This window comes from Polistes fuscatus, unplaced genomic scaffold (genome assembly GCF_010416935.1).
Source record: "Polistes fuscatus isolate 324 unplaced genomic scaffold, CU_Pfus_HIC Scaffold12, whole genome shotgun sequence".
Classification (NCBI taxonomy): Eukaryota; Metazoa; Arthropoda; class Insecta; order Hymenoptera; family Vespidae; genus Polistes; species Polistes fuscatus.
Genome location: NW_025113020.1, coordinates 693,063 through 765,151, shown reverse-complemented (window position 1 = coordinate 765,151; position 72,089 = coordinate 693,063). Strand labels below are relative to the sequence as shown.

At 31.4% G+C, this 72,089-nt stretch overlaps 2 protein-coding genes, 1 long non-coding RNA gene, 3 other non-coding genes and 1 pseudogene across 6 annotated transcripts; 2 read left to right on the top strand and 5 right to left on the bottom strand.

The window, feature by feature from the left end:
* Positions 1 to 7,710: 7,710 nt before the first annotated feature.
* On the bottom strand, positions 7,711 to 16,437 carry LOC122513545 (annotated as a pseudogene).
* A 1,473-nt stretch (positions 16,438 to 17,910) lies between these two features.
* Positions 17,911 to 17,984, top strand: Trnai-aau. The gene has a single exon. It is a non-coding gene; the product is annotated as a tRNA-Ile (tRNA).
* Positions 17,985 to 37,122: 19,138 nt separating this feature from the next.
* Positions 37,123 to 38,722, bottom strand: LOC122526736. Its single transcript, XR_006306186.1, has 2 exons — positions 37,409 to 38,722; positions 37,123 to 37,279 (listed from the first exon to the last, which is right to left on the bottom strand). It is a non-coding gene; the product is annotated as an uncharacterized LOC122526736 (long non-coding RNA).
* Positions 38,723 to 38,977: 255 nt separating this feature from the next.
* LOC122526713 (solute carrier family 2, facilitated glucose transporter member 8-like) lies at positions 38,978 to 42,846 on the bottom strand. The gene is made up of 3 exons (XM_043650268.1): positions 42,547 to 42,846; positions 42,204 to 42,466; positions 38,978 to 39,190 (listed from the first exon to the last, which is right to left on the bottom strand). The coding sequence occupies exons 1-3, from the start codon at positions 42,623 to 42,625 to the stop codon at positions 39,152 to 39,154; spliced, it is 381 nt and encodes a 126-aa protein (XP_043506203.1). The 5' UTR covers positions 42,626 to 42,846; the 3' UTR covers positions 38,978 to 39,151.
* An 8,599-nt stretch (positions 42,847 to 51,445) lies between these two features.
* LOC122513544 lies at positions 51,446 to 52,104 on the bottom strand. Its single transcript, XM_043629950.1, has 2 exons — positions 51,927 to 52,104; positions 51,446 to 51,876 (listed from the first exon to the last, which is right to left on the bottom strand). The coding sequence occupies exons 1-2, from the start codon at positions 52,102 to 52,104 to the stop codon at positions 51,446 to 51,448; spliced, it is 609 nt and encodes a 202-aa protein (XP_043485885.1).
* An 11,082-nt stretch (positions 52,105 to 63,186) lies between these two features.
* Positions 63,187 to 63,407, bottom strand: LOC122513636. The gene has a single exon (XR_006302813.1). It is a non-coding gene; the product is annotated as a small nucleolar RNA U3 (small nucleolar RNA).
* A 3,097-nt stretch (positions 63,408 to 66,504) lies between these two features.
* Positions 66,505 to 66,724, top strand: LOC122513638. Its single transcript, XR_006302815.1, has one exon. It is a non-coding gene; the product is annotated as a small nucleolar RNA U3 (small nucleolar RNA).
* The last annotated feature ends 5,365 nt before the right edge of the window (positions 66,725 to 72,089 follow it).

Below are 72,089 nucleotides of genomic sequence, written 5' to 3'. Positions count from 1 at the left end.
ATAGATAAATCTTCAATATACTAACAAATAACAATCGTATATTTTCATATACCTGTTAAAAAATAAAATGTTTACTGTAATACAAGTAATCAATTTTCCTTTATTATTTACGCAAGATGTTAAAAAATTTATTATTCGTAATTTTTCACTAATAAATAATTTTCTCTTTCCTGTATATATTTAAAAATTAATAAATATAAAGAAAAAATTTAGAAAAAGATAGAAAAAAATTATTAAAAAAACTTCCCCCATGAACGATCGAACACTAACTAGCGGCACAAGAAGAGAGAATGCTACTACTTACGCTAACGCGCCACTAGTTGTACGGCCGAATATAAAATAATATAAATATGTATAAAAACAAAATAAAAATTTTAAAAGTATTTTTTTCAAAATTAGCAGGGCATTCGACGATAATATTTTACCACGATAACACCCTAAAAGTATACTACTAATATACCAAAGCTCGTTAAAATCCGATGGTATCCCAGTGTAAGGTCCCCTTGTAAGAGATAGAAGAAGAAAACAGATAATAAGAGATAATTAAAGAATTTGAGACCCATGACGTGGTAAGATGGATAAGAGGGAGAAGAAGAAAGTGGCGAGACCATGTAGATAGGATGGATGACGGTAGGCTGCCAAAGGTGGCAGAAAATGAAAAAATAAGGACAACGAGATCACCTGGAAGACCTCGAAAAAGGTGGCATAAAAGCTGGACATCATCGTCACAGGAAAAACAAACGCCTAAAAAGAGAACTATGTAGCTAATATAAAACAGGACGAATTCCCCTAATAATAATAATAATAAGAAGTGCTGCATCGTTATAAAAATAATAGATACGCATAACCTAATGTAAACATCCTAGAGATTACGTATATATATCGTTTTTAAGAAATATAACTATTTGAAAAAGGATCAATTCTCCTTCCCATAGACGCAGACTCATAGAAATTCGTCGAACTGAAGTAGTCTAGACTTTACCCCCATAAGGTATACTCTTTGTTAATTCTGTAAACCGGTGAGCCTTGTAGGCATCAATGTAACTAATAAGAAACTACGTTTTGGAAAATGGACGGGGATTATTCATAATTTTTTATAATCTAGTATTTCTGTTTTAGTTATTAAGTCGGTATTAGTCGTTAGTCTGTATTAAGTATTACTAATAAGTCCGTATTTAATTTCGATAATAAGTCTGATTTCCGTTTTCGTTAATAAATCTGTATTCTATTTTAATTAATAAGACTGATTCGGACTTCGTATTAATTTCGTATAAATTTTTAGAAATTCTACTTTATTCATCAACATAATCTCCTTCAAAGTGATACATTCATTTTAACGCTCTTCTTACTTTTCGATACCCTTGCAAGCTGACTTTTAAAATTTTGGTCGCTTTGGACGAACTTTACCGGTTGCTGGATCTTTTTGATTCAGGCGTGTAGTGGTGGATCTATGTTTCATCGATTGTCACATACCAACACAAGAAATACTTTTTATTTCGCTGTAACAACTCCAAACAGTGCTATGAATCGTCGACGCGTTAGATTGTTTCTGGTCCGGTGTGAGGTGTGAACTTCGAAGGCAATTTGCGGTTGCCCAAATTTTCATGTAAAATTGTAAAGACACTACCTTCTGACATCATCAAGGTGTCAACTATTTCACGCAACTTCATTTTACGGTCTTTTAAAACTATTTTATGGACATTTTCTATATTTTCCGGACCAACTGCCGATTTTTGGCAACCAGAGCGTTCAGCATCATCGGTGCTTGTCCATAATGCTTATTTAGACACTGTTTTGCTTCAAAAGGATTTTTTCCCATCAAAAAACAGTGTTCAATCAACACACGAAATTCCTTTCTGTCCATTGTCTTGAAAATTAAAGAACGAGGGTCACTAAAACGACTTAACCTATAAACTAACGGTTAGAATGCCATGAAATTTTGACACGTACTTTTTAAAGGTTAGTGCTAACCGGAAATCACGTTGGTCTGTCAACAATGTTGCCATATATGTGTCAAACCTGGGATTTATTGAGTGACGTGTTAAGATTGATGGGTAATATAAGAGAATAAATTTGAAGATAAACGAATTTAGGTAGTTTCGATTATTTCTTATAGTAACTACCGGATTTAAGCATCGCTTGTCTAATCTTCAATCACTGAATTGTATTTCCATTATAATTTATTTTACTACTATATTAACTTTCGCTTGTTCTTTTATTTCATTCTAATGATCATGAGGAAAACAGCAAGTAGTAAAAGGTAAGGCACAACACTTCAACCTTGCTCTGCACGCCTTTGCATGCCCTAGCAATTTCCCTAACATCGCATTCATTAAAGCAATTCGACCCAAAGTACAAATTCTTCCCCACGGGTTAAACAATCAAAACAAAAATATTACATCGATGTTTAATAATTAATCGATTAAATTTGGATTATTATTTAATGATTTTAATAGTGTCAATAGTTTGTTCTATCTTTGCAGATAGAATTAAAATAAAATATGTGAAGAGAGATAAAAGAGAAAATATAAAATATTTTGTATTTACAAAACAGAGAAAATTATAATCAATATGTGTTATTTTGTAACAATACCTTGCACAATATCGATTTGCATCATTTGTGCAACGATCACGATCAGAGATAGAAATGTTAAAAGAAAAATTTTACCTGCTATCAGAGTACCATCAAGAAATTATCCACCTGGACATAAATCTGATAAATGGTAGATGTCGACTAGTAATAAAATTATATATATACAATGTATTTTTCTTCGAAATTAATAATATATATATATATATATATATATATTGTTACGTTCGGAAACGCAAAACGTTAAACTTTATTAATTAACGTCTGTTTTGGACACTCTGCGTACACCGAGTATAGCCGGGACCAGGCAGGCTCCTCTTTCTCAAAGTTTCAATAATGGTAAAATTAGAGAATAAAGTTTGAGTATAGGTAAATTACAAGAGGAATGAGGAATAAATCAAAGGATTTATTAGGGGTGAATGCCAATTCCTGTTCACCAGTGCTCTAGTTCTAAAGATATTTTATGTTAGAAACAGTTACTTACAAAGAATGCGTCCTTAAACTTAGTTAGTAGCTTATTTTTACAGATTGTCTTACGAGTATCGTGTTTCTGGAGATTCTTCTTTTGTTTCTCAGTCAATCGAGTATTGCCAAAACTGATTGGTATTCGCAACCATTGAGCAGCACGCTAGCACACAAACACACACACACACATACATACTTCAAAATACAAACTTACAATTATTCGGATAACAATTATTAGTAATTAATAGTGGAATGATTAATAATAAAAATGATGAATGAAATATAATAGAAGAAATACTTCTGACTAAAGAATCAAACAAAAAAAATGAACTGACTGATTTTTGACTGAACCTCTGAACTCTGAACTAGATTTAAAAAATTATAGATTTATATATGAGACGTAGGGCCGAAAAAAGGCTCCTTACATAGGCCGAATATTTACCTTGTAAGGGTTCGCTTTTCACCCATTCCCGCGGGCGAACTCCGTCATCTTAAACAAAATCCGCGAGCATCAAAAATGGCGGATAGCTACACGTGCATTATCCGCCCAACAGCAGCTCGTAATCCAGCTTTTTTCTTTCGCAGGAAATTCATTTCTTGGCAACGGTTAATTTGTAAATTATATACTTTGATATAATATTAAATATAAAAATTATATTGTTGCAAGAGAAAAAAATGTAAAAAACCAATTTTTAAAATACAATAATCATTGCATTGAAATAATAAACATTTTTTTTTGTTAAAGATATTACTACCTAATATCGAATAACAATTAACGTACGTGCTTTCAACGTTCAGTATTAAATTTGTTATTCGTTTAGAGAAAATAGTAGTGTTTAGTCCGAGAATGTTTTCTCTTTTCTTTTTTTTTTACTTATTACGTTCAATATTTCTTTTGGCAAAGGCTTATGTAAAGTATCCCGATATAATTTTATTACCGAAACTAACAAAACAAATTACGAAAATTTTCTAGGCTCGTGCTGTATCGTGGTCGTCTTTGGTGCAATTCTCTTATTGATTCATCGTTTAACAGTTCTATGTTTAGTTTTTCTAATGTTTTCCTTTTTGATTTAATTTTGATGTTAAGCGTGTTTTTCCTTATTTTCGCAAGAACCAGGTTTTGGTTTGTTCCCGTATTTGCAGATCGTATTGGCACTTTGACGTCCAGTATTTTTGTGGGGTGCATATTCCTATTGGCTATTATGTAGTCTATTGTTGATTTTTATCCTCTAGTGTTTTCGAGGGTGAATTTATGCTATGGTTTATGTGGATAAAATGTGTTGTTGATCCGTAGCTCATTCCTGGCGCAGAAATTAATCAGCGTGTCCCCGTTGTCGTTCAAGTTGTCTTCGTTGAAACGAATTTTGTTACATTATTTATTGATCTTACCTTGCGGCCAATTTTGTTTAATTCATTTTTTATTTTAATTATGTTGGACTTGGGATAAAGTCCTCGAATAACGATTTTATAGCTCTTCTCGTTTTTTTCTTGATACGTGTGGTATCCCGCGTTTTTAGTTTTTAGTGCATTTATTATCTTTCTGAACGTATCTGGTGTGGTAGTTTGTACTTTCACTTGGTTGTCTTTAAGTTGTTTTATTACATAGTTATTTTGTCCAGTTATTTCATCCAGTAACTCGAGCAGAGGGTCGATAATTTCCCCGTCGATGTATATTGGTGGTGGTTTTACTGCTTTTTTTCCTTCCAATTTTTCTGTAGTATTTTATGGTTCTGTTGACTTGTCGAGTAGATCATATGAGCTGCTAACGGGTATGTCTTGAAGCTATTTGGTTAGTAATTGTGCGGAAGAGTTATTATTGTTGTTTTTTGGTTCACCCATCCTCCGGTTTTTTAAACCCTGTAATTTGGTCGATTTAGCGGGAATCCAGTTTTGCGAATCTTCCGAGTCTGTATCCATTTCACTTTCCATACACGAGTTTCTATTATCTATTTTGATTATTCTCTTTTCTGTACGAGCAAGGTTAGAGTATTGTTTTTTCCATCGACGGTTTTCCTATTTCGGTATTAGCTCTTGTTCGAATAATATAACTGCTGCCGTTATTAACTATTTTAAGAGATGGGGTGTTGTTAATTTCCATGGTCAAAGCCTTTTTGCCATAGGCTTGAACACGCGGTTATTCGTGTGGTTGCAGTATTACATCGCTAGGAGACTGGTCACTTTACCCTTGTGTCTGCGATGTAAAACAAACGTACGTTACACTGTATCTCAACGTAATTATTATTTAAATACTTATATTCTCAGGAGCGGTAAATAAATACGTCCGTATTTACTAACGATTGAACGAAGAATGTGAAGACTTTTAAATCTTATTTCAGGACCCCACAAATATCCGATAATTGGAAATATGTATCATTTCAAGTTGACGTTGGTGTAAGGAATATTATAATATTTTTATTTAGAAATTATACTGAAAACTGTGATTTTTCCCAGTCCATATAAAGTTTTCACTTAATATTAATTCTTTTTCCAATAATACAGAACATTTACTTAAGAAATTTTGGAGAATAAGTAATAAATATTATCCAATTCACAAGGTCGGGAGCTTCTTTATTTCTTCGATAACTTTATTTGATCCAGATAATATTCAGGTAAATTATTATAAAATAAAAATAATTATAAATTATTTTTTATTTAATTTGACTTGAATTCTACAAAAATTAAAAAAAAATATTATTAATTTATAAACCTATCGCCATCTTTGTTAGACCCCGTTTCGCAAGTTGTGCTTTGCAGTGACCATTAGAACATCTTACTGGATCATCCAAAAAAACAAAAAAAACTAGTTTGTGTACTTTTGTACGCACGTAAGAAATTATAATTCTTTAGCGTAACAAAAGATTTATTTTCGCAACCTATATGCCTTACAACGTTCACGTTTGTTTGTGATGGAAACTTCCTTTTAGATACATTTTTACAGTGATAGTAATAGGCATTAAGTTTTTCTGAATTAGTTTTAGAAATCTCAAAACTGAAACAAAAATTTAAATGTATACTGATATTGGTCAAAAAGCTGTAAGAGATTATAGTTTAATAAGAATTATTGTAGAAAATAATTTATAAATAACTAAGATGTATTCATTTTCGAATTTTTCTGATAAATATTAATGTACATGACTTCTTCCTAGTGTGAATAAAAAGAAGACGGTGTCTTCAATACTCTTTCATAATTTCAGTATCGTCGGCTTCTTCTAACCGTTGTTGAAAATAATGCCCTGTCTCTTCCAGTAAAATGATTGATCATCTATGCGGAGAGAATAAGTTTTTTAATGCTTTGAATAAATATTTTTCAAGATAATTATAATATTGTTTCTTAAAGAAGCAAGATTATTATTTTTACCTTTTAACAGATTCATATCTTGCTTATTCCTTGTAACTGTGCTCGACTTTTGTGTGTTCGTACAGTTCAATTTTTAATATTTTCAAATAAATATTAATTGAGTCTTGAAATGCAATCGCCGGATAAGTGTCAGTTAAAGTTTTTGCTATTTCAACTTACAACCAACCATTATAATATTTCAGTAAGTACTTAAAAATACCTTCTAGTATATGCACAATTCAATATTCTCTCTGAACTCTCTTAATGTGTTCCCTCGTCGCTCGTTTTTCGAAAATTGTTCTTTGATCATCTAGACTTACTATCTGATGCATTCTTTACTATTTTTTCCAGAACGCAAACTCAGGCAAAGCAATATGCACAAACATAAAATAATCTTTAACAATATCGCATCAAAATGTTAAACGTTTTTGATGACGTTCTCCAGGGTTGTAGGAGCACTAGTATTTCATGTTCTGCTTATTAACATATCCATTAATATGGAAATCTGCTTCGTCAGTAAACCATAAATGTTACCAAGGGTTTATGGTGAACGAAAACGTTTCAACATCGTTCTCGCTGAGGTTTCTCGTAAGGATTAGTCATTTTCGTTGAGATATTACACGATTAGCATTTTGTATGAGTGAAACTGTAGTCTTTTTTTATAATTACGTACACTGTTTGTTCTTTTATTACCGTAAAGGCTGCAATTTTCCTTATAGATTTACGTCGATTGCACATATTTTCACGTTGTACTTGATCCATGCATTCTGGTGTCGCTACTGATGTTAGTGGTCCTGGATACGTCTGGTTAACCATTGTCCCTATTTGTTTGAACCTTTGAACCCATGAACAGATAAGTTGCGTGCTCGGCCCATCACTTATTCGTCGAATATTAAAATGAGTTTAAAAAGTGCCATGCGCACGAACCAACGATTTACCGCAATTGAGATATTGCTCAAGCGCAAATGTGTGATGCGTTCCCGACCAGTGACTCATTGCGTATGGTAAATTCGCAAAGCACACGCATCGAACTGTACCTCTCTTACTTACTTCAACCCATTAGTTTACGCGCAATGACAATTTGTTAAAATTGAAAGTTATTTCATATGTGATCTTTAAATATTAGGTTATCAACTATAAGTGAGTGCGGTTATTTTAATAATAATCTATAGACAAAATCCGTATTTATTTCGTTTCCAACCAAATAGATATATATATTTATAAAATATTAAATTGTTGTATTTTGAACATTAAAATATATTACCCACTTATACAGTGTAAATTAAAATTTCATTTTATTCTCTATCAATATCTACCGATTACGAATAAATTATCTAAAACTGTATTTGCATTTATATTATTTTTTTAAGGACAATATATATAAATATACCTATGCAATAGGTATAAACTTTACTCGAAGAGGTTTAGACGAGGTCAGAGTGGCATCTGCCACAAATGTAACGTCGTCTAGTTCATCCACCGGTTCCAACTTAAAATTGTACAATATAAATGCTACAAACAGTTTAAGCTCAAGCATTGCGAATCTTTGACCTGCAAAATGAGGAAAAGACGAATATAAAAAAGCAATTTTAGGGTAATTTTAGATATTCATTTCTGCATGAAACATTTACCAATACAGTTTCTCGGTCCCGCACTAAATGGTATGTAGGAGTAGGGATGTCGCCCTGTAATATTTTCCGGTAAAAATCTGTCGGGATCGAAAACATTTGGATTTGGCCAATATTCTGGATTTCTGTGCACGCCGTAAATATTTACAATACACATAGTTTTAGATGGAATTAAATAATGTTCTACAAAATTAATACGATTACATAATGAATAAAATAAAGAATCAATAGGATACACGAACGAAATTAACGTAAAGACATAATGCATTTATTTTCATACTCAGCTGCATATCCTTAGAAATATACCGAGATATTAAATGGACGCTTGGATACAAACGAAGCGATTCCTTTAAACATCTCTCTAAATACGAAAGTTCTTGGAACGACGATATCGTCAAATTATTATCTTCTCCCATAATCGATTTAACCTCGTCTCTTATATTTTCCTAAAAATAAATACATCATTTATTATTATCGTATGAACTGTTTAAATCGCAAAACCTAAAAACATTGTAAATTTTAATAATTTTTGCTAGAATTCGAGTACTGACGAAACTTTTTATTTAAAGTTAATATCACTATTAATTAGTATTAGAAACAAGTTACTAAAATTAGTGTTACAATTAATTGATTATTCTTTGTAAATGTATTAAATGTAAAATATTGTTTCTTTTGCTAATAATTTCTACTTATAATTGTTGTTGGAAACATTACCTGGATGTCTTTGTGCTTAGCAAAAAGACTCAAGCAAAGTTCAGTGCACTTGCAGTAGTGTCGTGACCCTAGAAAATGTTACTGCGTAGAATGTTTCTCCTCTTTTGTTTCTAAATGAATACATTTACAAATACATACTTCAAACATGAAAGTATCAACTTCTTCACGAATTCCTTCCTCATCTATTTGATTATCTTTCCAAAACGCGGCTATAAGCAGATCTAGCAAAGAAAGTCTTTTTTTGTTTTGCCTATCTGTAACATAAAAATTTTATTGACCTTGCTTCTTTAATTTAATTTTATTCTTATTTAAAAAATGCGAATACTTTCATGTCCTTCTCCTTCTCTTTATTAAAAGTGTCATCTTCCTCAATATTCTCATAGATTTGCAAATATTTTCCATTAGTTTGTTTATGAAAACGTTTCCTTTCCGCAATTATCTAAAAAAAGTAACATTTTCCTAATCTAAATATTTTCGAAAAACATACTTATAAATGATTATTATGAAAGACGTACATTTCTCGAAAAATTGTGCAAGGTTTTCAACGTTTCTTTTTGTACTCTACCGAGTGGTGTAAATGCAAATATTTTATCGTTGAAGTACCAAGGTCTTACGAGTCTAGTGAACAATAAATCACATTCTTTATTGGATCGACTTCGTTTCTTAACAAAACATTATTCAATTACCTATATGCAACAATTTTGCCATAAACATGGACCGCATTACGATATTCAGATTCCAGCTTGCTTTTTCCTGTCAATTTTGTACCGAAAGCTGTTTCTACAAAAGAGATATGGCAATTAAAAAATCATTACTAATATTATTAATTATGTATACAAAAAATTGTTTTTTTCACTAACGGCATATTGCGTTGAGAGTGTACTGGCTGATAAATGTTTGTAAATCTTTGACAACAGGGTCTCCATCTCCCTCCTTTTTAAGAGATTCGACAAGATTTCGTGATTCCTCATTTAAATTATTAAAGTAATAATTAATCATATTGAAGTGAAATGCAGGTGTTAACATTTTCCGTCGTAAGTGCCATTTTTTACCTGTCAAATAGGATATATTTAAAATATTATTTAATCTATTCAAATATTTTAGGGCAAATTGCGTCTTATTCTCTTTTTATTATAAGGATCTTTCCTTTTTTAATCGTTATTAAGTACAAACGTGTCTACATACCGCTCTCGAGTATATACAAGTATTCAAATAGTATATACGTTGAGGTATAGTTTAACGTAACTTAAGTTTACGTCGCATATACAAGGGTTAAATGACCAGTGTCTTTGTGAGGAGAAAAAGTGCACTCTCTTGGCTAATCGCGTGTGCAAGTTTATGGCTTAACTCATTGAACATTGAAATAAACTATATTTAACCTATTAAAATCGTTAATAACGCCCATAGTTTCATTATTCGAACAATAGCTGATACCGAAACAAATCAACCGACTATGGAACTAAAACAATCATCTAACCTTGTATTAGGTTGGTTTATACGAAATGTCGGATTTTAAAGTAAATATATAAAACTAGATGTCTTTTTAAAATCTATTTATTTAATTAAAATAAATTCTATTTATTTCTCAATACACTTTTTCCAAAGAGATTTTAATGCATAGATGCCTGTCATATTTGATAAAATTAAAGTCTATTAGCGAAAAGATCCGGTGAATAAGTTGGGTGCTGCACAATTTCATATATAAATTCATTTGTAAAAATCGGGTTAGGAATGATAGGCATACGTTCAACCGATCCAACTTATTTCATTCGGTTAGTTCGTTCGATGCTCACTTATCAATTTTATTAAACTTGCCAATTTCAGAAAGATTTCGCAATATTGTTGTATGGTCGATTTTTTTCTGGAAGCATGTTTTTTCGAAGATACAGTAAGATTCTTTTCCACGAATGCTTTCAGAGTATCATTTTTCATGGACATTACGGGACTTTTTCGCGGTTTTTTTTTAGGGAAAATTCAGCAGACTGAAATTTTTTCAACCAACGTTTGTTAACAGTCTTTTTCCCAAATGTCTGATTTATATTGCGTGCAGCCTTTGTAGTATTATTACCAAGTTTATGCTCATAAAAAAATTGCACGAATATATCGGTTGAATTCAAATCCTTACGAAATTTAAAAAAAATTATAAGATTTAACATTTCTTAGAAAATCTACTTTGTTGAAATGTGACTCTAACAATGGACAATACGATTATAAACGAAGTAGTACAAAAACAAAAGAATAATGCAAACCAAGAGACAAACGTTCGCTTGTAAAGAAAATCCGACATTTCATATGAACCAACCTAATATATACACAAAAGAGGCTAATCAAACTCGATAATAGAAACTCGTCTATAGAAGGCGATATGCAAACGGATTCGGAAACTTCGCAAAATTGGAAACCCGCTAAGTCTTCAAAAATTTTAAAGTCAAAAAAGCGTAAGATTAATGGACCGAAAAACAACAACAATAACTATTACGTATCATTTGCAACACAATGGTTTCAAGACATTCCCCTAAGTAATATTTCCGATCTACTCGACTATTCAACAGAACCTTAAAACACAAAAGACAATTTAGAAAAAGAAAAAGCATTCAAACCACCACTAATATACATCTACGCGAAAATCAAGGACTCTCTGCTCGAGTTATTGGATAAAACCAATTTTTGTGGGTAGACTCGTTCTAGTATATCCGGGCGGTTCGTGTTTTGAGTGCTACAGTTGCAATACGAAGGTTAAAAGGTACCTCGAGACGTATTTGCGTTATTTCTTTCTCTATCTAATCTATCTTCATACTACTATTTATTTATATTATTTCCTTCTGCAATAAAGCAATAATTTGTCCCGGCTTTTCTTTCAATTCCATGAGAGTTTTTATGACGAGACAAATTGTTTCATTAACGAGTAAATTGGAGTACATTGATTTACGTAACCTTCCCTATCTCACTTATTCCTACGATAAAACTACTGTATATTTTGCCGACTCATGGCTTTGATAATTAGTGATTTCTTTCTTTTACTTTTTTTAAACATTACTGGACAAGATAATTATATAATAAAATACCTGAATGATATCCAAGTCAAAGTAAAAACTATCATTTCAGAAACGCTCAGAAAGATAATTATAACCAATGCACTAAACATTTAAGACGGAAGATACATGTATCAACAAAAAAACGAAAAGAGTTACAAAATTGTTGTTCGAGAATGTCATCTAAAATCAAACGCAATTAAAATAATAAATGAATTAGACAAACTCGGTCACAAGGTAAGATCAATAAATAATATAACAAAATACGAGACTAAACAGCCGCTATTACTATTTTCTATCGAATTGACTACTATGAAAAATAAAATGGATATGTATCTAATTAATACACCTCTGTCATAATGCACAAGGTGCCAAATTTATGGATACATAAAAAATTACTGAAATCTACATCCAGCCTGTGTCAAATTCGCACAGAAATGTCTTACAATACTTTGTCCCCAAAAGGGCAGAAATAAAATCTTCAGTTGCTTAAGTTGTAATGGTAGCCACTCAGAAAAATATATAAGATGTCTCAGGACAGGCTTAAAAGAATCAGCCCTAAAGACCCAATAAAATATTAAATCTGCGGAAAATAAATGACAACAGCGACACTCGCTCATTGGAGATGCCTTCCAAGTGCTGTATTTCTTACTTGTCTAACAATTTACCAGATGTCTACGGACAAATAGTAAAGAAGTAAGGAGATAAATAAAAACAAAAATAAAAAAAATTGTAAAAATTGTAATTAAGAAATATCTCCAGTTTACTGATTATTACGACATTTGGCTTGCACTGTTAAAAGATAAATAACTGATCCGGAAAAGCTGCTCCTACCAATCAAGCTTACTTCGAGGATAGAGTACTGGTGAAACTTTCTCGATATATGTGTTATAATTATTAAAATCGTAAACTCTAATTGTAATAGAAACGGATTGAAATGTCGAAAAAAGGAAAAAGTGCTACGAACTCTCTTTGTAAGACACAAACAAATATAGACATATTACTAACGTGCCATTTTTCATGTTATTATTTAGTATATTTTATTTTAAATATATAATAAAAAGATTATTTTTATTCGTTTAAATTACTTACCGCTGCTAGTTAATAATCCATAGGAAAGCCAGGGCTTAAGATATTTGTAAAAGGCTGCTTTCTTAATATGTTCATTGCTCTTTAATAGTTCCTACGATGAAAATTCATATTTTTTAACTTATATGAATTGATAATTTTCGATTTACATTTAATTCTTTGAAGCAAGACATTTTACTCTTATAAATATCCAAGTTTTTTTTATCATTATCTGAGAATTTTTATTCCATAAAATGAATTAGCGAAAATTAACAATAAACTTTAGTTATGTAGCAGTAGAAAGATACATAGGTAATCCTGCTATGCTATTTTAAAGTAATGTTAAATTTTCGTGCTGGTTTGAAGAATATTTGACTATGTATTTTTTATAATGAATGAAATTTATAATAAAATTTACCTTAATGTCCTCGGGATCAAGTAGAACTACTGCAGGAAAAAAAAAAGATCCAAAGCTTATAAATTGGATAATACTCATTACTTAATCTCCAGAATTTCTCAAGTAAATGTTCTATTATTTTAAATAAGTTATTAGTAAGTGACAACTTTATCAACTGAGAAAAATCACAGTTTACTGTATAATTCCTAAGTCAAAATATTTTAATATTCCTCACCATTTTCAATTTGTAAGTGATACATGTTCCCAATTATCGGATATTCGTGAGGTCCTGGAATGAGACTTAAATGTCTTCCTACTCTTCTATATCTTATAGCACAATGTAATCCAAATAGAAATAAAATTGTACCTAAAAAGATTGCGAGCATCATTCTATCTGGAACATAGAAAAAGTTAAAAATTAAACTATGAATTTTGCAAAAGCTATTTTACGTATTAATCATTATTTTCAAGCTTTATATTTTTCTAAAGATTTATGTGCTTGTTAATGATTAATCCCTTTACAAATTAAATAGTTTTATTATTCGTTTCTTTTCTATTAGTTTTTGGCACACAGATACATACAAACGATTTATAATAGTAAAATGTCAAGAGAATATGTTTAACAATATCTACAAGATTTGTTTTTCCTGTGTTTTGTATAAAATATAATTTCTAGCGCATTTATGAGAAATTTGCTAAATCATTAGACTACTAGAACGTTAAATGAAGAATTCCCGAAAAAGAAACGATAATATTTGACAAAATATTAGCAACATGTAGTTATAAACTATTTAATTAGTCCAATAAACATTATGAGATATTGTCTTTTTTTCTAGATACCAAAGCTATCTTATAAAATCAACAATTATTTTAGAGGTACCAACTTAATATTAGCGTTTTAAAATGTTAATAAATTAGTGCAACATGCAAAAAAATTGAAAATTCCGGTACGTGTAAAACAATAAACTGAAGTAGTATATAAAATACAATACAGTTGTAAAACAAAACAGTGTTAAGGATCTATGATATAACAGTACACGAACGATTTTGAAATAAGTAATTCGATATATCTCTCTTATATTTAGTGTGGACTGATATCTATATTTTGATTTTTTTTTATTCTTTCTTATATATATATTAACAAGGAAAATTAAAAAGGTATAAGAAAAATTAATAATGATAATAATAATAATAATTATTATTATTATTATTATTTTTTTTTTTAAGTTATTTTTTTTCTTTGAAGTTATTTTTTTGAAGTTATTTTTGAGTTTATTGAGGTTATATTCGTTTTGGTACGCCAAAAAGTATAACTTCTTACGTACGTACATAAGTACACACACTAGTTTTTTTTAAAAGTTTTTCTCTGGTATCTTTCTCTTTGTGAATACGATCAGAATTATCCGTTGCGATAAATTCTTTTAAATGTTCCGGCAAATGACGGAACAATGTATGTATCAATTCTTCTTTCGTATCTGCAGATTGTTATTTCTTCTTTCTGTCTCCTTTTCAAACGAATTCGTTCAATTTTGGCATTTATATGTTTTTTCAATGTTAGTTTGGAATTTAGATATAGTCCCAAATACTCTCTCTTGAACGTCGTTACTTGCGGAATTTCTGTATTACATAGTTGTAGTTTCAGTATATTTGGTTTTTCCTCAATGCAAATGTGATATGTTTACACTTAGTAGAGTTTACTTTGATTTTCCTATTACGTAACCTTTCTTCGAAGGAGTTCATTTGGTTTTGTAACGACTCAATTGCTTGTTGCGGGTCTTTGTTTATGATATGCATTGCTGTGGCGTCTACAAATGTTTGCAGAAAAATATATTTTCCCGTTTTTTTTTCCATTTTTTTTAAGTTGAGTACTCAGAAAAAACTTATCCATAATTATGAAGTGTAACGTCCAACCAAGACTCGATAATATTAGTATAATTTTTATCTGGCATACTATTTCAATCAATAGATTTCTCACTATTGTGAAATTAAATAAATATTTGAAATAGGAATTAAAATTTTAGTAAATAAAATATTGTAAAGCCAGAGACGACGTTCACCGATTTCAAATCCCGTAAACGTGTACGAAAGTAAAAGATGTAGTTTAATTTCGTTGAAAGTTGTACCTCATATATAAAGCGTTTCGAGATGCTGATTACGAGTTTAATATTATTTTGTTAAAAAACAGAATTGCGGACAAAAATTTAAAGATAAATCAATAATTATGATGATTTTTTAATTTCTTTTTCATTTTTTATGTTTTAATAAAATTTTTTTCTTTAAAATTATCTCTTTATATTACATTCGCTTGTAATTTTTTTTATTTACAATTACACAAAATGGTGAAAAAAGTATAAAGCATTACGGTTGTGCAATATCGTAAAAAGCCCTACATAACATCTGAAAATACAACTAAAATCACCTAATTTTTTAATATAGGTTTTTTTTAGAGGTTCAATGAACATTTAACAATAACGGAGAGTGCGAATTGCGGCAGTATACGTAACTATAAGCTCGTTTGAAAACATTTTTCTCATATTGCATCAGTTAGTGTCTATTATCTTTTTTTATGTAAATTTCTAAGTAATAAATATAATTAAGTCTATATTTATATGTTTAAATCGGACAAATATTAACTACACTATGCGCGTTTTAATAGACCGTAATTTTCGGGGCGCAGCAAATCGTAAATGCGTTTATACTGTAAAATTACTAGCGTGCATAGTCATTTACTTATTAAAAACCGATGATAAAGACATTAAGAGGTCCACCATAGATATTTCCATGGTTAAAACTCTAAAGAAAAACTTGATTTTTTGACTTTTCCACGTTTTCAGGATTTGAGACCAATATGCATCGCCTAAATAGTTTTACATAAAAAAGAAACACATGCACGAACTAATGACGATTATTAATAGGATAATACAAAGACGAATTAAAGAAACAAAAAGAAAAACGAAGATATTGAAAATTGAGGGAGATATCTTTTACTCACTTCATGTTAAAATAAACATATTACGAGAAAGAGGAAAACGTACGAAAAAATCAATAAATTTGATACTTACGAGCACTCGTTTTATTGCACAATGGCAATAAAAATTGCAATAATAATAATATTATTGTTGCACAATGAAGTATACGTCGATGCGTCCTGTAATTTGTGTTAATCACTGGATCACTTTGAGTAAGAGAAATAGAAAAATGAAACAATTAAGATGAAGTAACTTAGAAGAATGTTATTCTAAAAATAATAATTTGTTGAGCTCAACGCCTAACAAACTGAACGCAAACATATAATTAACTTTATTGATGTGAATAACCAAACCGGTTCTTCTTCTTTATTCGCATATTTATTAAGTTTCTTGTGAATGAGACATGAGATATAAGGTCGGATAAGCACGTTTTTATTTTATAACTCCATACATGTTTACAATTTGTCCGTAGACATTTGATAAATTGTTATATAAGTGAAAAAGATAAACGAAGAAACGAATAAATTATAGTGTTAACTCTATAACTTTATATTCTTATTAGTTTTGTTATTAATTCTGTTGCTTAGTGAAAATAATATTAAATTTTATATCGACTTGATAAAAATATAAATAAATTTACCTTTATTGAGATTCGAAAAAAAGATAAACAGATTTCAAAGTATCATTGATATGCATTTGAACACGTAGAGTTAGATTGCCCAAGTTGTACCCTATAAAAAATTAAGCGTATGAAATATGTAATTTTAAATATAGACAGGAAATATTTGTATTATTCGTTACTAATCTTATTACCGATTTTATTTATTTTAATGAAGTTCTAAATATCGACACGCTCTTACATAAAATTGATAAATATTGATAAATAAATGTGGCACAATAAGAGGAATCAGTTTGATAAATCGTACACTATCTAGTAATACCTAAGAATAAAATATAACTAACCAAAGGTATTTATATAAAGGAATTTATATAAATATTTATTAATATTCATTGAGTAGTTTTTACAATTACCATGAAAATATTTCTAACAAGGAGAGGCTAGAGGGCTAGAGGCTCAGATATTTTTTCAAACTTTGAACACTTGTGGTACTCCATTAGAATTGTCACTGGGAAATCTGTCAGGAGACGTTCCTCGATATCATATTGCTCAAATACCCAAAATAAAATATACAATTTACTAATATATGTCTACGTTATCTTTGGTAGTGCCTTGTTCGTAGCCTCTAGATAACGAGAATTTCGACAACAAGGCCCTAAAGCCCTGGAACCAATAATCCCTTCTCAAGAGAGCCTCGGTTTTTCCGACAAAAAAATGCCTGTTCTCGTGCACTCGGCATATGAGTTGTGATTGTAAGGTTTTCGGCACGACAAGTCGTATATCGTCGTCTACAATCTTGTATAGAAGTCCGTTTCTTGTTAAATATCCGTCGATCGTCTTCTCCGCTAAATCAAAAATTCGTCGCACCTTCTCGTCATCAAAGATAAATTAATAAATTTTCGTTACATGTATAATTCAAATTCGTTATCTTGCTTCGATATGCAAGTTTATCATGATTTTTTAAATCTTTAGCTATTATTGTACATAAAATTATATAAAACTTAATGATGGAAAAATCATAGGTTAAAATAGTTGAGATTTTGACGCTTTTACTTATGCATTTATCAAATAAATATATATTAGCAGAAAACAGCGCTGTGGCTCAGTTGGTTAAAGCGCCTGTCTAATAAACAGGAGATCGAGGGTTCGAATCCCTCCGGGGCCTACTGTGTAAACCAAATCGGGTTGACAAATATATATATCAGCAGAAAATTATCTTCATATTTGTATATGTTAGTAAAATCTCGGATTTTTCAATATTATCATTTCATCTACGGAAGTTGTTCATTTAACATTCAACGGACGTAACAAAGGTGAGGAATATTATAATATTTTTTTATTTAGAAATTATACTGAAAACTGTGATTTTTCCCAGTCCATATAAAGTTTTTACTTAATATTAACTCTTTTTCCAATAATACAGAACATTTACTTAAAAAATTCTGGAGAATAAGTAATAAATATTATCCAATTTACAAAGTCTGAAGTTTCTTTATTTCTTCGATAGCTTTATTTGATCCGGATAATATTCAGGTAAATTATTATAAAATAAAAATAATAATCAATTGTTTTTTATTTAATTTTAATTTTTAAGGAACAGAAAAGCTAAAAATGTATTCCATTCCATTCATCACAAAAATGCTTCTTCTTCTTCTTCTTTCTTTAGTTTAGGCAAATTGCCTGTTCCTTAACGACGTTTTTCTGCCTATTGCACTGCTAAATTGTCGCACCATCGTTTTCGTGGGCGCCCCGTGCTTCTGCGGCCTGCCGGTGACTTATCCCGTGCAATTCTGACAATTCTTCTGTTGTCCATTCTATTTATGTGTTCGTTCCATTCTTTTTTCCTTTTTAGTATCCACTCGTTGATATTTTCCACTTTGCATGTTCTTCTTATATCTTCGCTTCTCTCTCGATCCAGCAGTGTTTTTCCAACTATTCTGCGAAGCACTCTCATATCGGTTGTCTCTAGTAACTGTTTCGTTTTCGCCGTGTCTGGTCGAGTTTCTGCGGTATGTGACATAATAAGTCTTACCATTGCCTTGTAAATTCTTGCTTTGGTCTCTATGTCAATGTTTTTGTTTCACCATATTGTGTCATTCAAACAACCCGCTATTCTGGATGCCTTCATTGTCTGTTCTCTTACCTCTGCTTCAACATCACCATATCCTGAGATTTCTATTCCTAGATACTTAAATCTCATTTCCTGCTGAATAACCTTCCCTTCAATTTCCAGTTTGCACCTTAACGGTGTCTTTGATGTTGTCATGCATTTAGTTTTCTGGGCCGATATTTTCATGTTGAATGATTTGGCTATGCAGTTAAATCGGTGTAGTAAACGTTGTAGATCATCCTCATTTTCGGCCACTAATACAGCGTCATCAGCATAGCATAGGATGGTTATTTCTTCACTGCCCATTTTATATCCTTTTAGCAGTCTTACGTTTCTTATTATTTCGTCCATAATGATGTTAAAAAGCAGGGGACTTAGGGAATCCCCTTGTCGGATACCACGATCTGCATCAATCGGTTCAGTCAAGACGCCATTTATCTTTGCTTGGATTTTTTATTGTTTCTATAGATGTCCTCTATGGTCTTGATAAGATTGTTCGGAATTTGCCGGTTATAAAGGAGGTGTATAACATCCTTTAGCTGCACTCGGTCGAATGCCTTTTCCAAATCAATGAAACACATATATGCTGGCCTGTTGTATTCAATTGATTTTTCTGTTATTTGTCTTATGATGAAAACCGCGTCTGTGCACGATCTGCCTGATCTGAATCCTTGCTGTTCGTCTTCTAGATTTGTTAAGCTGTTAATTTTATTCGTTATAATCTTTGTTGTTAGTTTTAATGAAGTGTTTAAAAGGTTTATTCCCCTGTAGTTTGTAGGCAGCTGTTTGTCTCCTTTTTTAAACATAACTATAGTTGTGCTAGTACGCCATTCGTCCGATATTTTGTGTTGGTATAATATTTTTTGGATTAGGAATGTTAGTTGTTGTGTGAGACGTTGGCCACCATATTTTATTAACTCGTTTTGGATGCCATCTTGCCCTGAGCTCTTCCTATTCTTTAATCTTTGGATAGCTGTTTCTACATCACTGGGCTCAATTTGTATGTCGCTTCTGGTTATTATTTCTGGCGTATTTAGTTCCGTTTGAGGTTCTTCTGATTTATAGAGCTCTGTTAGATAGTTAATCCAATTTTCTTTTGTGATCTGGTTTGTTTCTATCATTTCATTGACCTCCTTTCTTTAGTTTCTAATAAATCGCCAGATTTGTTTTTGGAGTCCATAGAAGTCACTCTCCATTCTTTTCGAAAAAATCTCCCAATAATTTTGCTTTGTTTGCCTTACTAATGTCCCTGTTTGATTCCGGATTCGTCTATACATTTCGTATGACTCAGGCGTTCTTAATGTCCTATAGTTAAGGTATGCCATTTTCTTCTTTTTGCATATTTCCTTAATCTCTGGGCGGAACCAAGGAGTCTTGATCATTCTAGCCCGGTTTTTTACAGTTCGTGTTCCCAGGGCTTCATATGCAGCTTCTAAAATGTTGGTTTTTAGTTTCTTCCAGGCTATGTTTATGTTATCTTCTTCTTTTATTGGGTCTTTTTCGATTTTTTCTTTCAACCTGTTCTCGTATAATTGTTTGGTTGGTAAGTTCCATAGTGACTCGATGTTTATTTTCAATTCTTGAGTTGCTCGTGCAAGATTTCTTTGGGGTTTAAACTTCATTCTTATTTTTGCTAATAGCAGGCTATGATCGCTTCCTACATTCGCGGAGTTTAATGTCCTAATATCTAATATTTGGTTTGGTTGGACGTATCTGTTAGTAACAATGTAATCAATTGTAGACCTGAAGCCTCTGGTGTTGCTGTATGTAAATTTATATTGTTCCTTATGATTGTAAAATGTATTATTAATCCTTAGCTCGTTAAATGTGCATAGCTGTGTCATTAGTTCTCCATTGTCATTTAACACGTTTTCGTTGAACCTTTGTTTTATTCCAGGTATTATTTCATTTCCGATGCGAGCGTTGAAATCTCCAAGGATTATCATTTGTTGGTTACTTGGTAATGATCCGACTAAATTTTGTAGTTGGTCGTAGAAGGCTTCTCTTTCTTCTTTCGGTTTATTATCCTCGGGTGCATAGATTGATACTATATTTAATTTTTGGCTTTCCGCTTCCATTTTTATAAGCAAGATACGCGAAGATATGTAGTTGCATTCTCTTATGTTATTCTGATATTTTTTCGATATTGCGATGGCTACCCCTTCTTTTGCCCTGGTTTGTTTTTCGACTCCACTATAGATCACCAGGTAGTCGTCGTATTGTATTTGCCCTTTGCCTTTCTTTTTTGTTTCTTGTAAGGCGCAAATATCGATGTTGTTGTCCTTTATTTCCTTCAGGGTTTCCTGGTCTTTATTATTAAATGATTTTATGTTCCAGGTAGCCAAGCGCAATATATGTTTTTTTTTCCATCTCTTAGTCCTTTTACTTGCATGGGTCGTCATCGTTAAATCCGTCCTGTTCCGAGGCAAAAATTTATCACTTTGAGCAAATTTCCTTTTTTACGTTGGGTAGGGAGCTAGCCTGACCCAACAACCTTCCTCCTTTTCCCGGGCTTAGGACCGGCAACATGATCGCTGATTACAAAAAATGCATATGCTAATATTTTTTAAACTAGCACGAAAATTTAAAATTACTTTATACAAAGCATGGCTTGTCAATCTATGTATCTTATACAACTTTAGTTTAAAAAGACTATTTAAAATTTTTTTTCTTTCATTTTATGTAATACAAATTCTCAGATAATAAAAAAACAAATTTCGATTGATTTATAAGCATAAAATTTCGTGCTTTAAAGAATTAAAACGTAAATCGAAAAATCAATTTATATGATTTAAAAAATATGAATTTTCATCGTAGGAACTACTGAAGAGCAAGGAACATATTGAAAAAAGAGTTATTTACTAACCTCTTAGGCCCTGGCTTTCTTATGGATTACTAACTAGCGGCGGTAAGTAATTTTAATTACTAAACAAAATTTTATAAACAATATATCTAAAATTAAGGTTTCTAATTGATGCAGTAAAATCACGCGCAGTATAAATACATATGTGTTCTTTTGAGTCTTACAAAGAGGTATACGTTTTTTTCTTCATTTTTCTACATTCCCATCTGTTTTTCTTATAATTAGAGTTTTTGATTTTTACTGTGACAATTATTTCGAGAAAGTTCGATCTGTATCTTATCCTCGAAGTAAGCTTGCTTGACATAGGATCAACTTTCCCGGATCGGTTATTTATCTTCTAACAGTGTCAGCAAAATTTTATAACAATAAAAAAAAAAAAAAAAAATAAATAAGCACATAAACATCAAGGATGCATTTTATCCTATATATCAGTGGTGGCGAATCTGTAATTTGCGCACATCTTTGAACTGACCTACGCGCCGATAATGATCAGACATTGAAAATTGAAAATATTATATGAAATCTATGAGAATATTTAGCAAATAATTTCAATTCAATGAAGAAACTTGCTCTTTTAACGGCAACTAAGTGATTGTGGATTTTGTCGATAGATGGTTTTTGTACTTTCTTTTGTTGCGTTTACGTGTTCAAAGACCCTAACCTATATTTTTTTCTTATTGTTTGGACTTCTACCCCTTTAATTTAGTAATAAAATTATATCAATTAATTCTTTAGTTTTGTGTTTAACTCAATTTAAAAATGGAAAAACAAAACGGTTACTTCAGACATATTTTATTGTATTATTGAAATAATAAAAATATAATTATACGCTTTTTTCATTATTCAGCGCCTGGCGTTAGGCAATACGTTCGTACACTCATGTTATAAGTGACAATCTACTAAAAATCGAAGCGTTTTAGAAAAAATTACCGAGCACCATTGGTAATGATACATTCGATACATTATTACAAAGTTGATGAACATTCATGAATATCTATATTTGTTCTATTTGTAAAACATACAGTCTTGTTGCAGTCAGCTTAAGAGAGGAGATGCTGTCAGAGGCGTGAAAAAAGGAGAATTCTGAATGATTTTTTGTTATAATAATTAAGTTTATTTTATAAAACTAATTACACAGCGTTTTTATATATTATTTTTTAATTTGACTTCTACAAAATAAAAAAAAAGAATAATTATTATTTATAAAAATATCGCTATCTTTGTCAGACCTGGTTTCGCAAGTAGTGCTATTAGAACATCTTACTAGATCATCAAAAAAAATATAAATAATTAGTTTAATAATAAACCTAGTCCTCTATTAAAGCTTTTATATTTTTTTAGAAAATTAACAAAATAGCAGCTTTTGGCATTTTTTTCGATTTTCGACAAAAAATCATGAGTTTTTTGTTAAAAAAAATTGTAAAAAAATTCAAATTATTCACATAAACAAAAATCCTTCGATGAAGAATAAGTTTTTAGTGCTATTAATAAGTAGTAGAAATTTCAATTAAATACATCGAGTGGTTATTGAATTATAGTGGTCAGCTACTTGAAAAACATAGTTTCGAGAAAAAAGCATTTAAAGTTTTTTTATTTGGATACGGTATTATATTTTCGTAAAATTTTGAGCTCGATGGATGAAGCCAAACATCCGAACATCACAATTATTTTGCCGAAAAGTTGAGCATTCAATTTTTTAGAGCCAATTGATTAAACAATTTTTCAAAAATTACAGTTTTTTAGGATGAATTAATTTCTTTTTTAAATTTAGGCAATTTTTTTTAAAGTGCGCTTACACCTTGAATTTGTGTTTGCGCATGCGCATAACATATAACCTCTTCATGACGTTTTTTTTTTAATTAATAACTAAATAAATAATAAAACAATAAAGTTAAAAGTTATGTATTTTAAATAAACATTTTGTTAGCAATTTAGCGCACTTATTCATTTTTTTCTGCTGTGGCAAACTACGTTGCTTTACTGAGAAATAAAAAAGTTTTTTTGAATTTTTAATTATCAATAACTAATTAAATAATTCATTAAAAGACATAACAAATATGGATTTCGAATTAGCAAATAGCGAGCAATAAAATGTTTATCTTCTTTTTTCTTAGTTCTAGCGGTTCTGTGTCAACTTTTTACGCTCCAGTCTTCGCCATTAATCTTGCGTGTCGTCGCTGTTAGACACAATTTAGTATAACATTGTTTATCTGCTTTACTGTCCCGTTTGCACGCGACGTGGCTTAAACAACCTTTACGTGTTAGATTCCACAATCCTAAAAGAATTATTCAAACTTCGAGTACTGATGAAACTTTTCATTTAAAGTTAATATCACTATAAATTAGTATTAGAAACAAGTTACTAAAATTAGTGTAACAATTTAATGATTATTCTTTATAAATGTATTGTAAACGTCTCATGCAGGTTCGTGCACTTTGGCGCCTGCACCGGTGTGCGTGCGGATGTTTATTTAGGATATCGGCGTTCTTAAGATTAAGTGTAGGGAACCGAGGCTGTATGCGTCACCCATGGAGGGGGGCCGATGTTCCGTTGTTCGATGGAAAAGTATAAAAGGGCAGTCGGACAATACGGGTGGTAGAAGGAAGTAGTAGGAAGTTAGTTAATCTTATGTTCTTATGTACTGAGTAGTGGGAGGTAGCAGTTAGTCAATCTTATGTTCTTATGTTCTTATGAGTTAGTTAGTCTTATGTTATTATGTGTTTGGGAGTTTACAAATTTCAGGAGTGGGATGTTTACAAATTTCAGAAGTGGGATTCAAACTCGCTAAATTAGAAATTCGCGATTCACGCGTGTGTTATGAAAAGTGGGATAAGATTCACGTTCAGTTTCGAGTTAAGACTTAAGGTCAAGTTTAAGATCCTCTAAGTTTTATGGACGTTCGGTAATTTTACGATTTATTGTGTTACGCGTCGTGTGTGAATTAGAGGTCTGTTAGTGAATTCGGGATCAAAGGATACTGGACGAAAACATTAAGATGAGTACACTGAAAGTGAACCAGCTTAAGGACATGCTCAGTGCAAAGAATTTAAGTACGACCGGAAATAAGACCGAGTTGGTTAAGCGGTTATTAGAGGCAGGAACGCCTGCTGCAGATTTATGTTTAACATCGGGAGGCACTTGTGAAGAATCGGACGAGCAGACCGAAGTCATGTCGGTACGAGGTTTGAATTACGTACCACCCCCTAACCCCGCATCTACGGAAATGGAATTGTTACGGCGGGCACGGGATTTGGCTGAGCGAGAAGCTGATCTCTTACGTAGGGAGTTGGAATTTTTAAGAAGGACGCCTCAGTCAGTGATAAGTGAAACGGAAAGATCCAGGGTGAAGAAGTGGCAAGATATTAAGGAGTTAATCGGTGAATTCGACGGCAGTGATATCGAATTCGACCGATGGGAGAAGCAGGTCAAAGGACTGCTTGCCAGTTACGATCTGGATGCACCTAGTTCTAAGGCCCTAGTTTGTAGCCGACTAAGAGGAAAGGCCTTAAAATGGTATCACTCGCGAGTGGATTGCGTTGATTTGAGTAGCAACGACCTTTTGCGCGAGCTTAGGAAGATGTTTGGGCAGCAAGTTGATCCCCTAATTTTACGGCGCAAACTCGAGGCGAGAGTGTGGAAGCCTACCGAGAGTTTTACGGATTATGTGCATGACAAGGTGACATTAGCTAATCGCATCCCGATTGGTGAAAAAGAAATAATTAGCTACGTGATCGACGGTATCCCAAGCCAGGAGTTACGCACTCAGGCCAAGGTGCAATGTTATGCATCGTTGGAATCTATGATAACAGCATTCGCAAGTGTGTCGGCACCGAGGGAGACGCTTCATCGGCGGCCGACGGGAGAAGGAAAAAGAAAACCGATCGACCATAAGAGGCCGTCGGGGAAAAATTATGCCAGATGCTTCAACTGTGGAGAGACAGGACATTTTGCGGGGAACTGCCCCCGTCCGAAGAGGGAGAGAGGCAGCTGCTACAAGTGCGGTAAACATGGACATCTTAGACCAGAATGCCCGGAGAAGGGTGGCAAAGTCCACGGCGTCACCAGGAGCTTGACCATCGATGACGACTACATCAGGAAGATAACTTACGATGTCGATTCAGGCAATACACACTACATCTTAGTTTTAGACACCTTATTGGATTCCGGCAGTCCCGTGAGTTTCATAAAGGAAGGGTTAGTGATGGGACCGATCGACCCTGCGCCGGAACTCGGAAGTGAATATTATGGTATTAATCATAGTCGTCTGCAAGTACACGGCTCGATACAAGTTAGTTTAAAATTAGATGACGGCGAAAGGGTTGACACTCGTCTGTTGGTAGTACCGGATACTACAATGGTGAACTCCGTTATTTTAGGTCGCGACGCATTAAAAAAATGTGGATTAGTTTTTAGCAGAAAAGATAAGCGCTCCGAAGGGGAGGTAGTGATAGATCAGGTTATGAATATAGAAATAGATGATTCCACCGATAATCAAATTACCGAATTAGATATTAATCCCAAAATCGCGGTGGAAAAACAAAATGAATTAAAGGAAATCTTAAAGGTAAATTACTTAGATGCACCTCGTCCGGAAAAGCCTAGAATAAGCATGGAGCCGAAATTAACATTACAAGAGCATAAGCCATTTCATTTATCTCTCTGTCGCTTATCGTTTGTTGAGAAAAACCAAGTTCGAGAAATAATAGGAGATTTACTAGAAAGGGGGATAATTCGACCGAGCGAATCGGATTACGCGTCCCCTATTGTGTTAGTCAAAAAGAAAAACGGTAAGAATAGGATGTGCGTCGATTACCGCGTGTTAAATAAAGTCACAATAAGCGAACGCGATTTAAAAGCAATTAGGAATAAGGCCGAAGATAGAATGGCTGAGAAGCAAAATTATAACAAGAGGTATTATGATAAACGCCATCATAAGATACGGTCAGAATTTAATGTTGGTGATTATGTGGTGGTAAGGAATTTTGATAGCACTGTAGGGATTGGAAAGAAACTGATACCAAAATTTAGGGGTCCGTACGAAGTTATAAAGAAATTACGAAACGATAGATATGTAGTTGCCGATATAAGAGGCTTCCAAATATCTCAAAGACCGTATCAGGGAACATGGGAATATTGTAACATGCGTCCCTGGCGAGGAACAGAACAGGCCAAAGAATAAATATTATTTTAGTTATTGATTAGATCGAAAAGAAAAAAAAAAAAAAAAGGAAAAAGAAATATTGTATCCGAGTGATTTTATTTCTTATGTATGCGTTTATTTAATCTTCAGACCCTTTTATATCAGCATTTTTAGGACGTTTTATACTAGCCTTGCGCTTGTGGTTATTTTGTAATTGTATTTCTTATGTATGGATTATCTTATATTTTTATTCTTTCAGATTATTACTTTTATTTATGTGTTAATTTTTGATTGTATTCTTATGTTTGTATTCATGTACTTTTTATGTATGTATTAACCTTATGTTCATTTTACGTTGCGCCTTTATGTATGTGTGATGGTCTAGTGACCGAGGGCGGTCACCGTCAGGACTGGCCGATTGTAAACGTCTCATGCAGGTTCGTGCACTTTGGCGCCTGCACCGGTGTGCGTGCGGATGTTTATTTAGGATATCGGCGTTCTTAAGATTAAGTGTAGGGAACCGAGGCTGTATGCGTCACCCTTGGAGGGGGGCCGATGTTCCGTTGTTCGATGGAAAAGTATAAAAGGGCAGTCGGACAATACGGGTGGTAGAAGGAAGTAGTAGGAAGTTAGTTAATCTTATGTTCTTATGTACTGAGTAGTGGGAGGTAGCAGTTAGTCAATCTTATGTTCTTATGTTCTTATGAGTTAGTTAGTCTTATGTTATTATGTGTTTGGGAGTTTACAAATTTCAGGAGTGGGATGTTTACAGTATTAAATGTAAAATATTTTTTCTTTTGCTAATAATTTCTACTGATAATTGTTGCTGGAAAAATTACCTGGATATCTTTGTGCTTAGCAGAAAGACTTAAAGCAAAGTTCAGTGCACTTGCAGAAGTGTCGTGACCCTAGAAAATCTTACTGCGTAGAATGTTTCTCCTCTTTTGTTTTCTAAATGAATACATTTACAAATACATACTTCAAACATGAAAGTATTAATTTCCCCACGAATTCCTTCCTCAACAATTTGATTGTCTTTCGAAGACGCGGCTATAAGCAAATCTATCAAAGAAAGTCTTTTTTTTTCTGCATATCTGTAACATAAAAACTCTCTTGATCTTGTTTCTTTAATTTAATTTTATCCTTATTTAAAAAATACGAATAATTTCATCGTCCTTTTCCTTGCCCTTATTAAAAATGTCATCTTCCTCAATATTCTCATAGATTGGCAAACATTTCCCATTAGTTTGTTTATGAAAACGTTTCCTTTTAGCAATTATCTGGAATAAATGTAACACTTTCCTAATTTAGATATTTTTTATAAATGTAGAACTAATTAATTATTATGAAAAACGTACTTTTTTCGAAAAACCGTGCAATGTTTTTAAAATCTCTTTTTGCAGTCTACCTTATGATGTCAGTGCAAATATACTATCGTTGAAGTACCAAGGTCTTATAACTCTTATGAACACTCTATACTCTAACACAAATTATACCTAATGTACCTGTGGAAAATACTAATCTTTTTAATACATGCATACAAGCTTTAAACAAGGAGAATATTCCTTTAATATCAACATATAACGGCTTCAAATATCCAGATGTACCTCAGAATCTACCACCTTTAGATTTAGTTTCTGAAAGATTAATTTCACCTCGTATTTCTTTTATGCAGATCAGACGTCAGAGACATGTAAATGGTCAATACGGCATTTATGGTCAAGTAATTAACGTGCCTGTTTCAGTTAATACAATGGTCAAATCTCTTCCAAGAAAATTGATGACAATTATTGTTTAAATGTACATATTAAACGTAAGAAAATTCACCGATCTAGTTAATTACATGGCATTGTTAACAAGCGTATAATTAAAGCTTGGCTACAATTTTTAATACCGTCTCCGTTATATACAATCTACGATATTAAAATTGATGATTAATTTTTTATGATAATCAAATTCACGACAAAGTTGAGCAAAATGATGTCAGAAATACATTCCTGTAGAAAAGAGTCTTACGGCGCACTAACAGACATGAATGAGGGATAAAGAACAATATTTACGTATTGCACCGAATTAGTATTCCAATACATTGCCCTCCTGGCAAAATGCTTATTGGAAAGAGATGTCGAGTTGTTTCTTGATAAATTTAGGAATTGAAAAATTTATATTAATATAAAAATATTATTGCAATACTATATATCAAATTCATTTATGTATAAAATAAATAAAATTATAAAAAATTTAACATAAGTGGAGAATAAATGTTAAATTAAAATTTGAAAGAAAAAAGAAATATTAAAAGTACCGTTGCTATTATATTTGTAATTTTTAAGTTATATATTTGTATATAATTCTAAGTAGAAAAGTTTTAAGTAGCAAGAGAAAAAAATGTAAAAACGAACAATTTTAAATACAATAATCATTGTATGGAGAAAATAAACAATTATTTTCTTTAATGCGTTAACTACCTAATATACCGAAAAATAATTAACGTACGTTCTTGCATTAGCTATTTAGCACTCGAAGCGATAAGACGTTTTTACGAGACGCAATAATAAGTGTTTACTTGAAGCAATAATAAGTTAGAAGAACAAATAAATATACCCGTATTGTTAATCTGTCTATACTTTGGCAGTTAGTGGTAGTGTGAGATAAACAAACTTGCCGTAACAGCAAGTTTGAATCCATACTGTAACAGAATATAATTTTTAAAGCTAAACTTAATCAAAAATGATAAAAATTATGCCATTAACAATCAATGGAAATCTCGGAAATTAGAAACAACGTCAGAGTATATGGATTTTGATGAATTTAGCACTAGAGATGACGCTACGAAGAAATGGAAATTCAATCCATCAAATAGTTACCTATCTCTATCTGACCTGGAAGAAACCACAGGAGAACTGGCTAATCAAAATACCAGTGAGCAACCAATTTAGCAAACTACAAGAAGTAGAAGAACTTCCAGGGAAGGATACAACGGATAGAAAAACTACAACCGAAACCCCCACTAATACATATAAAAGCTCAGGTCATTGTACTGCTAATTGAACTATTGAAAGAAATAGATCAAAATGAGTACACGTTAAAGCAATTGAAGGGCAATCATATCAAAGTGCAAGTCAATTACATCTGATACCTACAGAAAGGTCACTAAGACTCTAAAAGAGAAGAATACAAACTTCTATACCTACCAGCCAAAAAAAGACAGATGTTATAAGGTAGTATTAAGAGGAATGCATCCCAGGACAGATACTAGCATCATAATCGATGAACTAAAAAAATGAACCACCAAGTAAAACAAATAAACAATATGACTAAACGTGATACAAAGCAACTTCTGCCGCTATTCTTTATCAACCTAGAACCGAATTACAACAACAAAGATATCTACTAAATTGAAAGGCTGTACAACACGATAGCTTCTTTTTAACCTCTCAAAACAAAAAGAGATATTCCTCAGTGTTTACGTTGTAAAAGTTATGGACATACCAAGAATTCCTGTAATAAAACTCTAGTATTTGTTAGATGCGCAGGTAAGCATTGGACTTCGAACTGGCCACATGCAGGCAAAATTAGTAACGTAAAATGCTTTAATCATCTAGGAGATCACCCTGCAAGCTACAAAGGTTATATAATTAGGAAACAGATACAGCAATAAATTTACCCTTAGCAGAGACACAAAACAGCTATAGAAAACTGTAATTCATAGAATGTTACTACCTCTGAAAACTATAATAACAATTCCTTCAAAGGTCAACAACTAAATCTTAAAACTAGCAATAGAACATATGCAGAAGTAATTCGACCACGTGAGAGACTATTAACAAATGAAAATAATGAAACAGAGTCAGAAATATCTTAAATTAAAAATTTGTTGATAAATACAGCTACAAACTATACAAACATAACTAATAAGCAACATGCTTTTACAATAAACGCATTTCCTATCACAAAAATCACAACAATTAAACAAAATACTAGAACTTTTATGCTAAATATAAACAAATAAAATTGATACACTTAAAATTGCAATTATGAACGCAAACGGGCTTTATCAAAGAACACAAGAGCTGAAAATCTTCTTACATACTAATAAAATAGACGCTATACTCACAGCAGAAACACACCTATCCACAAAAAATTACTTTAAAATACCATTTTACAATGTGTACAATACTATACGCCGTTTTTTTTTGTTTTTTTTTAAAGATTTTATTTGTTTCAGAATATACAGTTGCTTGGGTACAAATAAAGGTACAAATAAATCTACTAACAAAAACCATAAAATTAACTTAGGAAAATATACAATAGCATGGCTAACATTATAGTGGGCGACCTCGCTATTGCACATGAACGTATGTTCAGAAGATTATGCGAGGAATAGCAGTGTTTAGAAGTAGAATGCAAATCCGCCGAGTATAAATTACAATATAGTGTTAATATACTACGAAAAAAAGCTTAGGAAAAAAACTTGTATACAATAATTGATATCGTGAGAATAGATTAATCTTCAATATACTAACAAATAACAATCGTATATTTTCATATACCTGTTAAAAAATAAAATGTTTACTGCAATTCAAGTAATCAATTTTCCTTTATTATTTACGCAAGATGTTAAAAAATTTATTATTCGTAATTTTTCACTAATAAATAATTTTCTCTTTCCTGTATATATTTAAAAATTAAGAAATATCTTCTTCTTCTTTCTTTAGTTTAGGCAAATTGCCTGTTCCTTACGACGTTTTTTTCTGCCTATTGCACTGTTAAATTGTCGCACCATCGTTTTCGTGGGCGTCCCGTGCTTCTGCGGCCTGCCGGTGACTTATCCCGTGCAATTCTGACAATTCTTCTATTGTCCATTCTACTGATGTGCTCGTTCCATTCTTTTTTTCTTTTTAGTATCCATACGTTGATATTTTCCACTTTGCATGTTCTTCTTATATCTTCACTTCTCTCTCGATCCAGCAGTGTTTTTCCAACTATTCTGCGAAGCACTCTCATTTCGGTTGTCTCTAGTAACTGTTTCGTTTTCGCCGTGTCTGGTCGAGTTTCTGCGGTATATGACATAATAGGTCTTACCATTGCCTTGTAAATTCTTGCTTTGGTCTCTATGTCAATGTTTTTATTTCGCCATATTGTGTCATTCAAACAACCTGCTATTCTGGATGCCTTCGTTGTCTGTTCTCTTACCTCTGCTTCGACATCACCATATCCTGAGATTTCTATTCCTAGGTATTTAAATCTCATTTCCTGCTGAATAACCTTCCCTTCAATTTCCAGTTTGCATCTTAACGGTGTCTTTGATGTTGTCATGCATTTTGTTTTCTGGGCCGATATTTTCATGTTGAATGATTTGGCTATGCAGTTGAATCGGTGTAGTAAACGTTGTAGATCATCCTCATTTTCGGCCACTAATACAGCGTCATCAGCATAGCATAGGATGGTTATTTCTTCGCTGCCCATTTTATATCCTTTTAGCAGTCTTACGTTTCTTATTATTTCGTCCATGATGATGTTAAAAAGCAGGGGACTTAGGGAATCCCCTTGTCGGATACCACGACTTGCATCAATCGGTTCAGTCAAGGTACCATTTATCCTTGCTTGGATCTTGTTGTTTCTATAGATGTTCTCTATGGTCTTAATAAGATTATTCGGAATTTGTCGGTTATAAAGGAGGTGAATAACATCCTTTAATTGCACCCGGTCAAATGCTTTTTCCAGATCAATGAAACACATATATGCTGGTCTGTTGTATTCGATTGATTTTTCTGTTATCTGTCTTATGATGAAAACCGCGTCTGTGCATGATCTACCTGATCTGAATCCCTGTTGTTCGTCTTCTAGATTCGTTAAGCTGTTAATTTTATTCGTTATGACTTTTGTTGTTAGTTTCAATGAAGTATTTAAAAGATTTATTCCCCTGTAGTTTGTAGGTAGTTTTTTGTCTCCTTTTTTAAACATAACTATAGTTGTGCTGGTTCGCCATTCATCAGGTATTTTGTGTTGGCATAGTATTTTTTGGATTAGGAATGTTAACTGTTGTGTGAGACGTTGGCCACCATATTTTAGTAATTCGTTTGGGATGCCGTCTTGCCCTGAGCTCTTCCTATTCTTTAGTTTTCGAATAGCTGTTTCTACATCACTGGACTCAATTTGTATGTCGTTTTTAGTTACTATTTCTGGCGTATTTAGTTCCACTTGAGGTTCTTCTGATTTATAGAGTTCTGTTAAGTAACTAATCCAGGTTTCTCTTGTGATCTGATTTGTTTCGATCATTTCGTTGACCTCCTTTCTTTGATTTCTAATAAATCGCCAGATTTGTTTTTGTAGTCCATAGAAGTCACTCTCCATTCTCTTCGAAAAAATCTCCCAATGATGTTGTTTTGTTTGCCTTACTAGTGTCGCTGCTTGATTCCGGATTCGTCTATACATTTCGTATGATTCAGGTGTTCGTAATGTCCTATAGTTAAGGTATGCCATTTTCTTTTTTTTGCATATTTCCTTAATCTCTGGGCGGAACCATGGGGTCTTGATCATTCTAGCCCGGTTTTTTACAGTTCGTGTTCCCAGGGCTTCGTATGCAGCTTCTAAAATGTTGGTTCTTAGTTTCTTCCAGGCTATGTTTATGTTATCTTCTTCTTTTATTGGGTCTTTTTCGATTTTTTCTTTCAACCTGTTCTCGTATAGTTGTTTGGTTGGTAAGTTCCATAGTGACTCGATGTTTATTTTCGATTCTTGAGTTGCTCGTGCAAGATTCCCTTGGGGTTTAAACTTCATTCTTATTTTTGCTAATAACAGGCTATGATCGCTTCCTACATTCGCGGAGTTTAATGTCCTAACATCTAGTATTTGGTTTGGTTGGACATATCTGTTAGTAACAATGTAATCAATTGTAGACCTGAAGCCTCTGGTGTTGCTGTATGTAAATTTATACTGTTCCTTATGATTGTAAAATGTGTTATTAATCCTTAGCTCGTTAAATGTGCATAGTTGTGTCATTAGTTCTCCATTGTCATTTAACACGTTTTCGTTGAACCTTTGTTTTATTCCAGGTATTATTTCATTTCCGATGCGAGCGTTGAAATCTCCAAGGATTATCATTTGTTGGTTACTTGGTAATGATCCGCCTAAATTTTGTAGTTGGTCGTAGAAGGCTTCTCTTTCTTCTTTTGGTTTGTTATCTTCAGGTGCATATATTGACACTATATTTAATTTTTTGTCTACCGCTTTCATTTTTACAACCAAGATTCGTGAAGATATGTAGCTGCATTCTTGTATGTTACTTTGATATTTCTTGGACACTGCGATGGCTACCCCTTCTTTTGCCCTGGTTTGTTTTCCGACTCCACTATATATCACCAGGTAGTCGTCATATTGTATTTGCCCTTTGCCTTTCTTTTTTGTTTCTTGTAAGGCGCAAATATCAATATTGTTGTCTTTTAGTTCTTGCAGGGTCTCCTGGTCTTTGTTGTTCAATGATTTTATATTCCATGTAGCCACGCGCAGTATATATTTTTTCTTCCATTCCTTATTCCTTTTTCTTGCCTGGGTTGTCATCGAAAAATCCGTCCTTTTCCGAGGCAATTTCGTCTTTTTTAGCAAATTTCCTTTTTTTACGTTGGGTAGGGAGCTAGCCTGACCCAACAACCTTCCTCCTTTTCCCGGGCTTAGGGCCGGCAACATGATCGTTGATTTCGATGTTCCATCGATCATGCAGGCGGAGTTATTAAGAAATATAAAAAAAAAAAAAAAAAAAATTTAGAAAAAGAGAAAAAAATTATTAAAAAAAAAAAAAAAAAAAAAAAAAAACTTCCCCCATAAAGGATCGAAAACTAACTTGCGGCTCAAGAAGAAGGGAGAATACTACTACTTACTTATGTTACTAGACAACATCCCTAGACGAAATGAGACTGTAATACTCGAGGACTTAATAAATGGGAGAGTTCTAAGAGAGTGCTAAAGAGCTAATGCAAGAACATACGTTAATTATTTTTCGGTATATTATAATAGTTAGTTAACGCATTAAAGAAAATAATTGTTTATTTTATCCATACAATGATTATTGTAATTAAAATTGTTCTTTTTTTACATTTTTTTCTCTTGCTATTTAAAACTTTTCTAATTAGAATTATATACAAATATATAACTTAAAAATTACAAATATAATAGCAAGGTACTTTTAATATTTCTTTTTTCTTTTAAATTTTAATTTAACATTTATTCTCCACTTATGTTACATTTTTTATAATTTTATTTATTTTAAATATATATGAATTTGATATATAGTATTGTAATAATATTTTTATATTAATATAAATTTCTCAATTCCTTAATTTATCAAGCAACAACTCGACATCTCCTCCAACAAGTATTTTGCCAGGAGGACAAAGTATTGGAATACTGATTATGCTGGCTGTAGGTTCTGCAAATCTCGAATCATATGCATAACCGTCGACCATGTTTGTTGACAAAATGGTTAACATTAAAAATACGCAAACTATTAAAAGAACACGCATGTTGATTATTTTCCTAAAAAAATACAAAAAAAAACATTATTTTTTATTTTAGAAAAAATTATTCACTTTTTATTTCATCTTTAAAATGTTATTAAATTAATCAGATAATTCTCGAAAGAAGTGAGAAACGTTTAATAAAATCATTTTATTTTCGTTATTAGCATTAAATTATTGCGATACTTACGTAGACCAAGATGGTCCAAAAGTTTAGAAAATTCGAAGTTATTCTTTCTATTTTTTTTATAGCTAAATGTTTTATTCTAAGTCGATGCAGTTGAGTTGCTCGAAGCTTTTGCACTATTCAAACATCGTATTTATATCTTAGAAAGTAGAATATTATTGTATTGTTTAGAGCGTTATCATGCGTTGAAGAAAACGTTAAATTTATTTTTAGAATTTTACGCTGTTCCAATTTTTCGTAGAACGTTTTTTATTTTTTTTATATTTTATTTTTTATTATACGAATTTCCTTGAAAATATTAGTTTGATTACCGACACGTGGTAATTTTGATTACAAAATATTAAAATTTGCAATGATTCATCGTTTTTCGCTTCGTTATTTCTATAAACATTATACTTTGTGAAAAAAAATATGTTCCGGAACTGATAAGATTAAAAATAATCTGAAGCAAATAATATTTAGTTTTCATTTCTCTTATTTTTATTCTTTTAAATTGTTTTACGAAAAAAAAATCATTCGAAATAATGAAATTACATTTATTTAAATCAGACAAACAAAATTTGATATGTAATAATAAAAATAATAATAATAACACACGTAGGGTGGGTTGGTAATAATACCACTCAGTAATCCCTATTTGTCGTAAAAAGCGACTAAAAAGGAAACTTACACAAAGAAGGGGATATAAATAATATAATACTTTTAAACTTTTATCAAGTGTACACCTAGTACAATTTTTCTATATCCGGACGAATATGATCATTAGTATTTAGATTGTTTTTTTTCTTCTTTATTTAATTACATTTCTATCTCTCTTTTATTTAATCTACATATATATATTGTTTATTTTTATTATTATTTTTTGAAAAACACGCAATATTCAATAACTAACAAACTATAATATATTTACAATATTAATTGCCAGTAATTTTCGCGTGACGAAATAAACTCAATCGTGTAAGTGCTATTTTTAAGATTAAAAATTATGCAAAGCTTAAAATTTTACTCGGTTTTTATTTGCGATGACCGGACGCTTTTTAGAACGACCTTGTTTCTCTTATTCCACGTGTTTTTTATTTGTTTTTTATTTTAATTTAAACTTTAAATTTAAATCGGAATTAGTTTTAATCGGATTTCAATTGGAAATTTACTATTACAAAACTTGAGATCCATTGTTGTAAGAGTTAGTAGTGTAATCAAATATAAATATAAAAGAAAAAATTCAATTAAAAATAATATCGAAAAATTAATCGCTAGAATGTCAAGAATATGTTGTACCATCAAAATTTTTATTAAAATATAAAAATTATATATATATATATTGTAACGTCGCCACGCTTATAATTTCTGGATATTATTTTTTTCCTTTTGCATTACGTAATCTTTTTCGATACTTTTCAACTATTTGACATTCAGGAAACCCCCTCCCTGTTTCCTGCACGTGTGCGACCCGTTTGTCCTCTACGGTGCATGTTCTTCTATTTTCTTTGCACATTCCTATTTGCTTGTGCTGTCATCATCATTATTTCCGTCCAATCCGAGGCTATATTGCTAATTCCAGGAGCATTTTTATTGTTCTTTACCGAGGGTAGGTTTCTAGCCTCGCCTCTGAAATCTCCTCCTTTGTCTGGGCTTGGGACCAGCTAAGAATTAACAAGGAGGTATTAACTAGATATTAACGGAGAGTCTTGACGTCAACGGCACATCAACGGTTTTTTCTCAAGCGGGTCACCCATCCAAGCACTAATTGTGCTCAGCGCTGCTTAACTTACATGATCGAGCGGAAGCTAGTGCTGTCACCGCGCCATGGCCGTCGAATATTTTTTTTTTGTTTATTTATGGCAACAACACACGGTGTTCCCAAGCGGTCATCCATCGAACTACTAACCGTGCCAAGAGATGTTTGACTTTAGTGATCGGACTAAAACTAGTACTCTCAGCGCGATATGGCTGTTGACGATCTGAAAGTAATCTCTCAAACACAAGCAGTTCCGTCAGATTATTTACAAAAACAACGGCCGTTAGTTTTTCGTGCTTTAATTTCGTCGCTCCCGAATAACTCGTCGGATTGTAATGTATTACACACAGATTGCGGATGAATTAATATAATCTTATCGATCGTGTTTTCACCAATTTTCTCCCAAAATTGATTCACCTTTTACTACAAACTATTTACATGCGAACTTATTGTGCAATATAAGTCACCGAATCTCATTTCAAATTAACTTAAAATTAATTATTTTTTTCGTTAAAACTATTTATATATTTTTATTTAACAGTTTTAAGAAAACAACTGTCTGATATGGACATAGATCACCTTAAGAAAACTTGGATTTAATAATGACGCCAGAACAAAGAAAGTTTAGGAACCGCTGCCGTCATTTCGAACAACACGATCCTGTATAAGTGCTTCAGAAATTTATTCTCATATTAATAATACAATCAAGAGTTAAACAATCAATAGAAAAGAATAATCAAGAAAATGAGTTAACTTTCAATCTTGAAGTTCTCTCTGAATCTCTATGAAAGTCTTGCCTTTGGTTTCCAGTGAAAAATGATACAACAAAGCCGTACTTAGCCAAACGAGAAGACAGAATCCAAAAAAAGGAAGACCATGACCATAATTCAAGGATATTGCTAAAAGAATATAAAGCTGGTCATTAATCATTGCAAGTATACCACCAATGATACCGAGAATACATGTACTAAGTACTTTGACTTCCGCAGCGAAGACCTCAGACATCATGATCGACAAAATACTACAGAAACCTAAATTACAGAAGAAGATTGATGAAATAGATGCTATTATTGGTATAAGAAAATACGATGATACGTCAATGTTAAAAAAATCCTTGGCATAAAAATAAGAGCTAATCGTTAAATCACAAATGCCAACGATGATACCTGATACGAGAATTATTAGTTTACGACCTAGTCTATCGACAAAACAACCAGTTACGATAGAGGATAGTAGCAACGTAATACCCGCAACTATATTTATTGTGTAATCTGAAACTGTACTTAATATTTCTTTAAAGATCAATTGTCCATAAAAAATTAACGGTAAGTAACTACTAAAAAAATTATTGAAGTTAAGAGAAAAATAATAAAGAAAGCTCGTCGATGTCTCCTGATCGTAAATATGTCTTTCAACGTGCTCCAAAATCTAATTTTGTTATTTTCTTCTTTCTTTATGAATTGGTCTATCTTTGTTAATTCATCGGATACATCTATTCTTCCTCGAAGTTTTTGTAATGTCTCCTCAGCCTCCTCCATTCTTCCTCTCATCGCCAAATAATATGGCGATTCTGGTATAAACGAAAAAAGAAACACAAAACAGATCGACAGAAAAATGAAACTAGACGTTGTGTTTCTTATCGAATGATAGGGCACTATTATAAAAGATACCAAGATACCAATATTGCACATGATGCTAATCATGGTTCCGTTAGCACCTCTCGTTTTTACCGATGATATTTCGCCTAAGTATATTGGAGCTACGACGAATCCTACTCCTACAGAATGCCAGACAAAAATCTTGCTACGTACCACATCTGTAAGCATTAAAAGAGAGAAAAGAATATTAGACACTTTGTCGCACAAAATTTTTATTATTTAGATTCAAATCAGGTAAAGTTTATGCACAGTTACTCTTTTTATCTGATTCTGTGTGATAAATGAACTAATTGTGTACAACAGAAATATACAGCAGACGAATCAAAAATGAATCTTTACGAACTATTTTACTAGAGCATATATTTTACTTTGAAAGACCAAAATAGAAAAGTGTCAAGATTAACATGCAGTATGTCCGAAATAATATTGTATAATAATAAACTCAAATATTTGGTCTTTTACCGACTGAATCTGTTGACATTTTACTTTGTGAATCTTGATGTTCCCAAATTTCGATGTTTTACGATAACATATATATATATATATATACAAAGTTTTTCAGCAATATTAGATAGCATAAATATATTTTTTGCTTATAGTTGTATGAAAAAACTATATTCGTAAAAGTGGCACTATTGAGTAAAGGAAATATAATATTTAGAAGAATTTTTCCTTAAAGTTTTTTTTTTACGAAATTTTAAGAATATTGATGTTTTTTCAAATGGAACCCTTTATTTTTGGCGATATTCATAACAATACGAGTTTAATAATTTTAAAAATATATATTGTAATCTCGATCCTTTCTTACTGGGCCATTAGCAAAGATACTCGTCCTATTCTTCAACTGGACGCCTGCGATCTTACAAGGAGACATTATATTGAAGCACTAACGGATTCAACGAGCTTTGGCATATCAGTAAAATACTTTTAAGGTGTTATCGTGGTAAAATATTTTTATCCATTCGCAAGCAAATTTTTAGAAAAAAGCTTTTGAAGTTCTGCATTTTTATATATCCGTTTTATATTCTTTGAAATCTATCAATTAATTAAGCGGCACTCTAGCGTAAATAGTAGCTTTTTCGCTTCTTGCGTCGATTGTTAGTCTTCAAACCTTTTCGGGGGAAGTTTTTTTTTGTATTAGTTTCTCCATCTATAAATTTAAAAATTTTTTGTCTCATTTCTTAATTTTTAACTATATACAGGAAAGAGAATTAAAATAATTACAAAACAAAATTAGAAGCAATCAACTTCTTAACAAGTATATAAAATATATAAAATTTTAACAGTAAAAAATAACAATCATATATACTCTATTTATTAACAAGTTCATGTATATAATATTAAAATCATGCCTTCTAACAGATGAAGTTTCCTTCCTTCGTTAGCAAGAGTTTTATTATAACTACATTGATAATACTAGCACTCTAAAAAAGCAAAGGAAATGAGTTATTAGAGGGATATTGAAATTTTATATATTTTTATATATCTGTTAAAATATAAAATGGTAACTATAATTCAACTAATCGTCTTCCTTTATTATTTGCGCAAGATTTTAACAATTTTATTGTTTCTAAATTTTTGTTATAATAACTTTATTTCTTACTTTTATATATTTAGAATTTAAAGACTGAGAAAAAAAATTTTTTAACTTACAGATAGAAAAAACTTATACAAAAAAAAACTATTATGTGTACTTATGTACGCACGTAAGAAGTTATACTTCTTTGGCATACCAAAACGAATATAACCTCAATAACCTCAAAATAACTTCAAAAAAATAACTTAAAAAAAATAATAATAATACTATATTATATATATAATATATCGATATATCTATATATATATATAATAAAGAATAAAAAAATATCAAAATATAGATATCAGTTCACACTAAATGTAAGGGAGATATATCGAATTACTTTATGCATCAACGGCTATAGCACGATGGTAGCATTAGTTCTCGCTCAATCATTTAAGTAAAGCAGCACTGAGTCCGATTAGTATTTGGATGGGTGACCCGCTTGAGAAAAAATTGGAAGAAGAAGAGAAGACGACTTCATGCTGTAAATTTCGCTTTGTCGCGCATCGTAAATACCGACAAACTTCGTGGTGTTGTTTTTACTGACGCTCGGAAAAAAATCACTCTCGTCACATTTTCCCAAACGCGCCAAAAGAAGTATAATTACAAAAATTTCTCCTAGAAAGGATTGAACACTAACTACCACAGCGCGAGAAACGAGAATGCTACTATTTACGTTAGCGCGTCTCTTCTTAATTAGGTAAATTTCAAAGGATATAACACGGGTATAAGAAAAAGTAAAACTTTAAAAGTTTTTTTCTCAAAATTGGCTAGCCAATGAATAAAAATATTTTACCTCGATAACAACTTAAAGGTATACTACTATTATACCAAAGCCCGTTAAAATCCGTTGGTGCTCCAGTTTAATGTCTCCTTATTAGACAACCGGCGAAGAATCCAGGCAGAAAGCGATATAGCAAGAGAATTACTTCCGGAACAAGTATATCAAATACTTATATCAGCGATAAGAGTGAGACAGGAGCCATAGGTGAGAACCTTTAGTACTTTGTACACTCGAAGCGAGTGAGAGGCTAGCCACAAGTCCAACCTTTGTTTGGATACCATTACTTTATATTCGAGTTATCAACCAGGGTTTTTATGTCATAAGGCTTTTCCCTGACGAGCCAATAAAAGATCACATTTTCTATTGGCTCAATCACGTGTTTTAATTTTATTTTAATTCCACCTTTACCTTCCTCATCATTAGCTAAAACGAATCACCAGAGGACTCCGCGTTGAAGAAATCTGCGTAAATACAACAACTTTTGTTGATATCTGATTTAAAGAAATGGTATAGGAATATAATATAGGAATACTGGTAAAACTTAAACCCTAATCTTCTTGATAACGGCTGCACCTATGGAGTTTTTGATAATATTCGAGTACGTAGGGTCTGTAGCCTGAAGGAACCTATATAAATTTATAAAGTTTCATAAACATCAAATAAATAACAACTACGGGGCCCTCCTTGTAAGTGTTGACATGCAATTGGAACGGTAAAGAGGCTTTGGTGAATAGCATGAGTATACACGTATGACCGAAAAGATTGTAAATTATCTTTACTTCGTTACAAATGAAAATGAAATACTTACGTATGTGCTTTTTGTCATTAAGATTATACTCCAGCTTGCAACGAGTGGGAGACTGCACAATAAAATTGTATATTTTCTTCCAATTTTGTCAGTTACTAATACATTTATCACTGGTGCTAGCATTTGACCGGTTGATAGCAAAGCCGTTAAAGTTGAAATATCCAATTTATTATCATGAATAGGCGAATCCGGTGATGATAACAACACGACCATTGGTGAATTCCATCCTAGCACAATGCCAAGAGATAATATTAACAGTGTGCCTAAAATTGTTTTTACAAATAAACATATGTTCACATTTTTGCTTTTATCATTTCTATTAACATAATTTAAAAAAACTTACAAGCGAATATTGAGAGGTATTCCCACGTTTTCGAGCCATGTGGTGATATGTACCTTCCTCTTCTTCTTTCCCTATTCATTTTTAATTTTTAAGAATCACAGCTTTTGTTTCCTCACTGAAGACGAATGATCAAAAGACGAAATTCGTTAATATCCTTTTGTAAGCAATTTTTTTATTCTGAATCGTCAAACTAATTAAGAAACTTTTATTTCAGCTCTTTCAACAAGTTACCTGAAATAATGCGATTGCCGTAAAAAATATTTTTCTGTAGCAACTAACAATTTGAATCTAACAAGGGAACTATCAATGAGAGACACTCTCAAGATTTTTTTCAAACTTTGCACACTTGTAGTAGTCTATGCAAATATTTATTGTGTAAACATGACGTATATATTCAGCCATTGGCGATAAATCGCGGAATGAAATTTTACGTAAATTCTTATTCTTTTAGTTGTAGTAGTGTATTAGTCTATGGTTAGCAGTGCTGTGTGTGTCCTTGATGCCGTCGATATACATATCTTATCTCGACAATGTCAAGTATGTTTTCTTTCTTTGGAATTGACTCCTTAAGAATCGATTTTTATAGAAGGCGCCCGATATGAAAAAAATATGAAGAGTAAAATTTAGTGATCGAATAACATCGTTACGTTTTTTGTGCGAAACCTTTCATGCGCACCTTTCATTTTTTTGTAATGTGTGTCTATAACTTGTATACTTGTGTGCTGCCGACGTACACAGGGTATGTTGCGAAGCAGTAGACGCATTTAAGTATAAATGTGTATATACCTATATGTTATGTATATATATATATATACTGTACAGCGTCTATACAAATAATAAATATGTATATATATATATATATATATATATTAGACTGTGCCAAATAAATCGACTATTTTTTTTTTTCGGTCCCATATCAAAATTTCGTTGAGAGTGACGAAAAAAAAATTGTGTCAAAATTTGAGCCCTCTATCTTCATTTTTCAGTTAGCGCTCGCTAAAATAAGAATTTTCGCCAAAAAAAGTTTTTTTTCACTTATTTTTTGGTTATAGACAATTCAATATACCAAATATTAAAAAACCCTTGGTATGGTTTTGTAGGAAATTAAATTCTCTACAAAGATGATTTTTTATCGAACTTAAAAAGTCAACAGCTTTTTTTTTATAGCTGATTAAATTACATTTCGTTCTATAATTTTCATTTTTAATTATTGATGAACACTTATTAAACTACTTCCTAACGAAAAGAACATACTAATGCAATTTTTCTAGGAATAATTATGATCTAAAAAAATAGTTTTTATGCCGTAATGAATGTAAATACTGTTGAGTAATTTATATTCTTTACTTTTAAAATAATGAATTACATGTCAATTCTATTTTTTTTTGTTTTTCACCTTATTGATTCACACAAAATTCGGTGAAATTTTTCTGTTTACAGTGAGAATTGCACAAACCTATGATTGTATAAAAAATCATTAGTATTTTAATAGAAATAGAAACATTAATATAATTATGATATAATTAGAATATAAACATTAATATAATTATGATAGACACAAAACAAGAAGATTTAAAATCATTCGGCTCAAAAGATATAAGTGATTTTGTTACTCAAAAGTCGATGGTTTTATTCGAGAAGTTCGGTTTATCTACAAGTTTTCTTGATTTACCTGTAGATCAATGGGAATTCGATGACGAGTACCAGGCTTCTTTAAAAATTGTTCGATCGATAAAAGTTGTAAATGATATTGCCGAAAGAGCTGTAGCGTTAATTGATAAATATAATGATAGTCTCACTTGTGATGAAGAACAAAAACAGTTTTTATTACAAGTTGTTGCTGAGCATCGCAAAAAATATCCCAATTGTAACAAACGAAATTTATGTGAGTAATGTGTTTACTCGAATCTCATAACTGATTTTAAAATAATTCAAGTAAAGATCTTATTAGTTTCATTTATATAACAAGATTAAAAGTGTGTCTATCATAATTATATTAATGTTTATTTAAAAAATGTAAGCTCTTTAAAACTAGTAAAACATATGAATAAAGACAATAATAAAGATTAGCATATCATTTTTTTAATTTATTAAAATTTTTTAAGATATTTCGTTTTTAGTAATTATCTATTTCTATTAAAATACTAATGATTTTTTATACAATCATTGGTTTGTTCAATTCTCACTGTAAACAGAAAAATTTCACCGAATTTTGTGTGTGAATCAATAAGGTGAAAAACAAAAAAAAATAGAATTGACATGTAATTCATTATTTTAAAAGTAAAGAATATAAATTACTCAACAGTATTTACATTCATTACGGCATAAAAACTATTTTTTTAGATCATAATTATTCCTAGAAAAATTGCATTAGTATGTTCTTTTCGTTAGGAAGTAGTTTAATAAGTGTTCATCAATAATTAAAAATGAAAATTATAGAACGAAATGTAATTTAATCAGCTATAAAAAAAAAGCTGTTGACTTTTTAAGTTCGATAAAAAATCATCTTTGTAGAGAATTTAATTTCCTACAAAACCATACCAAGGGTTTTTTAATATTTGGTATATTGAATTGTCTATAACCAAAAAATAAGTGAAAAAAAACTTTTTTTGGCGAAAATTCTTATTTTAGCGAGCGCTAACTGAAAAATGAAGATAGAGGGCTCAAATTTTGACACAATTTTTTTTTCGTCACTCTCAACGAAATTTTGATATGGGACCGAAAAAAAAAAATAGTCGATTTATTTGGCACAGTCTAATATATATATAATATATCAGTTTTATTGCAGTTATACGGATAGTGAGCATCATTTTTTTATATTTTAAAGTTTTGTTGTGTTATTGATATTGATATCGATAATTAATATTATTATTGTGGATTATTAATATTTGTAATTATATTCACATAAAGTGAAGTGAAAATTATATAAACTATGGAAGAAACTGGTGTATATAATAGTGTCGAAACATCCGATAAACACGTGGGTGCTAGATATGTTATAATTCATGTATTATGCTCCTGAAATTAGTAGTAGATCCACGGATAGGACGGAAATAGCGATGAAAACACGGCAAGCAAAAGGAAATATATAATGAAAACGGAAGAACATGAAAACGCTTAGAATAGGATGCTGGAGCGTAACTTCCATAAAAAACAGAGACCCGTAATTAATAGAGGAGATGAGAAAATGCAAAATAGATATCTGCAATTTTTCCGAAACAAAAAATAAAGGCAAAGGAAACATTCGATATGGAAAATACATCCTATTCTATAGCGGGAAGACAAAGACGAAAGAGCCACCTCAGGAGTAGGCCTTACTGGTACACAAGAGATACGTAGATAATGTACTAGAGTCCAAATACATCAGCGACAGACAACATCTCTAAACGAGATGAGATTGTTGAAATACCCGGGAACTTAATAAATAGGACTATTGGGAGAAATTCTCGGCCGACATGGAACACGACCTACTCGAAGCACAGAAAAAAGTATGGAATATGCTACGAAACCGAAGAAAACATGTAAACGTGTCCATTCAGACCACCAAAATCACAACAGTTGAATAGGAAAAACAATGCACAGAGCTGTACAAAAACGAGACGAAGGAGACTTATAACAGATGCGAAGAAGAAGAAGAGGAGCACTAAACGATTGAACTATCTCATCTGAGAAATACAAAAAACATAGACAAATTAAAAAACCGAAAAACACCAGGAACAGATTAGCTAACAAACGAACTAATAAAATATAGAGGAAGACAACTAACAGAACAACTAAGTACGCTATTCAATAAAATAGTAAAAAACATAAAAGTGCGAACCCAATGGAAGGAGAGTATAACAGTTCCCATATTTAAGAAAAAAACTAAGACAGAACCGAAGAACTACCGCGGAATTAGCCTCCGAGATGCAGTACAGAAGGTGATAACTACTAGTGTGTGTACTTATGTACGCACGTAAGAAGTTCAGCCAATCAATTTAAAATTTGCCACTATAATAGTGTAAAGCTACAGAGTTATGCTATCGTGTATTCCCTTCTCTATTACTTGTTTCAGAATCCACTATCGTGTGCCAATAAAGACGATCATGCGAGAATGTGTTACTCTTTGAAATTTATTAGAATAATAAATAAAAAATAAGGTAAACAATAAGTAGATTATAAATTGAAGTATTATTATTTAAGGTTATAAGTAGTAATAGATAAAAAATATATTTTGAAGTTATTTGAAGAAAAGATAAGAGAAGAGAAAAAAAATAAGAGAACAAAATATAGAGTTTTCTTTTCTTGTCATATTATTATCACGCCCATATCCAGCTATATGCGTTGCAATGCCTACATTTAATTATAACAAGAGTGAAAAATTTCTTTGATACTCAAAAGCTTAAACGCTTTGAGACCGAATACTTTTTTATCTATTTTCTAACTAAGTATTCTTGTTTGAGTGATCTGGGTCAATTTCTGGTTTATTAACTATAAACTATTTTAATGAATTTATTGTTGGGTGCTACTTAGATTATAAAACTAACATACCTATTATGATTTACTCCGTGTATTCTCAGCTAGCTCGACTATTACTTGAGACGATCAAAAGACAGGTAGGACTAAATGATCTGAAAATTTATTTGTTGCGACAACAAAGGAAGCAATTTATTATTTTCTTAAACAAGAAATGAGATTAATTAAATGATACTTACCTGCGTTTATTCGAATTTTGAGTGCTAATCTGTTTCATTGACGAATGAATCTGTTATTGCAAGTAGCAAAATGATGAAAAACGTATTTAGAAATTAAGATTATTCGAGATTGACTCAAGAGAAATCAATATCTATTTACAAACTATCTACGAGACTCTTCTGGAGCTGACTTCATCGCTCTAAGACGGACGGTGAAAAAACGTTTACTTTCCGCACTTTATGACAGTCTATTGAAAAATATTCGTTCTTTGTCAATATTTCACAATCCATATAAATTTCGGCGTACATGCAGTACGTTCTAAGGCTGCCTTATCGAACCCGTGAATTAAGTGGCCACATTACTCAACTTGTTCTGGCTCGTTAATGCTATGCCTATCTTTGTCGGTAATGAAGATTTCTGTCTTCGAAATCTATAACAATTACAGAAATAAAGATAGTATAGAAGATAAAATAATTTCAATAATTATAATCTAGTGACATGATTTACTTCGCTCGTGCTCAAGGAAATATGACGAGGCCGATGACCTCGAGAAACGTTTCATTTTCCAATTTTCTGTGAAAATATATAGTGTAAAGTTTATCAAGTCGTAGCCTATATGAAAAAAAGCGTATAAATTGTGTGGTTTGATGTATGAATAAGAAATATTTTTTTTTTCCATAGTTTCTGTCAACATTGATTTCATTTATTTTAATAATATTCGTAATATCGATACGTTTCTCCATTAAAGTAACAAAACTTATTAATTAAATATAATATCAGCACGACTAAAGAATGTAATAATATAATAATGTAATAATAACTTATATAAATTTTGAGGAAGAGGAATCGGATGCAGCGAAAAAATTACTCACCGATGAAATGAAAGTTTTTAAGGATGGTATTGCGCATGGAGATTTAAGTTTAGATGCATATACAACGATGTGGGAAGAATGTTTATCGCAGATATTTTATTAGGAAACACACAAAAACGGTATACAAGAGCAACCTTAGCCTTCAAAAAAGATAGAGTAGAAGCTTTCGAAAGAAAATTAGAAGAAAATCGGATGCATATGACTGGTGAAGCTAAAAAAGCCGCTAGAATGGAATAAAAATTGATAGTTTTAACAGGAGGTTATCTCAGATAATTATTTAACATATATATAGTTAAATATATATAGTTAAATATTGACATTAATTGCAATCTTAACATAATTTTTTTTTTAGACCAGGGCACAAGCTTAATCAAACAATTACACGATTTGTGCGAACAAATAGAACAAGCCCATTTGGAACTTTCGACATTTAAATTTTACAAAATCAAGAGGAAGCAGCAATTCCGAGGAGAGTCAATGCTCTTATTGAAGATGTTAAAAAGACAAACTGAACGTTAACGTATATTACAAATGCGATATGCACAATTGCAAGATAAACTTCAGCAATGTTAATATTATAAAGCAATGTTAATACAATTGTATTAATCTTTAAACATAATATTTTAAAGGTTACATGTGATATAAGTATGCTTAAAACTTTACTAATCTAAGTATGAAAGATTATTGTGTGGATGTTGCGTATGTGGATAGTTGCATGTTGAAATTATTACATTAAAATATGTATATATTTTACTATGTATAAATTATTTTAAAAAATAATAAGTAAAGAGAGAGAAAAAGAGAAAGAGAGAAAGACAATTCAAAACAATGAACCTATAATTATTGAAAATTTTTGAAATTATTAATATCAACTTCTAAATATCAGGGCATTTTTAAAAAATAATTTTTTCAAAAATAGTTAAGATAAAATATTTACAAAATCTGATTTTATTAGCTTTATTTTATTAATTACGTGTTAAAACTTGTATACTTTATAATTTTAACTGTCTCTATAACTCTCCCTTTTACGAGTTTGAGGGGTTCATTCCCTTTATAATCGTTTAACAAAAATCATTACAATCTATCTGCATTACTTACCAATGCTATCTTTGTGAACATAAGATTAGGCTAATAAATAAATATGTACAATATATATATATTGAACAACACAATTAAACTTTAATAAGAAATAAACAAATATATACAATGAACAAAACCATAAAACTAAAAAATCATAATTAACACCCAAATAAAGACACATCATATCTTACAGAGGCTGTCCTACTTCACTCAGCTATCTATTTTTCTCAATCGACTTTCTCGCTTCTCCCTCTCCTTCTAAATTCCCTATCCTTTCTTCTCTCTTCCAGCTCCTACATTCACTTTTCCCCTCCAGAATTCAACAGATTCTCACCCCTAAGCTTTACTTCGCCTCACCGACTCTTGCACACCAATCTAGCACCTGCTGCCACGACTCCACTTATCTTACACACCTGCACAGTCTTTCCTTCTCATCCATCCAATACTTACGTTCATTTATGCCGTCACCCATCTTGAAACATATCACTCTGTTGTATTTGTTCTGATCGTCTCCTTGTTAAAGATAAAAAAACTTATGAAAAAAAATTCCCCACGAAGAATCCAACGTTAATAACCAGCGCAAGAAGCAAAGACAATACTACTTACTTTAGCGCGCCACGTTACAAGTATTCTATTTTTTTCTTACAATTTTTATGATTTTGAAGCTGAATAAAAATGTATTACTGTTTTCTTATAACATAATAAAAATGAATTAAAATTATATATAGACAAAATATAAATTCCACGTTTTTAGAATATCCTTTCCTGTATATCTTGAATTAATTTTATGTGTAGATATAAAATTCTTTTTTTTAACACTAGAACTACCGGAAAAAAAACAATGCTACTTCTACCAAGACCAGTCAAAATGACTAGTCATTTATAATCGTAAAAACAGAAGAATTTTTTTATTGTTTTGTTTTATATAATCATATAGAATGAATATAAGGGTATGAAAATATATCTATATGATGACAATTTTTAAAAATATAATAATTTAATTATCACAACAACATTTTTAATGATACTAACATGTATAAATAGAACTTTTAGAAACAAAAAGAAGAAAATAAACATACAATAAAGTAAATATAAGAAGTATTTTATTATTAACAATGTAATAGAATCTGAAATAGAAAAAAAAAATTATTATTAATTATTTTTAATATAAAATATTAAAATGATTGTTATTTACCTGATTATGATTCGTCACATTTCTTACAAAAGTAATTTATCTTTGTAGTGCATTGTTTGCAAACATATTTTTTACATAAATTACAAATAACAGTAGTCTTATTATTATTGCAGAACCCTATTTGACACCATTTACGTGAAGAAGGTGAACTCGTTGATGTACTTGGAGCAGTAGTTTCTTGTTGCTTGATTTTTGATTGTACATATTCAATGGCAAGTTCATTTGCTAGTTGAAACAAGAAGTCTTGTCTAGATATTTTCTCACCTGTGGTTTCCTTATATAAGATCCAGGAATTTATGCCAGCTAAATCTAAAATGTTATAAAATACTTGGAGCGGCCATCTTCTAGATCCGGATTTTACGCTATATTTTTTTGCCATTTGGTCTGTAATGTCCACTCCAAATTTAGTTTTATTATAAAATTCAACCGTTTCGGGTAACTTTTTATTACTTTTACCAATTTTGATACATTTATGTTTAGAACTCAATATAAAAACTTTCTTTTTCGGTTTACTTTTGTAAATTGTAAGGGTAATATTATTTGATTTATAGAGTAGTGATGAAAAACGAGTCATAGTATCCTTCTTTATTTTACAAATTTTTGGCAATTCTCTTTTGTTGCTACGTATAGTGCCAACAAGCGTGGTTTTTTTTGAAAGCAATTTAGATGCTAGCGGTAAGCTTGTAAAAAAATTATCGGTTGTTATACATTTTCCTTTCATAGTATATGGTTCGATAAGTTTTAGTACGACATATTCACTAAGAGATTGCGATTTTGCTCGTGTTTCATCTTTCCCTAAATAAGGAAACCCACTTAGAATATATTTTGTTTTTACATCAGATGCCAGCCAAAATTTTATTCCAAATTTGTCAGGTTTAGACGGCAAATATTGCGTAAATCGGCATCTGGATTTTGTTGCAAAGAGTTGTTCGTCAACTGTTATATTTTCTCCTGGCTTGTAGCAATTTTGACTATTTTGAATGAACCTATCCCATACTGTTGATATCAAAGCAAATTTGTCATTTTTCAAACGTTGGCTTCTTTCACTTTTTTTATCAAAGCGAATAAATTTCAAAATTTAACTGAAATTATTTCGACTCATAGTTTTGGAAAAGAAATTCGGTCCCCATTCTTTGTCCCATAAATATGACAGATTCAAATTATTTGCTTTGTATGCTTCCCGAGCATATAAAATTGCAATAAAAGCTTTAATTTTTGTTTCACTTAGAGTCCATTTTTTACCCAAAACTCGAAAAGCTTCTAATTCCGTGCAAGATATTATATAATCAAGAATATTCCTGTCAATCAGTAATAAAAATGCGCTATCTACTTCACCTTTGATAATATTTCTTTTAGCATATCCTGTGGGGCCGGATATATCTTTGAAAATATTATGAAGTGGTAATCTTCCAGTTGTAGATCCTTCTTGTATTTTTTCCCAATTGGTTCCGTCTGCAGCAATTTCATTTTTTTTATTTATATTTTCTTTTTCCTCTTCAGAACTTGAAACTATACGAGCACGTCTTTTTTCCGTAAATTCAAAATATTTTCTAATTCACTGTCCGAGGACTCTCGAACTTCTTCATGATCTTCAAACTCATCAAACTCATCATTATTACCACTATAAACTGTTTCAATATCTTCTTGGTCACTTTCTTCATCCTCGATATCAGAAGCTTCCATTGAAATATTGTTTATTTTTCGCAGCAAATCAGAGGTTTTTATACGTTTTGCCATTTTTTATGGATTACAAAAAATCGCTATATAACTAAAAATAGATGCTATTCCCACGACTATGAAATAAAGAATGATCGCGTAAAACTACATCGATTCTATTATTTCGATACACTACGGCAACGATTATATCACTATGTATTATCGCCTGATAAGCAGTAACATGAGAGAAAATATTACAACAAAGAATAATACATTCGTCTAAATATCTAATCGACGGTGTTGATTTCAAAAAACAGATATTTTCAGATTTATGTCGAATTTAAGAAGTACCAGTCAAAATGACTGGTATTGGTAAAAGTAGCAAATGCCAAAATTTATTCGAATTCTGTTTAAGTTATAAAAAAATAAAAATTATTTTTACAAACCATTCCTTATATCTAGAAAAGTCATCATATAATTTTGAGAAAAAAATGTAACGTGAGGTGGGAATTAAATAATGAAGTTGCGCGACCAGTCATTTTGACTGGTCTGGTAGTTCTAGTGTTAATTATACATTTAATTATACAAATAATTACATTACACTATACTTTATGATAACTAAGTCCTCGTGTGGTCCTCCTCCTATGTAACCTGCAACAAAAAAAACAAAGGGGTAGGGAAGAAGAGGAAAAGTGGGCCTTTTAAAGTGAAACTTTTTACATCCGAATAAAATTTACCCTTGAAAATTACACCTTGATCTTAAAAAAATATTCTTTATTTTTGTAAAACATTTTCTCTGGTATCTTTCTCTTTGTGAATACGATCAGAAGTTTCTGTTACGATAAATACTTTAGGTGTTCCGACAAATGACGGAACACAAATGCATAGCGTTCTTTGAACGACAGTACGGTCTTGCAATCCGAACCGAAGGCATCAAAATTTCACAGAGTATAATAAAAATTATTACGTCGAATAAGTGATAGTTTCGACAAAGTCAACAGAGCCCAAAATATTTTGTTGTATGATTTATAATTGTTTTTTTTTTATTTCTGGTCTCAATGTTTTTGCCTTGTTTGATTTATGTCTTTATATTTTAGTTTTTACTTTATCATTTGTATATTCATCCCCAAAAATGTCAAGACATTCGAGAAATATCAATTTATTAGATAAAATAAATAATATGGATGAGGATCGTTCGGAAGATGGCTAAGAAGTTACCGATATTGATGATATAGCAGAAAAAAAGTTGTGACTTATTTGACAGCGATACGAACGAAGAGAATATTTTAAATATACGAAAAGGACAAAAAAGAAAGAGATTCATAGTTAGTTTCGAAAATGAAAATGAAGAAGAGATTGAAACTGCTATGGACGGAACCGTTTGGCACAAAATATAAGAAGGATCTAATCGCGGAAGAGCACCGATTTATAACATTTTCAAAGAAAAATCAGGACCGAAAGGATACGCTAAACGAAATATTATAAAGGGCAAAGTTGAATCAGCATTTTCCTTGATTATTGATCATAACATGATTGAACATGTAAGAAAATATACGGAATTAGAGGCATCTCGAGTATTGAAAACGAAATGGAATTTTTTTATTGTAAAATTATATGCATTTATTGGACTTTTATATGCACGCGGCGCATATGAGACTAAAAATATAGATATATCATATCTATGGAACACGAAATGAAGTCCGTCATTTCTCTTGACAACTATGAGCCGAAATGACTTCGCAGAAATCATGAAATTTATTCGGTTTGACAACAAAAATAAACGAAGCCAACGCTTACAAAACGATAAGTTTGCTTTGATCTCTTAAATTTGGAACAAATTTATCGAAAACAGTCAAAACTGTTATAAACCAGAAGCATATCTTACTATAGACGAACAATTGTTTCCTACAAAAGCACGTTGTAGATTTACTCAATACATGCCCAACAAACCAGACAAATTTGGCATAAAATTCTGATTACCTTCCGATGTAAAAAGTAAGTATATTGTAAACGGCTTTCCATAATTGGGAAAAGATGAAGGGAGAGAATAATCGGTCCAATTTGGGGAGTTGTTAGTTTTGAAATTAGCAGAACCAAATACAAACCATGGGAGAAATATAAAAGCTGACAATTTTTTTACAAGCGCGACATTAGCAAGTAAACTTTTAGCAAACAAAACTACGCTTGTTGGAACTATTCGCAAAAATAAAAGAGAGTTACAAAAATTAGCGAGACAGGCAAAGAATAGTGTGACACGCTTCTCAACAATATTATACAAATCGAATGATTTTAATCTTTCCATTTATAAAGCTAAACCGAATAAAAAAGTATTGAAACTTAGTTCAATGCATTTATCCGTGGAAATTGAAAAAAGTGACACCCGTATACTAGAGACAATTAAAATTTACAATAGCACAAAATTCGGTGTAGATATAACCGATCAAATGGCTAAAAAATATAGGGTAAAATCTAAATGTCAAAGATTACCTTTACAGGTATTTCTTAATATCTCAGATTTAGCCGGGATATATATAAGTGCTTGATATTATATAAAGAAACAACAGGTGAAGAAATATCGAGGCAAGAATTTTTATTTCAATTGGCTGAAGAGCTTGAAACTAAATATCAGAAGGAGAGATTAAGCAAAGAATGTTATCAAAAACTATAATAAACAAAGCTAGAGATTCTTCTAGGCGAAAATTTTTTCAAATAAGATATTGTAAAGTCAATAAGACTAACAAAACTTGTATAAAATGTAAAAAATACGTATGTAGAAAGTGTTTAATACAAAGTGTTGTAATTTGTAAAAAATGAGCTGAAAATGCATAAATAAAACTTTCTAAATAGAAATGCGGGAAGCGGGTTTTTATTGTAGCATCAGAAAAATATTTTGTTTACTATCCAGTTGGATAAAATTTCTTTCTATATTAAGATACGTATGTTTTTTTTGAAGCGGTCATTTGACCGCTCATGGTAGGAATAGGTATACATGAAATGTCGGTAGGTTTAGTGTTAAGATGGACGCGCAAAAGTCATTATGAAATCAACACTTTGGAAGGATCGTTACGGATTGTTAAACGACTTCTTCTTTCACATTATCCTAAAGTATCATTAGAGAGAGAAGCAGAGAAGAAAGATTTCCTTAAATAATATGCTACGACCTTTTTAGTTGCTTCTTCTTGGGCTCGGAAGATGTATCATATTTGTTTTTTAATGCAACAAAAATAATTTCTATACTACATATGTTTGAAAATGAATGGTATTATAAGAAATAAAAAATGGTAATATAAGAATTGTTACGAACTTTTCCTAGGAATTGTACAAAATTCTTAGGTATTCTATAGAATATCAAATGCTATTTAGGCAATATTGAGAAGAATACATTATCATGCAACGGGCAACAGGTACACATAAAAACACAAAACATACACTTCGCCCACCAACGCCCTACAACAGACAATACAAACCCCGACCCCACACACACACACAAGCAAGAAAGGAGCTGGTTTTTTTGTGTGGGCTTTATAGAATGTGCGTGCCGTTATACTATGCGCATCTCTATAAACTGAAACTTACACAATGCCGGTGTCTTATTTTGTAAAGCCTACTGTTATTTCTAGTGGCAAAAGATTATATTTAGACAGATATTTATAGAGGTTTCCATGAAAAATCTGTGTATTTTGTATTCCTTATTATAGCAAGAGATAAGCAGGTTTAGTAGGAAAGTTTTCATATCTCCTTTCTTACTTTACCGGTCTTTCATTTGTAATTCTTCACAATATCTAAGAAATTAACTCCGCCTGCATGATCGCTGGGCGGATCGAGATCAGCGATCATGTTGCCGGTCCTAAGCCCGGGAAAAGGAGGAAGGTTGTTGGATCAGGTTAGCCCCTACCCAACGTAAAAAAAAAATTGCTGCTCATAGAAACGACACTCTGCCTCAATAAGTAAAAAAAAAGAATGGAACGAACATATTAGCAGAATGGCAACAGAAGAATCGTCAGAATTGCACGGGTAAGTCACCGATTGGCCGCAGAAGTACGGGGCGCCCACAAAAAAGATGGTGCGACAATTTAACAGTGCAATAGGCAGAAAAACGTCGTTACGAAACAGGCAACTTGCCTAAACTAAAGAATGAAGAAGAAGAAGAAGAAGATCTAAAAATTAGAAAATTTGAATATATTTCCACCTTTTCCGATATTTTGGCATTGCTTATAATTCCGGATTTCTTACTTGGACTGCTAACATTACCTGAATTTTGTACTATTCCGTTAACATATATGTACAAATATTGCCTAAAATCACTACTGTTCCCATCACGACAAACATTACACTATTAATATCAATTAACAATCTTAAATGTATTTTGATGTGTTTTAAAATCAAATCTCATACAAAACCTAATAAAGTATAATATAAGCTGAATCTAAGATGCAACAAAAAATACAATTGTTTTTAAGACTGTTGAATACGTCGGCTAATGGTAAAAAGTAAATTTTGGAAAACAAATGACCTTATTAAATTTACGTTTTGACATTTACAATTTTTAAATGTTTATTGCGTTTCATATTTGATATAAAAAATGTCTTAAATTCTAAAGCGAATATAAAAGAATGTAAGATCAAGTAATGTCGTTTTTTTTTAATTATTCATACGATCTTACATAATTGTGTGGAAAAATTATTTCTCGGGAAAAAGCGTTAGCTTATTACTACTAATAAATCGAGACTCGTAAGTAAAGAATTTCAATCTTTCTTTGTCAAACAAAAACGATAATTTTTTTTTTCAGAAGAACTTATTGGTTATTTTTAAATATTTTAATAAAGAGTGTACCTAAAAATTGGTTAAATACGCCAAAGATATAACAATAAAAAATTATTTTTATAGCGTCTTAGCTTGTTTCCATATTAAAATCTAACGAATATGTTCGACGTCCATTGAGGACGGTTTGAATATGCGAGTTCATAAATTATTCGTATTATTTGTATATGATACGAATTCCTACGCGTGGTTTTATAATTCGTTACCTGTACGTTTTTACGTAAGACTAGAATTGACTGGACGTAGTAGAGGGGAGGTCTTACTCGATCGTTTCTAACAGTGACCACGTGTTGATCACAAAGTTCAATGCTGATCCGCCGCAGTCGTAGCCTTCCAAAGTCCAAAAAGTTTTAACGTATACATTAGGTAGGCGGAAGTAATATACATTCTTATCGTTATTGAATCCTTTGCAAAAAACTGGCTAATCTAAAAATGATTTTACAACTACAAGTCATTAAAAATTTTGGTATTATTAGAATTTTATATTCAAATATAAAAAGTAAATAGATATCTTATAACTTATATAATTTAAACAACTTTTTTGTAAAACAGATAACTATGTTCCCAAAGCAAGTATAACGAATAAATTATAGTATATATGTATCGGTATTTATTGAATTTATATATCTTTCTATGTTTTTAGTATTAGAGTAATGTATATATTATATACATCTATGTGTTTTTTAATCATATTAATTTAATGCATAAATACTACTAAGATCTGTTAGGGATATTTTAGCTATTCTAGGGAATTTATAATTAGCGTTGAAAGTATGTTTCAGATGCGGCGTCAATGAATTGCGAGGACGTTCAAGGGCATACGAGGTGCATGCGAGAGCTCTTTGACACGCATTGTGGGGATACAGTCCGTTAGGCCATGGTCATCGGAAGAAAACGTAGACATAACAATTCCTATCTAGGTATCTTACGATACAGTTAGTTCTTACAAAGAGAGAGTTACGCTATATTGGCATTCTTCTAAGGTTGCAATTGCGTTCGTTTTCGTCCAATTATTGCATTTGTGTAAATCGGGATGGTGCGTGCGCGAATTCTAAGCAAATGTAATTTTATTATTTCGGATTTATCATTTTCTAAAAACAAAATCAATGCCTTACATTTTATATTTTATAGTTATTTTCCCCGAGAAATCTCACACCTGGACGTACTTCCTAGTTCTGCCCAAGCTTCGCCGTACAACGATAACATACCTTGCACAATACATTTGCTTAGAATTCGCGCACGCACCGTCCCGATTTACACAAATGCAATAATTGGACGAAAACGAACGCAATTGCAACCTTAGAAGAATGCCAATATAGCGTAACTCTCTCTTTGTAAGAACTAACTGTATCGTAAGATACCTAGATAGGAATTGTTATGTCTACGTTTTCTTCCGATGACCATGGCCTAACGGACTGTATCCCCACAATGAGTGTCAAAGATCTCTCGCATGCACCTCGTATGCCCTTGAACGTCCTCGCAATTCATTGACGCCGCATCTGAAACATACTTTCAACGCTAATTATAAATTCCCTAGAATAGCTAAAATATCCCTAACAGATCTTAGTAGTATTTATGCATTAAATTAATATGATTAAAAAACACATATATGTATATAATATATACATTACTCTAATACTAAAAACATGGAAAGATATACAAATTCAATAAATACCGATACGTATATACTATAATTCACATTCGTTATACTTGCTTTGGGAACATTAAATCATAGTTATCTGTTTTACAAAAAAGTTGTTTAAATTATATTAGTTATAAGATATCTATTTACCTTTTATATTTGAATATAAAATCCTAATAATACCAAAATTTGTAATGACTTGTTGTTGTAAAATCTTTTTTGGATTAGCCACTTTTTTGCAAACGATTCAATAACGATAAGAATATATATTACTTTCGCCTACCTAATGTATACGTTAAAACTTTTTGGACTTTGGAAGGCTACGACTGCGGTGGATCAGCATTGAACACGAGGTCACTGTTAGAAACGATCGAGTAAGACCTCCCCTCTACTACGTCCAGTCAATTCGAGTCTTACGTAAAAACGTACAGGTAACGAATTATAAAACCACGCGTAGGAATTCGTATCATATACAAATAATATGAATAATTTATGAACTCGCATATTCAAACCGTCCTCAATGGACGTCGAACATATTCGTTAGATTTTAATATGGAAACAAGCTAAGACGCTATTAAAAGTAATTTTTTATTGTTTAGATCTTTGACGTATTTAACCAATTTTTAGGTACACTCTTTATTAAAATATTTAAAAATAACCAATAATGTAAACGTCTCATGCAGGTTCGTGCACTTTGGCGCCTGCACCGGTGTGCGTGCGGATGTTTATTTAGGATATCGGCGTTCTTAAGATTAAGTGTGAGGAACAGAGGCTGTATGCGTCACCCATGGAGGGGGGCCGATGTTCCGTTGTTCAACGGAAAAGTATAAAAAGGGCAGTCGGACATTACGGGTGGTGGTAGGAAGTATTAGTTAGTTAATCTTATGTTCTTATGTACTGAGTAGTCAGTTAGTAACAGTTAGGTAGTTAATCTTATGTTCTTATGTGCTGAGGAGTAGGAAGTCAGTTAGTCTTATGTTCTTATGTGTTCTGGGAGTTTACAAATTTCAGGAGTGGGATGTTTATAAATTTCAGAAGTGGGATGTTTACAATAAGTTCTTCTGAAAAAAAAAAATTATTGTTTTTGTTTTAAAAATAAAGATTGAAATTCTTTACTTACGAGTCTCGATTTATTAGTAGTAATAAGCTAACGCTTTTTCCCGAGGAATAATTTTTCCACAAAATTATGTAAGATCGTATGAATAATTAAAAAAAAACGACATTACTTGATCTTACATTCTTTTATATTCGCTTTAGAATTTAAGACATTTTTTATATCAAATATGAACACGCAATAAACATTTAAAAAATTGTAAATGTCAAAACGTAAATTTAATAAGGTCATTTGTTTTCCAAAATTTACTTTTTACCATTAGCCGACGTATTCAACAGTCTTAAAAACAATTGTATTTTTTGTTGCATCTTAGATTCAGCTTATTATTATACTTTATTAGGTTTTGTATGAGATTTGATTTTAAAACACATCAAAATACATTTAAGATTGCTAATAGATATTAATAGTGTAATGTTTGTCGAGATGGGAATAGTAGTGATTTTAGGCAATATTTGTACATATATGTTAACGGAATAGTACAAAATTCAGGTAATGTTAGCAGTCCAAGTAAGAAATCCGGAATTATAAGCAATGCCAAAATATCGGAAAAGGTGGAAATATATTCAAATTTCTCTAATTTCTTAGATCTTCTTCTTCTTCTTCTTCATTCTTTAGTTTAGGCAAGTTGCCTGTTTCGTAACGACGTTTTTCTGCCTATTGCACTGTTAAATTGTCGCACCATCTTTTTTGTGGGCGCCCCGTACTTCTGCGGCCAATCGGTGACTTATCCCGTGCAATTCTGACGATTCTTCTGTTGTCCATTCTGCTAATATGTTCGTTCCATTCTTTTTTTTTACTTATTCTGAGGCAGAGTGTCGTTTCTATGAGCAGCAATTTTTTTTTTTACGTTGGGTAGGGGGCTAACCTGATCCAACAACCTTCCTCCTTTTCCCGGGCTTAAGACCGGTAACATGATCGCTGATCTCGATCCACCCAGCGATCATGCAGACGGAGTTAATTTCTTAGATATTGTGAAGAATTACAAATGAAAGACCGGTAAAGTAAGAAAGGAGATATGAAAACTTTCCTGCTAAACCTGCTTATCTCTTGCTATAATAAGGAATACAAAATACACAGATTTTTCATGGAAACCTCTATAAATATCGGTCTAAATATAATCTTTTGCCACTAGAAATAACAGCAGGCTTTACAAAATAAGACACCGGCATTGTGTAAGTTTCAGTTTATAGAGATGCGCATAGTATAACGGCACGCACATTCTATAAAGCCCACACAAAAAAACCAGCTCCTTTCTTGCTTTTGTGTGTGTGTGTGGGATCGGGGTTTGTATTGTCTGTTGTAGGGCGTTGGTGGGCGAAGTGTATGTTTTGTGTTTTTATGTGTACCTGTTGCCCGTTGCATGATAATGTATTCTTCTCAATATTGCCTAAATAGCATTTGATATTCTATAGAATACCTAAGAATTTTGTACAATTCCTAGGAAAAGTTCGTCACAATTCTTATATTACCATTTTTTATTTCTTATAATACCATTCATTTTCAAACATATCTAGTATAAAAATTATTTTTGTTGCATTTAAAAACAAATATGATACATCTTCCGAGCCCAAGAAGAAGCAACTAAAAAGGTCGTAGCATATTATTTAAGGAAATCTTTCTTCTCTGCTTCTCTCTCTAATGATACTTTAGGATAATGTGAAAGAAGAAGTCGTTTAACAATTAGTAACGATCCTTCCAAAGTGTTGATTTCATAATGACTTTTGCGCGTCCATCTTAACACTAAACCTACCGACATTTCATGTATACCTATTCTTACCATGAGCGGTCAAATGACCGCTTCAAAAAAAACATACGTATCTTAATATAGAGAGAAATTTTATCCAACTGGATAGTAAACAAAATATTTTTCTGATGCTACAATAAAAACCCGCTTCCCGCATTTCTATTTAGAAAGTTTTATTTATGCATTTTCAGCTCATTTGTTACAAATCACAACACTTTGTATTAAACACTTTCTACATACGTATTTTTTACATTTTATACAAGTTTTGTTAGTCTTATTGACTTTACAATATCTTATTTGAAAAAATTTTCGCCTAGAAGAATCTCTAGCTTTGTTTATTATAGTTTTTGATGAACATTCTTTGCTTAGTCTCTCCTTCTGATATTTAGTTTCAAGCTCATCAGCCAATTGAAATAAAAATTCTTGCCTTGATATTTCTTCACCTGTTGTTTCTTTATATAATATCCATGCACTTATATATATATATCCCGGCTAAATCTGAGATATTAAGAAATACCTGTAAAGGTAATCTTTCACATTTAGATTTTACCCTATATTTTTAGCCATTTGATCGGTTATATCTACACCGAATTTTGTGCTATTGTAAAATTTAATTGTCTCTAGTATACGGGTGTCACTTTTTTCAATTTCCACGGATAAATGCATTGAACTAAGTATCAATACTTTTTTATTCGGTTTAGCTTTATAAATGGAAAGATTAAAATCATTCGATTTGTATAATATTGTTGAGAAGCGTGTCACACTATTCTTTGCCTGTCTCGATAATTTTTGTAGCTCTCTTTTATTTTTCCAATAATAAGCGTAAGGCGAGGCACTGGTCGAACCCCTTGTTGGGCGCTATTCATTATTATATTTAAATAATCAATCAGTGTTTTTTTTTTTGTGTGTGCCGCAAAAATTTTATGGAAAAGTTGAAAAAAATTATGGCGTATAAAATATGCAAAAATAATTTTATGATTACAAGGAAACTATGCATGACATGTAGCAATGTTATTTCTGTACGTAATTGTTTGATAAAATGCAATCTTCTTCGTCAGAACATTTCATTAAATAGATCGCTAACTTCATCCTAAAATCGGTAATAAAAATATTTTTCGAATTACTAATTAGTATAAGACCATTTAATTTATAACACAAGTAATCAGTTGAAGCAATATTGCCAATTTCCTGTAATATTTTATAGTTTTTTTTCAGTGGTTAATTATAAGAAGTAATTTGATCAAATAAGTCTTCTTCTTCTTCTTCTTCATTCTTTAATTTAGGCAAGTTGCCTGTTTCGTAACGACGTTTTTCTGCCTATTGCACTGTTAAATTGTCGCACCATCGTTTTCGTGGGCGCCCCGCACTTCTGCGGCAATCGGTGATTTATCCCGTGCAATTCTGCCGATTCTTGTTGTCCATTCTGCTAATAGACAGAGTGTCGTTTCTATGAGCCGCAAATTTTTTTACGTTGGGTAGGGAGCTAACCTGATCCAACAACCTTCCTCCTTTTCCCGGGCTTAGGACCGGCAACATGATCGCTGACCTTGATCCGTCCAGCGATCATGCAGGCGGAGTTCAAATAAGTCTACGTCAGTAAATTATAATCAACTACCATTTTTTGGCAGTTTGAAGCAACTGATAACCACACAAATAATCTACAGCTTCTCGTGGGTCACCGGTGATTTCATTACAAATAATGCATTGAATACAATTATACACGTTTTCTTGTTTCGTAAAGTAATCAATAACAGTGATTCTAAACAAGTTTTCACTTCTATAATCCTTGTAAACAAAAATTTTACAACTAAATATAAGTTTAATTAAAATACTCCTTTACTATCTACTCAAAGATCTCCACTTCACTTAGCTCTTTTTATTAAGTAATAAGAGTAAACACACATCAGTGACCAAAATCTTGACGTTACAACCAAAATACTAAGTCCGTCCTTCCCTGCTAAAAAAAAAGGAACAATAGCTGTCATAGTAGATACATCGACTTAGCTTTGCGAAAAGCAGTATTGAATATATACTACAGAGATGATTTCATGAAGTACAATCTAAAATTTTACTTCTACTCGAATCTTATTTATAGATCAAATGTAGTATTTTACTTATAAGAAACGGAAAATGGTATTCGCTCTCTAGTGACTAGTCAAAGAAGTCACTGATTTTTCACATATACAATATGTAACTCTCTCGAGTAACTCTCTCGAGTTACAAAGAGAACTTGTGTTGAAATAGTTTTATCTTGTTAATTTTTTGTGTTTTCCATTTACTAGTTGTTGTTTTTAGTCTTTAAAAAATTGTATATGATTCCTGGATATTACTAATGCCACATTCTTATAACCATCAAATTTATTTCTCGTTAAAGTTTCTTATGCGTGTAATACTAACAACTGGAAATATTTTCTCAAGTATTGCTATTTAGTGAGATTAATGATTCGTATAATGCTGTAAAAGAATATTAATTAAGATGTTAAATAAAAACATTTTTTACTTGTGATTGAATCCTTTTTAATGTTATAAATTGTTAATTTTCTGTAATATTTAAATATTTCGATCCTGCATTAAGAATGTTCGAAAAGTATTTCTAAAAACCTACATTATATGGAAGAATATTGCTATTTACGTCTGTTCAACAGATTTATAAGATTTCTAAAAAGTATTTTAATCAAGCTAGTATTACATATTCTTGATTTAAAAGAATTAAATATTTCGAATCGTTTACCCTATAGGTCATACGGAAAGTTTTTCCGTTTATAACAAACAATGTTAAGTCACAGGTCATCGGAGGCCCTGGGAAAGATTTCTTTTAAATATAAGTAAAATGACAATGCAGCATAATCCATTGTAAGCGCATGCAATTTGGGAAGCCTAACGGCATAATTAACAATTCTAATTAGATCTATTTGATTGTCTATATAAACAGCGGTTTCAATGAATAGCTTTATTTGGTGTACATATTAGATATTAGTAGTTTTGCTCGTGTGAATACATATAGCAAATATGAAATTAGAAGGCTTATAAGATAGTGCAGTAGTCATCTCTGGAATTTCGGGAAAATTTCCAAACAATAATAATGATTTAAAGTCGAATCTAATGAATGGAGAAGATTGCGTGTCTTCATATCATCTTTGCATTTTTGGCCCTTTGAAGGAAAATTGATCCTATCGAGTCGCTTCTCGAGAATCCAGATGCTTTTTTATCATAAGATCTATTTACCCCGTCTGTTGACAATAAACCTAAATAATGGAATGCACAAAACAAAAAATTATTTAAAAATTACAAAAAATTCAACTTGCTATTCTAAGACTTTTAATTATCATTGAAATGAAAAAAATCTAAGAAAAATTGATTTTTTGCCTTACATGCAAGAACTGGAATTAATTAAACCTAGAGTAAACTCTTATTTTACCTAAATCATACAGTTGGTATGATGTTTGGGAACGTAAGCTTACAACACCACTAACAATCGCGTAATCGCAATCTCAGCTTTTATAGCTTCGTACGCTTTTTGAACTGCTAACGAACTTGATGTGCTGGTTGAATCGATAGTGCAGCTTGAGCCTGTTAAACCCATACAAAATGAGATCCGGTTTGATAGCATAGCTTGGCATAACCAAGTAGAATATATCGATTTGACAATAAGAAAATAAAAACAATCACACATTGAATGATTTAACCTTTACATAGAAGCTATTAGATCGACCTAATTACTTACCTGATTCCAGCGTTCCATGGTATTACTACTTGCCTCAAATAAACTCAATATCCTGTAAACATTGATTTTTTTGTTCCGTAGCTCTACAAGATTTATTCCAGCATCAATGATCGTTTCAAACGTTACTTCCATTGCCATTCTTAATTCTGGAGGAATAAATGGTGCCTGCATTGCACTAATTCCAAAAAAAAAGTTATCGAATTTAGATAAATTAGAAACAGTTCCTAAACGCGATGGTACTTTAGACGAATGATCTAAAAAATAATAATTCATGTTACTCAAAAATAACATACTGTAATGTAATAAATTTCTGTAGGAAATATAATTTAACATATTCTTACCGAATTTCCATCTTGTATGATCTGAAGACACGCAATCTTCGCCATTCATTAGATTCGACTTTAAATCATTAATATTGTCACACTTTGGAAATTTTCCCAAAACTCCAGAGATAACAACTGCACTATCTTATAAGCCTTCTAACTTCATATTTGCTATATGTATCCACACGAGCAAAACTACTAACATCTAATTCGTACGGCAAATAAAGCTGCTCATTGAAACCGCTGTTTATATAGACAATCAAATAGATCTAATTAGAATTGTTAATTATGCCATTAGGCTCTCCAAATTGCATACGCTTACAATGGATTATGCTGCATTGTCATTTTACTTATATTTAAAAGAAATCTTTCCCAGGGCCTCCGATGACCTGTGACTTAACATTGTTTGTTATAAACGGAAAAACTTTCCGTATGACCTATAGGGTAAACGATTCGGAATATTTAATTCTTTTAAATTCAAGAATATGTAATACTAGCTTGATTAAAATACTTTTTAGAAATCTTATAAATCTGTTGAACAGACGTAAATAGCAATATTCTTCCATATAATGTAGGTTTTTAGAAATACTTTTCGAACATTCTTAATGCAGGATCGAAATATTTAAATATTACAGAAAATTAACAATTTATAACATTAAAAAGGATTCAATCACAAGTAAAAAATTTTTTTATTTAACATTTTAATTAATATTCTTTTACAGCATTATACGAATCATTAATCTCACTAAATAGCAATACTTGAGAAAATATTTCCAGTTGTTAGTATTACACGCATAAGAAACTTTAACGAGAAATAAATTTGATGGTTATAAGAATGTGGCATTAGTAATATCCAGGAATCGTATACAATTTTTTAAAGACTAAAAACAACAACTAGTAAATGGAAAACACAAAAAATTAACAAGATAAAACTATTTCAACACAAGTTCTCTTTGTAACTCGAGAGAGTTACTCGAAAGAGTTACATATTGTATATGTGAAAAATCAGTGACTTCTTTGACTAGTCACTAGAGAGCGAATACCATTTTCCGCTTCTTATAAGTAAAATACTATATTTGATCTATAAATAAGATTCGAGTAAAAGTAAAATTTTAGATTGTACTTCATGAAATCATCTCTGTAGTATATATTCAATACTGCTTTTCGCAAAGCTAAGTCGATGTATCTACTATGACAGCTATTGTTCTTTTTTTTTAGCAGGGAAGGACGGACTTAGTATTTTGGTTGTAACGTCAAGATTTTGGTCACTGATGTGTTTTTACTCTTATTACTTAATAAAAAAAGCTAAGTGAAGTGGAGATCTTTGAGTAGATAGTAAAGGAGCATTTTAATTAAACTTATATTTAATTGTAAAATTTTTGTTTACAAGGATTATAGAAGTGAAAACTTGTTTAGAATCACTGTTATTGATTACTTTACGAAACAAGAAAACGTGTATAATTGTATTCAATGCATTATTTGTAATGAAATCACCGGTGACCCACGAGAAGCTGTAGATTATTTGTGTTGTTATCAGTTGCTTCAAACTGCCAAAAAATGGTAGTTGATTATAATTTACTGACGTAAACTTATTTGCTCCGCCTGCATGATCGCTGGACGGATCAAGGTCAGCGATCATGTTGCCGGTCCTAAGCCCGGGAAAAGGAGGAAGGTTGTTGGATCAGGTTAGCCCCCTACCCAACGTAAAAAAAAAAATTGCTGCTCATAGAAACGACACTCTGCTTTAGAATAAGTAAAAAAAAAGAATGGAACGAACATATTAGCAGAATGGACAACAGAAGAATCGTCAGAATTGCACGGGATAAGTCATCGATTGGCCGCAGAAGTACGGGGCGCCCACAAAAAAGATGGTGCGACAATTTAACAGTGCAATAGGCAGAAAAACGTCGTTACGAAACAGGCAACTTGCCTAAACTAAAGAATGAAGAAGAAGAAGAAGAAGAAGATCTAAGAAATTAGAGAAATTTGAATATATTTCCACCTTTTTCGATATTTTGGCATTGCTTATAATTCCGAATTTCTTACTTGGACTGCTAACATTACCTGAATTTTGTACTATTCCGTTAACATATATGTACAAATATTGTCTAAAATCACTACTGTTCCCATCTCGACAAACATTACACTATTAATATCTATTAGCAATCTTAAATGTATTTTGATGTGTTTTAAAATCAAATCTCATACAAAACCTAATAAAGTATAATAATAAGCTGAATCTAAGATGCAACAAAAAATACAATTGTTTTTAAGACTGTTGAATACGTCGGCTAATGGTAAAAAGTAAATTTTGGAAAACAAAAGACCTTACTAAATTTACGTTTTGACATTTACAATTTTTTAAATGTTTATTGCGTGTTCATATTTGATATAAAAAATGTCTTAACTTTTAAAGCGAATATAAAAGAATGTAAGATCAAGTAATGTCGTTTTTTTTAATTATTCATACGATCTTACATAATTGTGTGGAAAAATTATTTCTCGAGAAAAAAGCGTTAGCTGATCACTACTAATAAATCGAGACTCGTAAGTAAAAAATTTCAATCTTTCTTTGTCAAACAAAAATGATAATTTTTTTTTCAGAAGCACTTCTTGGTTATTTTTAAATATTTTAATAAAAGTGTACCTAAAAATTGGTTAAATACGTCAAAGATCTAAACAATAAAAAATTACTTTTAATAGCGTCTTAGCTTCTTCCATATTAAAATCTAACGAATCTGTTCGACGTCCATTGAGGACGGTTTAAATATGCGAGTTCATAAATTATTCGTATTATTTGTATATGATACGAATTCCTACGCGTGGTTTTATAATTCGTTACCTGTACGTTTTTTACGTAAAACTCGAATTGTCTGGACGTAGTAGAGGGGAGGTATCCCCACAATGGGTGTTAAAGAGCTCTCGCATACACCTCGTATGACCTTGAACGTCCTCGCAATTCATTGACGCCGCATCTGAAACATACTTTCAACGCTAATTATAAATTCTCTAGAATAGCTAAAATACCCCGAACAGATCTGAGTAGTATTTATGCATTAAATTAATATGATTAAAAAACACATATATGTATATAATATATACATTACTCTAATACTAAAAACATGGAAAGATATATAAATTCAATAAATACCGATACGTATATATACTATAATTCACATTCGTTATACTTGCTTTGGGAACATTAAATCATAGTTATCTGTTTTACAAAAAAGTTGTTTAAATTATATTAGTTATAAGATATCTATTTACTTTTTATATTTGAATATAAAATTCTAATAATACCAAAATTTTTAATGATTTGTAGTTGTAAAATCATTTTTGGATTAGCCAGTTTTTTGCAAACGATTCAATAACGATAAGAATATATATTACTTTCGCCTACCTAATGTATACGTTAAAACTTTTTGGACTTTGGAAGGCTACGACTGCGGCAGATCAGCATTGAACACGAGGTCACTGTTAGAAACGATCGAGTAAGACCTCCCCACTACTACGTCCAGTCAATTCTAGTCTTACGTAAAAATCGTACAGGTAACGAACTATAAAACCACGCTTAGAAATTCGAACCATATAAAAATAATACGAATAATTTATAAACTCGCATATTTAAACTGCCCTCAATGGACGTCGAACATATTCGTTAGATTTTAATATTGAAACAAGCTAAGACGCTATTAAAAGTAATTTTTTATTGTTTAGATTTTTTGCGTATTTAACCAATTTTTAGGTACACTCTTTATTAAAATATTTGGAAATAACCAATAAGTGCTTCTGAAAAAAAAATTATCATTTTTGTTTGACAAAGAAAGATTGAAATTCTTTACTTACGAGTCTCGATTTATTAGTAGGGATAAGCTAACGCTTTTTACTCGAGAAATAATTTTTCCACACATTTATGTAAGATCGTATGAATAATTAAAAAAAAGCGACATTACTTGATCTTACATTCTTTTACAATCGCTTTAGAAGTTAAGACATTTTTTATATCAAATATGGACACGCAATAAACATTTGGAAAATTGTCCCTACTCTCTCACTCTCACGCCATTTGCTCGTCTACTGTGTTTCTGTGTAGCGTTTCATTCAAAAGTGATTGTGAATAAGTAGCGTGAGAAATGGAGAAAAAAACTCGGAGGAAGCAGTCATTTATTCAATTTTTGAACGAAAAACTTCATTCAAAAATGAACAATGACAATGACAATCTACAACAAGATCAGGCACTACCAACGATGCTGTATTCTCCCGTTATTTGCAAATCTTTGTATCATATCACAAATTATTCGTATCATACTTCAATTACCATAAGCCCATCATTTCATTCTTAAAACATCAACCAATAGAAATGTAAAGAAATATTTTAAGGAGTAATATTAGTTTAGGATAGATATAGGATAATCTAATCTTAGTTTGTATAATATAGAATAGAGAATTTATGGCACTATAGAATCCGTAAGATAGGGTCCTCTTAAGAAAAGGATATAATATTTATTTCTGAACAAGTAACATCTGGTGATCTAGACTGTGGAGATTTCGGGAACGCTTTGTACTCACTCCCACTCTAAGATGTTACGTGCATTTGAAAGAAAGACGGTTGATGACCAATAATGGGTCGGAAAAGGGACTAGGACCGCCTTGCGTCCCCTTTCCCACTCCGTCGGCGGTGGGACCGATGCATAAGAAAAGAAAAGAGTTAGTCTTATGATTGCACTGCGGTAAGTCTTATGATTGCGCCTCGAAAAGTCTTATGATTGAGTCTTAGGAAGTCTTATCGTATTATGCCGAGATATTAAGTGTTCGTATTATGTGAAAGTGTTAGGTGGCCTTATTGAGTTTTATGTCTTATGTCTTACGGTTTTTACGTCTTATGTTTTCTTATGTTATGCTTATTTAATTACGAAGATTTACGTTTAAGTGATTTTATGTACAATTAAATATATGTGTATTTCAAAATTTTAATCCTGACAAACTGTTATCTAAATAATAACGCCCTTTAACCCTTGCATCCAGATCAGAAAATGGTCGGTTACAAATGCAATAAATGTAATGCATTTTCTTGCAATATTTTTATTTAATTTTTTCTTTATATGAATTATATTAAATATTTCAAAGACTAAATCGCGATAGTGCGAAGTGCTAGTTATAATACTTAAAACTAAGCATCAAACTCATCAAAAAATTTGCGAATTTGATCGACTACATCTCGTTCGAGATAGAATCGAGATAGAAATAAATCTTTCAAATCGTTGCAAATCCTTTTGAGTCATGACACATAATAAAGATTACAGAAGAGTGACAGAATTATTTATAAAACAACATGATAAAATGAAATAATATAATTTTGTAACAATTCTGTATAAAACTCGGAGGTAGGACTTCCACTTTTAAGTGAAAGTATACCACGTGTTTTTCCGGGGTTCCCACCTGCTTATAATTAAAGTTTTCACATTCATTCAGAAAAGTATGCCACCTGCCAGTATATTGGCAATATCTAAAAAGAGCAAACATACATACATACATACCCATCAACCCACTCACTCCACGATTCTCTCACATACCACCAGGGTGCAAATACCTAAACTAGAGAGCATCCCCCGACGCACCTCCGACACCCTAGTTTTAAACCACTTGTTTTCTAAGCGTATATGCTAAAGGTATACGTACTTTTTGCTGTAATTGACAACCAAGGCTGATGACTATTGCAAAAATGACTAAATCAAAATTACTGGTACATACTAATATATGTGCATTCTAATAATATACGAGTATATCAGAGTTTCCATAAATAAATTCGGTAATTCTACCATTAAAAACGATTTTATTAAAAGAAGAAAGTATAAAAATTTAATATAAATGTAAAAATGCAAATATTCGTATTTTTCATCTCATAAATGACTTTACAAGTAGTACTTCAAATATTGAATGATGCATTAATTAAAAACTATCGCGAAAAACGATGTACGGTACACACTACCTAATACGCATATAGCAAAGTACATCGTGCAACCACTGGTACAAAGACAATCGCTAATAAGGGAAAAATTTAAAACTGAACCTATGCTAACCATTTCTTACCCGTACGAGTAGCATTTGAGCACACTCCTAGATGGGAAGGCAGAAAGTATAGGAGGAAGAAACGAAAGATTAGCTCATTAGAAGCTGAAAATCATGATTTGAGAAACATGATTAAAAAAACATAAATACATAACATATAAATTCATTTCTATAGAAATTCATCTAAGCGGACTAGGACTCTATAGGTTATTTAATTTTTTTATAATTATTTAATTTTTTTAACTTTTCATTTGTAAGAAATTTTAAATTTAATTTTTTAATAAGTAAGAATTTCAAAAAAGAAAAAGAAATATATAAATATATATGTAAAACCTCGGACGACTCCTTTTATTAAGTTAGGTGCTCTAATTAAAGAACTAGGCTTTGTACCACCACTTAACTGTTAGAGTCTATCCGTCGCGAAAAGGTTTGTCTTCGTGTTCATTTATTGTTAATATCGAAGTATCGATATATCAAAATTATTCGCACTTACATAAATTAAACACGATGCAATGCATTTAAAGATAATATCACATGCTTTTCTGGACGAAATCGATAAATAAATAATAAATAAATAATAATAATAATAATCGAATAAATTCTCGATTTCAACACTACTAACGAGA

Excerpts from the sequence above, each read along its gene's own strand:
- LOC122526713 (XM_043650268.1), bottom strand. The coding sequence starts at position 42,625 with ATGAATAGGGAAAGAAGAAGAGGAAGGTACATATCACCACATGGCTCG. Across the intron at positions 42,467-42,546 it reads ATACCTCTCAATATTCGCTT|GCACACTGTTAATATTATCT; the intron begins GTAAGTTTTTTT and ends AAACAATTTTAG. Across the intron at positions 39,191-42,203 it reads TAATGACAAAAAGCACATAC|ATGTGGTACGTAGCAAGATT; the intron begins GTAAGTATTTCA and ends TAATGCTTACAG.
- LOC122513544 (XM_043629950.1), bottom strand. The coding sequence starts at position 52,104 with ATGGCAAAACGTATAAAAACCTCTGATTTGCTGCGAAAAATAAACAAT. Across the intron at positions 51,877-51,926 it reads AGTTCGAGAGTCCTCGGACA|TTTCAAGTTCTGAAGAGGAA; the intron begins GTGAATTAGAAA and ends GTGCTCGTATAG.